General features: G+C 34.2%; 5 protein-coding genes and 1 long non-coding RNA gene across 7 annotated transcripts; 4 read left to right on the top strand and 2 right to left on the bottom strand.

Moving 5' to 3' along the window:
• The first annotated feature begins 6,552 nt into the window (after positions 1–6,552).
• Positions 6,553–9,229, top strand: LOC105784154 (uncharacterized). Its single transcript, XM_012609954.2, has 7 exons — positions 6,553–7,137; positions 7,216–7,293; positions 7,379–7,521; positions 8,079–8,149; positions 8,311–8,406; positions 8,554–8,646; positions 8,760–9,229. The coding sequence occupies exons 1-7, from the start codon at positions 6,706–6,708 to the stop codon at positions 8,840–8,842; spliced, it is 996 nt and encodes a 331-aa protein (XP_012465408.1). The 5' UTR covers positions 6,553–6,705; the 3' UTR covers positions 8,843–9,229.
• Positions 9,230–26,713: 17,484 nt separating this feature from the next.
• On the top strand, positions 26,714–30,077 carry LOC105783566 (uncharacterized). Its single transcript, XM_012609106.2, has 7 exons — positions 26,714–27,155; positions 27,400–27,518; positions 27,615–27,680; positions 27,780–27,977; positions 28,796–28,914; positions 29,098–29,203; positions 29,434–30,077. The coding sequence occupies exons 1-7, from the start codon at positions 26,936–26,938 to the stop codon at positions 29,986–29,988; spliced, it is 1,383 nt and encodes a 460-aa protein (XP_012464560.1). The 5' UTR covers positions 26,714–26,935; the 3' UTR covers positions 29,989–30,077.
• A 596-nt stretch (positions 30,078–30,673) lies between these two features.
• Positions 30,674–33,853, top strand: LOC105783418 (26S proteasome regulatory subunit 6A homolog). Its single transcript, XM_012608860.2, is given in 12 exon segments — positions 30,674–30,991; positions 31,378–31,494; positions 31,824–31,931; positions 32,089–32,280; positions 32,388–32,469; positions 32,472–32,546; positions 32,549–32,577; positions 32,806–32,924; positions 33,035–33,122; positions 33,210–33,329; positions 33,408–33,548; positions 33,634–33,853. Coding segments are annotated over 12 exon segments (1,266 nt in total). The 5' UTR covers positions 30,674–30,874; the 3' UTR covers positions 33,712–33,853.
• Positions 33,854–37,789: 3,936 nt separating this feature from the next.
• LOC105781934 (uncharacterized) lies at positions 37,790–38,608 on the bottom strand. The gene is made up of 2 exons (XR_001129652.2): positions 38,386–38,608; positions 37,790–38,106 (listed from the first exon to the last, which is right to left on the bottom strand). It is a non-coding gene; the product is annotated as an uncharacterized LOC105781934 (long non-coding RNA).
• Positions 38,609–44,472: 5,864 nt separating this feature from the next.
• Positions 44,473–46,283, bottom strand: LOC105781101 (translationally-controlled tumor protein homolog). Of its 2 annotated transcripts, none has more exons than XM_012605679.2 (5): positions 46,180–46,283; positions 45,668–45,741; positions 45,062–45,190; positions 44,836–44,993; positions 44,473–44,769 (listed from the first exon to the last, which is right to left on the bottom strand). In XM_012605679.2, the coding sequence occupies exons 1-5, from the start codon at positions 46,205–46,207 to the stop codon at positions 44,652–44,654; spliced, it is 507 nt and encodes a 168-aa protein (XP_012461133.1). In that variant the 5' UTR covers positions 46,208–46,283; the 3' UTR covers positions 44,473–44,651. The 2 variants fall into 2 exon arrangements, with proteins under 2 accessions (XP_012461133.1, XP_012461134.1); XM_012605680.2 differs by having other exon boundaries at positions 45,668–45,754; positions 46,180–46,267.
• A 19,085-nt stretch (positions 46,284–65,368) lies between these two features.
• On the top strand, positions 65,369–68,530 carry LOC105783923 (membrane-bound transcription factor site-2 protease homolog). Its single transcript, XM_012609636.2, has 6 exons — positions 65,369–65,916; positions 66,023–66,170; positions 66,675–66,755; positions 66,854–67,309; positions 67,424–67,744; positions 68,077–68,530. Exons 1-6 carry the CDS (start codon positions 65,498–65,500, stop codon positions 68,236–68,238), a joined length of 1,587 nt encoding a protein of 528 aa, XP_012465090.1. The 5' UTR covers positions 65,369–65,497; the 3' UTR covers positions 68,239–68,530.
• The last annotated feature ends 3,559 nt before the right edge of the window (positions 68,531–72,089 follow it).

Genomic DNA, 72,089 nt, shown 5'->3' on the forward strand with positions numbered 1-72,089 from the left:
TATTCTGATTTTGGAAAATCATTAAAAAATTTTAAAAAAATAATTATGAGTTATAATTTATATGATTAGAATCCTTAATGAGTATATTTTCAAGATAAACAAACGAGAACACCATTTGAATTCCGTACAATTAGATAATTCATTTTTAGTGAAGAGTGGTCAGAACTGTCAGACTGCATAATAGGGTAAACTTTAAACAATAAACTATACTATTTGGCTAAAAAAATTCTGAAAATTTTATGGTAAGAAGATATGTGAGTCTAGTTTCAGGGAAAATTAACGGTTCTTAATTTTGAGTTCTGTAGCTCCAGATAAAAATAATTTAGTGATACTGAGTCGGATAAATAGCTCTGAATATACATAAGGGTGAATAAAGAAACTATAGAAAATGTTATTTCTAAGAATGTTAAGTACACTAAGGATGTGGAATGGAGAGGAGGAGGAGGAAAATTAAATATATATATATATATATGAATGATTTATGTAAAATTGGTTATATGATCGATTATAATCGATAAACGTAAAAATAGAAATGATGCTTACATTTGTATGTTATTGATCATGGTTTAAGCTCATATTGGAAAATAAAGTTTCATAGTATGTATGTATGGTATATTTGGTATATGATTTGGTATGAAGTAAGGCCATGAATGGTATATGCATTAAATGCACTAGCTTGCGACTATGGTTGAATGATGTGTTATTGTTTTGTGTAATATTCGTAGGAAATGAGTGTGGAAAGGAAATGAAATACTAAGTTCATACTTGAAGAATAAAATGACGAAAAAGAGGATGGTGAGTTGATTCGATGTTGTTATTTAAGCTTAAGTGATGTTTGCATTGCAATACTAAGAATTTTATAAATGTGTTAATGAAGGGTAAAATTGATAAACGTTGAGTTAAATGATGAATACGTATTAGTATTGAACTTAATGATATTGAATTGTACGTGAATTAAATGGAAGTTTCTAGTGATATGTTTTGAATTAAAAGAATTATGGTGGTACTGAAATATATATTGGATTGAGAAATTGATTTGAATTGTGAACATGAGAAATTGTGAATTGAATGAAATAAAAATGAAGCATTGAATTACATGAGTAAGTATCAGGTTTCATAGGCCCTATTTGTTATAATTATAGTATTTTGAAGTTATAATGTAAATATTTATAAAAGCATGTTAATAATTTGGAAAACCTTAATTTGAATGAAATTTTGTAACTCGGTTTAATACGTATGCAAATGTATGTGTTCTAGTAATGCCTCGTACCCTATTTCGGCATCGAATACGGGTAAACTGAAACTGAAGAATGTTAACCCATTTATGAGGACATCATAATAAGAGCTTTGTAACAAACTAGTGAATCTACCGCACAACCATGTAGTAGGATTTTTTTGTTTCTACTTCGCTTCCAGCTTTGTCTTGGACATCGTAGCGAATGACTCCCAAAAGATAGAGACATAGATGTGACTGACTGGACAGACGATACATCGGACAGGACCCAAGTAAAATAGGTCCTAAATCCGTTTATTGATTTATTCACTTATAACATTCTTAGTCTGGCATTCTTAAATCCTAAATGGATGGAAGACTATGTATGCATGACTCGTACACTTGGTGAAAGGAAAAGCCTGAGTTTAAATAGATAAGGAACCAAAAGCTGGTGCATTGGGTGTATGACTTTTGTAGTATGTAGTGTCATCCAAAAAAGTGGAATTCATAGCCCAAAACATGGGTAAATGATATCCTCTCAATGACATTACATGGTTGATGAAAAGTAAACATGGCCACGGGTCATCCGTCTTGGTGATTGATGACTTGATCACTATTTGATAGTAATTGACTTTTCATGAAGGAAGATGTAATGGTTACCATGAGATAAAATAGGATTATATTGGGAGAACAGATATTATCCCAAACAGATATTATCCTATGAGGGTAACTCACTTAAGACAAGGTCATTAGACGAATACTGAGTAGTTGCTTTCATAATGGTATGTCGTTGAGGAGAGCTCAGTCATGATACTATAGTAGGATGACTTTGTGACTAAATGAGTTTATAATTAATAGGCGAAAAGTAAAAACTTAATTATAAATCATTTGAGCTTCAACTACATATGTCCAATCAATCCCCCGCTAGCTCATTGAAACCATAAATGAATTGTGTGTTTGAATAGAAATTAATGGAATAAATAGAAAAGGAGAAATGGGAAACATTTAGGAATTATTATGATTTTTTTGAAATGGATAAATGAATCATTTGTAAATGAATGTAGGTTTCCAAAAATGGAAATGGAAATAGAAATTTGCAATCTTATATAGGATTACTTAAAAATGATGGATGAGTTTATGTTTTTGGATTGTTTTGAAGCCTGAAAATGAAAATAAACCATTCAGTCATAGTGAACATGTTGAGTTGTTACATATTGAACGAATTTTCTCAAAATTTTATCAGGGGTAAAATTGTCAAAACTTTACCGGATGGTAAAATCATCAAAATTTTACTGCGGTAAAATTGGGATGAGAAAACTATTTAATATGTAAATATTAAAGTTTATTTTGGGAAATAGAAAAATTGAATCTAGTTGGATCACATTACAGAGTATTGGGTCAAAAAGGTCTAGGAAGTACTCGTAATTAGACTCAATGTGAGAAAGGCCCAAAACCATTCATATAACATGAAGGGGGCGGAAGTAGAAATACAAGGGTGAGTCATTCACCCCTCTCCTACTCTAAGTAGTATATTGTTTTTCTATTTAAAATAATCATTTACAACTCTACAAGGGTTCTACCTTCTCTTCGTATAAATAGATGGCACTAGTAGAACTATTAATACAACCTTTGAGAGATTATTATTCCGTCGAAAAATAGAGAGAACTTATTCTCAACTTATAAATATATTATTCAAAAAAAAACAATTTTACTTGTTTCTATCAAAGAAGAGAAAATTTACGTTTTCATTTCAAAAAGAATTTTTTTTTCTAGTTTTGTCTTTTGGTTCAATTAGTTTTTAGCCCACACTCGAAGCAGTTTGTGACACGAGAATAGCGGAGAAGATCGTTTGGTTGAAAGCCGAAAAACATCAAGGATTTGCTTATCAGATAACACATGTGCATATTCGATTAAGGTTTATTGCTATAAATATCACAAATTGGGTTATTTTTCAAAATTTTAATTTTTCACCGTGCAAGAAAACCATTTTTAAATCGGATTTTTTCCAACAGCTTCCTGCTATCATCCGTGTAATTTTTTTCTCCATTTCCAAGTAATTGATATCTTTAACCTTCCTTTTTATTCGAAGGTTGGCACCATCGTGGGCACAGGAGGTGTAACATCCCAAACCCAGCCTAAAAGTTTCAGCCCGAATTTGGTGAGTTACATTGGCCACTGAAGTGACTCTCCGTTAACTCCCAACCTAACCTCTAACACACCACTTACAGATAGAATGCGAACAAGGTGTTTAAAGTTTAGCAAAGTAGTGAAAATTATGTATTCATAAAACACAAGGGCTCGCATGCAAGATAGATTAGAGTAAATAATTATGCGATATAAAAATTCCATATACTTAGAACATTTACAGGTTAACACTGCTCTTAAGCACTCGCATAACGATCAAACATAACTCACATATCTTATTATCAACATAAACATGAGTTTTCAGTACAACATAATACGTAGGTTTTCATACATTAGTAGGGTTCGCATAATTTCTAGGGTTCATATGTAATAAGACAATCACTATAGGGGTACACATGTAATTTACGCAACCATACATGAACCACAATTCTCGATACTCAACCAAACAACGAAATACTCATACATGAATAATATTGATTTTATTCATATAATAATCAGATATTTTAAGACATGGTTCGTAAGGTAATAAATTGTAAATCTAAATAGGGTAAAATATCTAATCTTTAATTAATATTGTCAGAATCACGAGTTCATAAATGTAATATGTCTAAAACCCATAACAAAATAAATCTCATCACCTTTCACCCAGGTTCGCCAATATCTACTCAAGAACGACCTTGCCCAATCATCGACCTCGCCAATGTTAATCTGCGACCTATTTACCTGAGGAGTAAAAGAAGAGTGGGTGAGTTCATTGTGAACTCAGTGAACAATTAGAAACGTTAGGATATGTTTTAGAAACAGATTTTTTTAAGAAAACTTTAGTCTTGAAAATGTTTCACGTGCTGGGTTCGCGGAAGAGGTAGCAAAACCCAATTTGCATATTCTACATTATATCAGAAAACATAACTTTGGAAAATAGTTTTGAAAAATCATTAGCCTTTTCTTAAAACATACTTGGTAGGGCTTGCCTTAAAATCGTAAGGCCTGAAAACCTTTAAAAATCGAGTCTGGGTTCGTCCTAAAATCACGAAGCCAGCTCGCATTTTCAGAAAAACCTTTTCTTTGAATAGGGTCTGCCTTAGCTCGTAAGACGGATTCACACTTACGAGCAAATTCTACCTTTGGTCGCAAGATTGGCTTGTCACTTTGTCTTGTTGGATATAATCAAACCGAACTCACAAAGGAGTACGCACTTTGAGACATATCACACTTGCTCGCACATAGCTGGGCTCACTGAGGAGCACAATCACTTAAACTCGCATGGGGAGCTTCACTGATACACAACTTATCACTTAAGCTCACATAGGGAGCTTCGCTGATACACAATTTAACATTTAAGCTTATGTAAAGAGCTTTGCTAATAACAGCTTATCACTTAAGCTCATGTAGGGAGCTTCGCTGATACACATCTTGTAAAATCATTTTTGAAAACATTCTTTAAAACCTTAGCTCGTATAGGAGCTCGTACAAAACTATGCTTCAAAAATCGTATTTTCAAACCGTATTTGAAAATAAAGGTCCGTAGCTTTAAAACATATCTTTTCAGAAAACTTACCTTTGAAACTTGTTACGAAAACATAATTCTTAAAAGAAACATATCAGTATAAACTTAACAACATGGTAGTTTACATACTCCAAATAATTCCAAACCACTCACCGAAAAATGAAGAAACTTAAACAAGTTTAGTTTTGCCTTTACCCTTGCTGGTAGTTGGTCCAGCTGGTTTGCAACAACATACACATATATTACTTAAACAGAATGAGTCATATAAAAGTCATGCAATGCGAACCTGGACAATTACACCCAACAAGATAATGACTTACCCTGATAGCTACAATCTGAACTTAGAATAGAGACTTTGACGAAAAAATATTTAGTGAATTCACAGAATCAAGGGTCATATTTATATATCTAAGAGTCCTGATAATCTTTGGATACCCTACTTGACTTAGGAAAGTTGTTACTTATACGTAAAGTATTCCTAGTTTCACTAAATATTTATTTTCTAATTCGAGTCTAATTGTATCTTTAACTGGCGAACCCTAGTTCGCAATTCAACTGGCAAACCCCATCTCACCAATACATTAGCGGGCCTACCTCGCAGAGAAATTGACAAACCCAACTTGGTAATGGATCTAGCAAACCCCTTACCACATCTTCAGGCATACACTGCTGCTGGCGAGCCACCCTTGTTGATACTCTTTTTGCGAACCCCCAGCTCGCCTAAACCTTGGAGAACACCCAGTTTGCTAGAACACTAACGAATATTTCATTTGCGAGGCCAAAACTTCCAAGCCTATTTGCAGGATGTTATAGGAGGACTCTTAGGCGGACATTGGTTGTTGCGATACAGTAAAGGTGATGCTCCTTTCGGGGTGACAACGGTTGCTGTTATTAAACAACCCATTAATAACTACAATTGTTGTCGCGTCGACCCGAGTTTAAGCTTTATTGTACCGGAACATCTGCTCTCTACTTGAGAGTCTTCTTGTGTCCACCTCGATGTCAGTCTTTGGATAAGAATGAAAGGTTAAAGATACCAACTGCTTGGAAATAGAGAAGAAAATTACGTTGATTATATCGGAAATCCCTTCATTTTTCCCTATGATTATGGTCTTAATCTTATGTATGGTATATATAAGGCATCATTTACGGGTATCCAAAAAGCTTGAACTCATGGCTATATAATAACAGTCAACTGGCTCTTGGTTATACTCGAACCCGTTACCGCATCATAACCGCCGATTGGGACCTCCACTTTGACTTCAACCCATGACCGTATCAAGCACTATTACCCTGAAACCTAACTTCCATAAGATAAGTTTCTAAGGTAATGGTCCTATCTCGGCATGACATATGAAATGTATGTGTTCTGAGATGTGTTATCGCATCCCCAACCCTTCAAATCTACTTATAAACTTTTATGGTTTCACTCCTAAAATCCTAAACCCTAATTCTTAACAAAAAAAATCTTAACCCTAACCTTAAAAAAGAGACTGAGGCACTTTCACACTCTTCCTTCAAAAATGATTTATTTCTCTAAATTTTAAAAAAAAAACCTACCTAGAAGTCCAATTAAAAAAAAAATCTGTATATACTAGTAATTTAGCCTTAAAAAACTCGTGTCGCCGGGAGGGACAAATAATTCGACCAAACAACCCATCTGATCCCAAATCCAGTTTGTAATGGACCCACTGAAAATACGCTGATCAGACAAAATCTAACCATATCACTCTCACCTTCAAAACTGGAGGCAAACTCATTGCACTAATACTATCTATATTCCCACTTCTCAAGCGCCAAATGTAATCCCCAAAACGGTTGCAGAAAGGAGGGGAGGAAAATGCCAATGGGTTGCCCCTTTCTTTCCCTCCGCTTCTCCCTCTTTCTCTCCCTTTCTTTCGCAACTTCATCTTCTCCCTTCTCATTTTTCAAGCTCCAATCCCCATCATCTTCAATCCCCAAAGCTACGTCATCCGATTTGCTCTCTCTCTTGGCTTCCCCTTCTCACTCTTCCTCAGTTAACCCTTCAGTCGCCGATGAACTCAAGTCCTGTTTCAAGTTCCTCGTCCCCTTTAATCCAATCAATACCCGATGGTCCTCTGATTTCAAATCCCCTTCTTCTAGACGGTCCCTTTTGAAAAGCCTAAGAGATGAACAAAATGAGCTCATCTGGTGGCCTCCTGAACCGGTTCTTGAGCTGGCCAGGCTCGCTTTTGACTCTGGTGGTGATCCTGATTCAATCCATCGCGCTCTTGACCCTACCGTGATGCCTGTAAGTTAAAGGGGTTTTCGTTCTTTTCATCTCTGATAGTGTTAGCTGTTGAACGCCTGTGATTACGGTCGTGAACAGGTGCCTGATGTTGAAGGATCGAAGGAAGATAAATGCGAGTTAACCAGAACGCCTTATGGCAGACGCTTCATAAGTCAGGTTTCTTAAACTCAAACTCTTCAAAGGTAACCTTTGGTTTCTAGTGTTGAGCTTAGTTATATTTTTTCGTAACTTGAATTTTCAGGAGTTGAATTCATATCTTGAATACTTGTTTAAACTCATTGTTGAGAGGGGTCCTGATGTTGGATTGAAAGTTTCATTAAATCGATATGATTTGTTTCATGGACACCTTTTTATTGCCACAGAGACCGGAAGGCTAGGCATATTGTAAGTGTTTTTCTATCTACTCTTCATTTTGCTTGAAAAACTTGTGTTCCACATGGTTAAACGAGTATGCAACCCTTCAAAGACCCCCCCCCACCCCCAATACATGAAAAATTTGAGAATGCCCGTGCCGGACTCAATATCTGGAGCTCACATTTGTCAAAGTATCTGCTTGTGCCAATTACTGAGGTTAAAGAATTACCACAAATTGGAAAATGTTGGGCAAATGAGTTAGATGGTAGTTGCTTTCTTATTTATATCCAAATTCAAGGGCCAGTGTTCTTATGGTACTTGTGAACCCCATCAATTTTAAGACCTGATTTGCTTGTAGTATTGTTTTGATAAACTTTTTATTTCTCAAGCCTTAGTCTTTAGGAAAATATTGAAATTGGTTAAGAATATACATCAGAGATTCTTAAATTGTGATCAGCCATTCGAAATTGGAATCATAGGGAAAACAGACAAAGATTAGTATTGTGATTTACATTAGAAATCTCATTTTATCAGTCTTTTACTTTGAACTCTTGCATGCTCCTAATTTGGTAGCATTTGGATTTCAGGTTTCATGCTAAAGAATACCCCCTGTATGATAAACAAGTGTTTCCATACTACTTGGGTTATTGCCAGAAGGGTACAATTTGCTCAATTTTTTATCTGATCTATCATCTATGTAGAAGAAATGTTCCATGTTATAGTTTCATATTACATTTTAAAGATGTAATAACATATACAAGTATCATCTGATTCTGTTTTGTGCCTCTATGCACTAATGATTACAATTTCTTTTTCCAGATTCTAATGTGACTTATGATGATTCGATAAACTTGAGAAATATTCTCTGGCTTGCTCCATTGCCAAGCAATTCAACACAAGGCTGGATAGCTCCAGGTAGGTCTTTCTGTAAGCTCTGCATTTGGTTCTAAATAAAATCGCAGGAAACAATCTGTTTTCAGCTCGTACTGAATTACTATTGTTTCTCTGTTTTACAATAAGAGGATCCAATATAATTAGCTTGGTTATGAATAATGATATCAGGAGTCCTGCTTGTCCTGGATGCTCATCCCGGAGGAATTGTATATAGGGATCTCATACCTGAGTATGTCAATGTTGTGAGGACCATATATGAAGGTTTGATTACATTTGCTTTGATACAAGTTTTATTTGTGTAGTTAAGTGTATGTATGCTTTTCTGGCTTAACTTTGTATTCAATGACTTAGTATAATATCATGGTTTGGGGCAGATGATCTGGGTAATGTTGTGGTTGATGTAAACTATCTGAACGTTGGAGATTCACAGCCTGATTATCAGATTTTTATTTGTTGATTCTTCCGAAGAGGAGCTTGAGATCCAACCATAGTTGCTAACAGCACTGTTTGGGTTCAGAATCTCACAATCAATAACCATGCATGTACCACGAAAGACACAGTATGGTTGTTGGTGGATGCTTGTATACTCATAATAATGGCTTGCTAGTGTTTCTTGTGTATCAAACTTACCCAATGTGTACCCTATTGTTACTTGATAGAAAGAATTGTAGCATCCTTGTTTTCATTTGAGCCTGTTGCTCTAAGTTTTACTTCAATCCTTGTTGAAGAGATTGTTCCTTAATTGGGATTTGGCGTGAATCCCCCGTGTAATTTAGGCTTTGTTCTAATGCACTACCTGTACTTTCAAAATGTTCAATTAGATACCCTACTTTAATTACGTTAACTATTTTGGCACCTAACCCTAAAGGTGTTAGTTTTGTTATGATGTGGCAGTTTGACCAGTGAAATGATGACGTGTGGCAATTTTGCCATATCATTGTCTTTATGTGCAATCTTTAAAGGATTAAAAATAATTTAACCAATATTTATACTAACAAAAAGTCATTTTCTTTGTCTGATTTCATCCAAGAATCTTTTTCATCTCCATTAACAAACCATTATTAAGCATTCAAAACTCTTAACCAAAAGCAAATGAGGAAATTTTTTCTCTTACTAGAGCCTTTTTTTTTTTCTCTATAAGTGACTCCATTTCTATTTCGTTTAACGACGTCTTATTTTTGTTTCTTTCTTAGCCTTGTTCCGTTTCTTTTTGTTATCTTCTTTAGCCTTGAATCCCTAACGTTTGTTTAGTAGCTGCTAGGTTTAGCATGGACTATGTTGCTCTAGTGTCCGACGACTAGACCTAATCATGGGTTGGGTTGGGTTAATGCAAAATTTAAGCTCATTTCCCGAGTTGAAAATAGTCTTAAAATTTTGCTCAAATTTGACTTACATAAAAAATACTAAACTCAAACTCGGCCTGCCTATATTAAATTAACAATAAACGCCTATTTTTCTTATTAGTTTCTTAGGATTTATTACTAACCTCGATTTTCTATTTTATATTATGGATCTGTTGATATTTAATAGCTTTGGTACTATGTGTAGATATGATTATATTATCAATTAGAAGGCTGTTTTGTCTTTCAATCTCTTTTCTTAGATATGTTTTATGACTAGTTTTCTTTTATTCCTTTGGTTACTTCTAGCCTGATTTGCTTTTGGGAGATTTGGTTTGAGTTTCTTTAGCTTTCCCCTATCAAAAGGAAAGTCTTCTATTCTTATTTAGGACGGGTAAAGGAGTCTCTTTTAACCTTTATAAATACATCACTGGTAAGCCATGCAAAGAGTCATTTCTGAGAGTGTCATTAACCTTAAATGCAAATTGTTTTCTTCTTTCTCATAACCAAAAACATACATTCCTCCTCATCAGAGGAATATGGAGGGAGTTGCCTTTAGAATGGAGGGTACTTGGACTAAAAGTAAGGAGTCCCTTCATGGGAGTGAAAATTGTTACGAGTAAAAGATACACCTTGGCTGGAACAATTGAAATGTTGATGGTGACTTGTCCCTAAATGAGTGGAATGGACAAGATAGAGGTAGACCAAGCATGTGATCGTAGAGAGCATTCGTCTCCTCATGTGTTGATATGAGAAAATACAAGGGTTATTCTTGCAAAAAGGAAAGCAGATTAAATGGTCTTGGAGGCTTTCCTCCAATATGCTATTTGACGGTCAAGTTAGTGTTGGTAGAGAAAATTCTAAAGAGAGAGAAAAGGAGAAAACTCGATTATTTTTTAGAGTAGGATGAAATTTAAATGAAGAAAGAAGTACTTATTTATAGAAATATTAGGTTCACCAATAGGGAGTATAGTTTGCCATGTGTCATTTATTGGCCGGCTAACAAGTATGACATCAATATTCTTTTGTTATCTCAATTTGACAACTTACCATGATAGATCTTTAGTCTTTTGGTGTCTTTGTTCTTATATTTTTCTCATATCCTTTGTGCTTATCTTACATCTTTTGGTTTTTTCGTTAGCTCAACACAAAGTACAAATCCTGCATTACAATAACAAATAGGCCAACGTAGTTCTTCAAGCTTCTCTAGCTGAACCTAGACCATGAGTGAAGGCTAAAAGAGGGCATGTTATCAATGTGAAGGATAAGTATATAGAAGTTCAATGGACTTTTAGAAGCCAGTGTCTCTTTACTTATCTTTTGGGTGCAAGAAAATTTTCGACAAAAAATAATGGTTCGTTTGGTGAATGATGTATAAAGGGTATGTGATTGTGTGGCAGTAGTTAGAAGGGAGGGGAGCTTCTTTGTGTTCCATTTTGAAGATGGCATGGACAATAATTTCATCTTAAGTCACAGTTTATAGGCTTTAGAGGGTGGTCTTTTTATGTTTAATAGGTGGTGGAGACCAAACCTTTCTTTAAGAGAACTGCAGCTCATAAGGTCTCCCATTTGGGTGCAAGTCTCCTAGTGGAGCTTTTGTTTCATAGAATAGTGCATAAGGTTGCTAGCATAATAACGGGGGTTGTGACAATTGACTAAAAGCTTAACTTTCCACACAATTTACATTTTATTAGAGTGCATGTATGTTTGACCCATGGAAACCATTGATAACTAGGTGCTTTGTGAAGAACAAAAATGACCCTAGAATATGGGTGAACTTTAGATAAAAAAGGGGTCTTTAAATTTTTTTAGGTTGTGTTGTAGGATTGGACACATATGTATCTAGTACCAAAGGGAGAATAGAGAGATAAAGAGAGACATCAGCCTATAGATGGACAAAATTCTCTTTGCTAATGATATCAAGGGAGAATGTTAAGTATTAAGTATATAGGTCACATCAAGGGGTACACAATGCTAATTCTTGAAGAGGAAATACTTGAGGAGGAAACAAAGGTCCAAGTGGATGAGATGCCCCAAGGCTTAGTCAGCCCCGTTTTAGTGTTGAATGTCCATGAATGATGAGGATGATTTTCAGGATAGGGAGTTATTAGAAACATCTCGACCCTTTAATTTCATATAAGGTATCATCGACTTCAAAGCACAAAGTTCAATGTAAGATCTGCACCTGATGGACTTAGAGGAAGGGGAATTTTATTGACAAATGTGATACTAGTCTCTAAAAATGCATGAGATGTGGCAATGAGCAATTGGATGCCCGCGGTAAGAGCTGAGACACAACAAAGAAATGGTATAAGCTTTCTTTCACATTCTTTTAACTTAATTTTAATATCTATGAAGATGGTAACTGTCTAAGAGTACATCATTAGAATGATTATGGAAACAAAGTTAATGATTATATTAGATTTTATAAGTGTAAAAATAGAATGTCGATAATGATAATATATCACAAAGAAAAGATAAATAAAAATAAAGAACACACAGATTTTTACGTGGAAACCATTTCGAGAAAAAACCAGGGGCAGAGGAAAAGAAAATTCACTATGTCGAATTCAAATAATTGCAAGAGGAGTAAACCATGTCTATTTATAGGCTTGTAAAACCATATTCTAACAAGAGTGTAGTAAGATTGAAACATCTTATTCTAATTAATATCAAATAGATGGTGTTTAATAAAGTTTTAAAAACCTTATTCTAAAATAAAATAAAAGAGGTGTAGTTCTATAAAGGATTTTACTTTTATTTTATTTTACCACTGTATTTTATTTAAATAAGGATTCAGGTTAATTAATTCTAACAATCTCCACCTTGACACGAATTCTCAATGAACAAGTTCTTCATCGCGAACTCTCAACGAATAAGTTCTCCACCTCTTCCATAAAACCCCTTAAGGGTTTAACTTCAATAATGAACACCAATCAAGTCTAAGCAATGGTTAAACTTGGTTATAGGAAGTGACTTAGTCATCATATCTGTAGGATTTTCATGAGTACTAACTTTTCTCACAACAATATCACCATGAGCAATAATATCACGAACAAAATGATACCGAACATCAATATGTTTTGTTCTCTCATGAAACAATTGATCTTTTGTAAGGAAGATGGCACTCTGACTGTCACAAAATACTGTATTGATTTGAAGGTCTTCATTGAGTTTACTAAAGAGTCCTTTCAACCAAATAGCTTCTTTACTAGCCTCAGTAATCACCATGTACTCAGCTTTAGTGGTAGACAAAGCAACTGTAGTTTGCAAAATGGCTTCCCAACTGATTGTATAACATCAAATTGTAAAGACATAACCTATAAGAGATCTTTTTCTATCAAGGTCTCCAGCAAAATCAGCATCAACATACTCAATAACTCCATCTCTAGTTCTTCCAAACTATAAGCAAACATCAGTAGTACCTCGTAAGTATATTAAAATCCAGTGAACTATTTTCCAATGTTCTTTATCGGGATTCGCCATGTATCTGCTAACTGCACTACTGCATATAATAAATTTAGAAGTGAACAAACCAGATCATATATGAGAAATCCTACTGCACTAGAGTATGGAACATGTGACATGTACTCAATCTCATCATATGATTATGGAAACAAAGCCGATGAAAGTTTGAAATGGGCTGCTAAAGGAGTACTAACAAGCTTAGCACTCTGCATATTGAACCTGCAAAGAACTTTCTCAATGTACCCCTTCTGACTTAGGTACAATTTACTTGCTTTTCTATCTTTGATAATCTCCATACCAAGTATCTTCTTTGTTAGTCCTAAATCTTTCATCTCAAATTCTTCACTTAGTTAGGCTTTGACCTTTCTTATCTTTCATTTATCTTTCACTGCTATCAACATATCATCAACATAAAATAGTAGATACACAAAAGAACAATCATTATTTTTCTTAAAGTAAACACAACTGTCAAAACTACTTCTTTTGAGATCATGAGAAGTTATAAAGGAATCAAACCTCTTGTACCACTGTCTTGGTGACTGTTTCAAATTGTAAATGAACTTTTTCAATAAGCAAACATAGTCCTATTTTTCTGAGACTGTAAAACCATCTGGTTGTTGTATGTAAATATCTTTCTCAAATTCTCCATGCAAAAATGCAATTTTTACATCTAACTACTCAAGTTCCAAATCATGCATGGCCACAATACCAAGCAAAGCTCGAATCGAACTATACTTCACAACTAGGGAGAACACATCTATGAAGTCCACTCTTGAAATTTAATTGTAACCCTTTACAACAAGTTACTTTATATATGGGTTCTTTAACTCCTGAATTTCCCTCTTTCTTTTTAAACACCCATTACAACGAACATCTTTTTTAACTTTAAAAAGTTTCACAAAATCCCATATTTTGTTTTTGTGGAGTGGTTCCATCTCCTTTTGCATAACAAACATCCACTTTTTTGAGTCTTCATAGCTAACTGCCTTAGAATAATTAGATGGCTCTTAGTTTGCATCTATATCTTCAGCCATATTTAAAGCATAAGCAACTAGATTAGCCTCGGCATACTTCTTTAAAGGTTTTATTTCTCTTCTAGTTCTGTTTTTGGCGATAGAGTATTGTAGTGAAGAAGCAACTTTATTCTGAATTTTAGTATTAGCTTGAAGAGTCGACTCTGTTGTAGATTCTGGATTAATCTGATGTTCCACCTACTTTTGATTTCTTTATTGGAAGAACCTTTAAGAGATAAGTTAGGTAGTATAGCAGTTTCATCAAAAACATCTCTGCTAATCACAACTTTTCTATTTTCAAGACACCATAACTTATACCCTTTTACACCAGCTTTATAACCAAGAAAAACACATTTAATGGATCTCGATTCCAATTTTCCATTATCAACATAAGCATACGCAGGACACTCAAAGATCTTTAAATCAGAATAGTCAGCAGGATTACCAGACTATACCTCTTATGGAGTTTTTTTCTCAATAGCAACGGATGGAGATCGATTGATCAAAAAACATGCTGTAGAGGCTGCTTCGGCCAAAATGACTTTAGTAAGTTGTATTTGACAACATACATCGAACCTTCTCTATGATCGTTCTGTTCATTCATTCTACAATGCCGTTTTGCTGTGGAGTATGATAAACTGTCATCAGAACAGAAATCTAAGTCATTGTTTGTGCAGAGGTATTTTATTTATTTTCCTGTCTATTTTTCAATCATAGTTTTCCAAGACTTAAATGCGGAAAACACACCACTTTTCTACTTTAGGAAGAACGCCCAAACTTTTCTGGAAAAATCATCAATAAAAGTTAGCATGTAATTGCTCCACCCCTCGAAGGCACTCTAGATGACCCCCACAAATCAGAATGAATATACTCTGACGTTTCCTTCATGTTATGGGTTCCTTTGGTGAATCGAACTCTCTTTTGCTTCCCAAAAATGCAGTGCTCACATAACTTTAGTTTGTAAATTCCTTGCCCATCAAAAAGTCCTATTTTGCTCAATTCTTCCTTGTTATTCTCACTCATATGCCCTAGGCGCATATGCCAAAGTTTAGAAATATCATCATCTGACAAGAAAAAGGAAGCGACAACTGCATCACCAGTAATAGTAGAACCCTACAGAACATATAACTTGGCAGTCTTTCTTTGCCCTTTCATCACAATGAGGGAACCTTTGAAAATCTTCAAAACCCCACTTTTAGCTGTGTATTTGTACCCTTTTGAATCAAGAGTACTCAACGAAATTAAATTTCTCTTAAATTCTAAAACATGTCGTATGTCACTAAGTGTTTTGACAACTCTATCAAACATCTTAACTTTAATTGTTCCAACACATGTAATTTTACACGAAGCATTATTTCTCATCAAAATAACACCTTTAGACATTGTTTCGTAAGTTGTAAACCAATCCTAATTGGAACTCATGTGGAAGGTGCAACCCCAATCAAGGATCTACTCCTCACTCACTTTAGAACTGTTGACAGAAACGACTAGAAGTTCATCATCGCTGTAGTCTTCTACAACATCAGCTTTACCAAAATTTTCTGGTTGTTTTCCCTTTTAATTCGCAGCCTCCCTTTCAATCTTATTCTGTAGGTTATAACACTCAGATTTAATATGCCCTTTCTTCTTACAAAAGTTACAAGTTTTACCTCTGTTTGAAGACTTTGATCTACCCTTAGATTTACCGCGAGGATTCTGTTCTTGTGTCCTTCCACGATTATTATCAACATTCTGATCTTGTCTCTCATGAAAAATGAAACCCTCTCTTTGAGACTCGATTTTAACCACAAGATGCTTTATCTTATCATACGAGGTCAAAGAATCATAAACCTTATCAATTGTGAGAGACTCGTGGCTATATAAAATCGTGTCTCTAAAGGTTAAATAAGACTGGGGCAATGAACAAAGTAGAACTAACCCTAGACCTTCCTTATTATACTGAACCTCCATGGCCTCCAAGTTTGAGAGAATTTCTTTAAACACTGTTAAGTGTTTGTGTACAAACACACCTTCCTCCAAATTATGAGCATAAAGATTCTGCTTCATATGTAGCTTGCTAGTTAGAATTTTTGACATACATATTTGTTCTAGCCTTTTCCATAATCTAGCGGCGGTATTCTCCTTCATCACATCCTGTAAAATTTTGTTTGACAAATGCAAATGTAACTGTGTTAACGCCTTTCGATCATTGTGCTTCTTCTATTCCTTCGTCAATGTTGAAGGCATCTTATCTACCCTTAACAGGGCTTCCTCTAAGTCTATCTGTGTAAGAACTACCTGCATCTTTATCTGCTACAACGCGAATCTGGTGTTGCGATCCAACAGCAGAATTTTATACTTCAAAGACACCATTACCGTGATTAAGATGAACAACCTGAAAGCTCTGATACCAATTTATAAAAATAGAATGTCGTTAATGACAATATATCTCAAAGAAAAGAGAAATAAAAATAAAGAACATACAGATTTTTACGTGAAAACCCTTTCGGGAAAAAACCACGGGCAGAGGAGAAGAAAATTCACTATGTCAAATTCAAATAATTACAAGAGGAGTAAACTATGTCTATTTATAGGCTTGTAAAACCAAATTCTAATAGAAGTGTAGTAAGATTGAAACACCTTATTCTAATCAATATCAAATAAATGAAGTTTAATAAGGTTTAAAAAACATTATTCTAAAATAAAATAAAAGAAGTGTAGTTCTATAGGGATTTTACTTTTATTTTATTTTATTTTATCACTATATTTTATTTAAATAAGGATTTAGGTCACTTAATTCTAACAATAAGGAAATGTCATATTGATTGATGAGGAAGGGCTTCTAATGTGTTCGGGGAACTTGGGTATAGAGGTTGAGTTAAAAATTCACATGTTATAGGAGCAATTAGCACAAGCTTTGTCTGAGAATGTGGTTAGTCCTTGTGTCCCATTAATGGACACCCGAAATGAAATAGTTTTTGAATCTATGCAAAAAGAGGGTTGTGAAGGTTGGTCAATGAGAATGTTTTTACTCTAGAAAATCTCAATCTGTGGAAGTAAATAGGGAATTAAACATGGTAAAAGTTTTGATTAAGGGGAATGTACTAGAAAACTAGGTTTGTAACAGTAGCTTAAAGGTTGACTTTTATCAAAATTCAAAGGAACTTGAGTTAGATAAGATTGATGCGAACAATAGAGTTTAGTGTCATTTGGGGAGTAGGCAATGGATCAATATGTCTTTTAATACCTTAGTTGTAGAGGATCTAAATCCAAAAGATATGATGAATGAAAATGAGATTACGAACAAGAACTTGCCATTAAACTTGGTCCCAAGCAGGGTATTCTGGAAAGATCTTTGGTTGCACGCGTGATGGGTGATCTATGACAAGATAAAAGGGCTGGAATAGGGGAGATGAACCTATTGATGCAATTAGATGGGCATAGACGTGAACCTTTCCACATGGAACCGGAAGGAAGAGAGCTGTCTTTGAAAAAGCTGACCATAAAGAGTTGAACGAATAAGAGATTCTAGACTAGGGTTAGAAGGTTGTGGAAAAGATTAAAGGAGCTTAACTTGATGAGGGTAGAAAGGAAGTAGCTGAGACCAAACTACTATATCGTAAACTTGAATAAGAAGAATATAAAGTTTCTTTACAAAACCAGGGTTAAAGTAATATGATTTGTTTGTTGAATGAAGAGGATGGTGGGCTTATCCCACTAACTAACTTGGTCTTAAAAGATAACAGGGTTAAGGCCACCAAAAGATGCTTCAAAGGCACTAAACACTGATGTTAAGAGTGATACAAATTCTAGTTCTTTAAATAGTAGCAAAGAAAGACAAAAGATATTGACAGTGAAAAAGATACTGATGATGTCGATTCTAGCAGGAATGTGAGGCATTACTTTTGAACCATTAGCACAATGAGTGAAAGAGGAGTTACTATTGGTGGCTAAGATGGTTGGCCTGAAAGTGCCTTCAAGTAAGCCACGAGGGTATTAAGTTGGAAAGTAATAGGTTGGGTTGACCCCTAGCAGTTCATTTCTTAAAAGAATTGGTCATAAAGAGAAAGTTAATGTTGAGACTAAGAAATTCTGAAAACGAAAAGGATGAAAGTTGGGTCATTCTTGGCGACTTTAACCAATTCTTAAACGAAAAGGACAAATTATCACCAAAGCATTTAGATTCAAGCTTTCAAGATTGCTTTACAATCGTAAAACCTGAAAGGTAGTTTTACGCATGGACAAACAATCGAGAAGGGGCAACTAATTTAAAGTGCAGGAATACAATAATGTTAGAAACTAAAATATAGGGACTAAAATTTAAATATAGGTATAGTAGAAAGACCAAAGCTATAAAATATGACCATTTTCTCTTACAAGGTAGAAGGAAAGAAAATCAATAGTACGTGTAAACAAAAGAAGGGCCCCCGTTGGACCTTTCTTTTTACAATAGTTTATAGATAATGTAATTATACAACTTTATTTTATAAATATCATCTTGGATTGTAAACTCCATGACACCGGTCATATACGTCTACCATTTAAAATATAAGATAAAGACTAGATATATTATTTTCAAAGATAAGAATATATCTAAAAATAATGCTAACAAAAGTTTAATGGAATTTCAATCCTCTATAGTCTGACTAAGTTGAGATGAATTAACATGACCATAGTTCCAACCAATCACTAGAAGAAAAGAGTTTGGGTTAATTACATGACACATCTTCAAATTTAGATATATTTTTAAATTCCAAAATGTTTTATTAGAATTTTTCATTGACCTTAACTTCAGTGTTAAATGCTAACTAAAATATATGAAGTGGATCTTATTTAAACATTATATTATAAAAGCTCGGATTTAATGTGTTAAAAAAAAAGGGTGCAATAAAAACTTAAAGAATACCATGCCTAATGGCTACGAGTGTTCACAGCAAAGCCTACGAGTCTCATAGATTACCTACTTGGTAGTGTATGCATGATGGTGATTTACTCTTATCATGGGCATGCGATTTCATATTAAATCCAAGCTAACCTCAAGCCTAACTGTGGGGCTGATAGAAGGATATAATTTATATCATGCATGACTCAATTAAAATTATAAAATTTGGAGATTAATTTAGAATATCTATCATAGTTTAGAGAGCTTTTTGATGCACTGTTAACCAACAAGTTTCACTGTCATGGATTCCATCAAGGAACCTCAACCTACCAAAAAAAGCATTCGCTAATTTTTTATTTATTTTTTATGTTGCTTTTATTATTCATATTTAGGGGTTTTTTAAATAATGTCTTTTTTTCTTTAAAAGTATAATATGCCTTACTACTATACCCAATAATTGTTAGTGATATCCAATAAATTTTTATAATGTTTATATTTGATAATTTTATATATTTCAAAGGGAGAAATTTGGTCCTTCTAAAAAAAACATAAAGAGCAAATTTGAAATTGAGCAAATTAGTCTCTTTAAAAAAATCAAGCAATTTAATCCGTGTTAATTTTGTAAGGGATCAACTAAGGACAATGAATCATGACATTAATGTCGTATACCAATTGGTATAATAACAAATTTAGCTCTCGATTTTTACATGTTTTGTCAATTTAACCTTAATTCTAAAAGAATCAACAAATTTAACCTCAATTTTTATACATTTACGCAAACGTTGTGGGTTAATTTTTAAAAAAACATTACCAAACTAATAGAATGTGTAAACTTTGAGGGCTAAATTAATTATTATATCAATTAAAATTATGAAAAATTGACAAAAATATTAAGTTAATAAACCGTCCTTAGTTGCTCACTTTTAAAATTGTCGTGATTAAATTACTTTGATTTTCTAGAAAGGGACCAATTTGTTCAATATTGAAATTGAGAAGGGTGGAGAGATCATATTTAAAGATTTTAAAAGTTATATTACTTTTTAATACTTTTTAATTTTTTTTAATTGTTTTTATCTAGATGTGCAATGTGGTGACTTTTTATTGGTTGGAGGAGATAGTCGGGTTTTTTTAACGGCATTAATGCTAAACAAAAGTCAATGGGGGCAATTTACCAAAAAAAGCCTATTTTTTTTAAATTTACCGAAATAGGCCCAATATTTTATTATTTACCGGAATGGGCCCTTTTCCCCGAAATCGTGTCCACGTCAGCGCGATGTCGGGGATCGTTCAGAAATCGCGCCACGTCAAGCGCTTTTTCGACGTGGTCGCGATTCGACCAAGACGTGAACAGTATAGCGGTCAAATTTTTGACCGTTGCCCCCTTCCCAATGGTAAAAAAAAACTATAAATACCCCCACCCCTTTGTTTTTTTTCACAAACTAATCCTCTCTCAAATTTCCTCTCAATTTGCTCTCAAATTCCTTCAAAATTTCTCTCAAAGCCATATTTAATTTCAATTTGCTCTCAAGTTCTTCTTAAATTTCTCTTAAATCCCTATTTTTAAATAATTTTAAAAAAATTTATTTTTAAAAATTTTTTTATACCGTAAAATTTTTTACGATTTCAGTAATGGCCGGAGAATCGACTCGTCTTGATAATCATCACATATCGGTGGAACAAATGAAAATGGTAAGCGTTAAATATAATTTTTAAATATTATTTAAAAAAATTTTATTTATGCATTTTTAGATAATTATTAATTTATTATTTGTTATAAAAGTTTGTAGATCGGGTATTGGAATGCAATATCCGGAATATGCATGCTCCTTCATCACCGTTGGTAGAGAACTACCTGCGGGAAGCTGGTTTTTGGCACGTGGTGACGGTAGGTCGGGGATGTAAGGTGGACCCGAAACTAGTCAGTGTGTTGATCGAGAGGTGGAGACCCGAGACGCACACATTCCATCTTCCATGTGGAGAGTGCACTGTCACTTTGGAAGATGTCAGCCTGCAATTGGGATTGCCGGTGGACGGGTACCCAGTCACGAGATCTGCCCAATCTAGCGATTGGCCAGCAGTGTGCTACGAGCTTCTGGGCGCTATTTCGGAGAAAATGGACGGAGGTAAAATTGAAATGGGCTGGTTGCGAGACACATTCCCGAATCCGGATGAAGATTCAACCGAAATAGAAAGAATCTGATATGCTCGGGCATATATTCTTTAGTTAATTAGAGTTTTTCTGATGCCGGACTTGTCACAGAGCCGCGTACATCTAAGATGGCTATTAAAACTCGTTGATTTTAGAGCTGCCGGTGAATTGAGTTGGGGGTCTGTCGTCTTGGCCACATTATATCTAGAGATGTGTGGTGCGACGCGCCGAGGAGAGCAAAAATCGGAGGCTGCCTGTCACTACTGCAGTCATGGGCACGATTTCGCTTTCCATTTCTACGTCCTCGAGTGGATCATCTATATACATTCTCACTCATAACGAGGTAAATTTTATATTAGAGTTTACAATTATTATGTAGATATTTAAAAATAAAAGTATGCTAAAAGTTTATTTAATTAGGTGGAACCATCCGGCAAGTCATGTTCGATTACCTACGGAACTAATATTGATATTTCCATCATTTGCTAGTCGATTGGTAATTAGTATTTTGTATTTAGTATTATGTATATAACCAATATTTCTATAATGTTCATATAGTTTCAATGGACACCATACGAGGATCCGACAATTAGGGCAGTAATTCCGGATGAGTTCTTACAAAATCCACTAGCTTGGCACGTGAAAGTCGTGTTGATCAACTACGCAACCGTGGAGCCGCACCAGACAGACAGAGTGCTACAACAGTTTGGATGTAGACAATTGATTCCCGTGGATCCTGAGGTGTTTGACGATCAACACAAAGTCGACCTTCGGAAATTGAATACGGATTGGCCGTGATACTAGTCCGAGTACATGGAAATGTGGGAAGATCGGTATGCATATATACCTACTCGGGAACCAATTATCGTTTCGGAGTTAGCGTGTGTTCCGGAATACATGCCATGGTTTAGGATCCATGGCAAGCCGTATTTACTGACGCCAAAGGAGAGACAGCGGCAAATACATGTCCAAAGGGAAATGCACGGGACTCTAAATCCAAGACGACAAGACGACGAAGGCAGCCCCTCAACAAGGCCCAGACATTCACCCAGCTCATCATCAGCGGCCATGCAATCACTAGGCCTAACGAGAGCACTGACACAGTCACCTGACGCAGCAGTTCAACCGATGATACCCACGCAACCGCCTTTTCAGATGATGCCAGGTGCGTTTCCTAGCCCTTATATGTATCCTAACCCTTATATGTATCCTTTTCCGAGTCCTATGGCAGGTTGGAGCCAAATGCCCTGTTTAGCTCCATTTTCTGTTATGCCGAGTGGACCGTTGATGTATAGGCCAGCGGCGCACGAGGGATCACAATAGGGGCTGTCGGGGAGCTCTCCTTTTTACCAATCTCCACCAATGTATGGGTTTCAAACACCGCCGCCGTTCGTGATGCAAACACCTCTACATACACTATTCTTTGAAGGTGGATCATCGTCCCAAGTCCGACAATCGGATCGATCTGGAAGAACCGAATCCTCACGGAAGAACAAAGAACCGCCACGGAAGCTAGACAAAGGAGGAATCTAGCAGAATCATTTACGGCCGCCATGTGGCAATCGAATCCTCCGGCATAGACATTGATTGTCAGATTTAAATTTATTTGTACAAATATTTTGAATATTTTGATATTATTTTATGTAATAAAATAGAAATTTTTTGAGTTATTTTGATATTATTTGATGTAATAACATGAGTTTAATTAATTTGTACAAATATTTTGAATATTTTGATATTATTTGAGAATTCTACTAACCATTAATACAATTATCAGTTAATATTTTTACATTCACATAATGTTAGATTAGAAAAAATGTTTTGACTATTACTAACAATTAATACAATTATCAATAAATAATTGAAAAAATATAATTTATTTACAATTACATTCAACTATTCCGATTAAGGCATGATCGGCTTGTATGGCCTGGATTCCTACACCATCCGCACAACTTCTCTTGACTGGCTGTTTCTCGAATATCCATATTGTTACGTATTCTAGTCGAGCAAGGTCGACCTTTTGGTTTACGACGTAATTCTCTATCTGGTAACAACTTAAAAGGAGCAAGAGATACGAGCGGTCACTTACGTTCATCTGGGACCGGTGGGAAAACGTGTCTCCAGACGCTGTACATGTTTTCTAATTTGTACACTTCGTCCACATAGCTCATCGGATCCAGACGGAGATTCTGACAAGCTGCAATAACATGAGCGCATGGATAACGAAATGCATCAAACATCCCACAGTCACAAGTCCTATTTCGCAAGTGTACACAATATTACCCGCCAACAACACCTTGGTGCGGTCTGTCAAACTCTGTCACGCGAAACCATAAATTGTCTCGATTGTGACACACTGTGTGCATGGTGTTTTCCATTGCCTTGGCCTTGTTAATTTCTTGAACTACCTTACTACACCATACATGGCCTCCCTGCATCTGGCCTACATAACTTGCTGCTCGCTTTGGAAATAGCATCACCAAACGAAAATATGTCTCTCGCACAACCGATGTTATCGGTAGATGGCACGTTCCTTTAAGAACAGAATTTATGCATTCAGCCAGGTTCGACGTCATATGCCATATCGTAGGCTGCCGTCGTATGCTTGTGCCCACTGTTCGAAACGTATGTTACAAAGGTTGTCCGCCCCTTATCCGTTAATTGAACGTAAAATTGCCAACATCTCGTGAAAACGGTCTTTATTTATTTCATACCCTGTCAATATAAGATCATAACGAATAATTTATACCACTTCTACCAATAAAACTAATTCAAATTGACAAACGAAATAATACAGATATAGACTAAATACCCATATTGGTCATTTGTCGTCGTTCGCTCTTAGATGGATATTGCCTGTAGTAGTTCGAAGCAACGTGTCTTAGGTAATATCTATGGTGTGTGCGCTGCCATAAGCTTCCCTGTCCATCAAATGCAGCGAGTATACCAGCGCCCCGATCTGAAATAACACAGATATCAGGTTAAGGGCACACATGCCTCTTTAAACTAGAGAGAAAGAAATCTCAGTCATCAGACGACTCCCCAGGTGTTATTGCAAATGCAATTGGAAGAATTCTCCCACTGCCATCCTGTGCCACTGCAAGCAATAGCCGATGAGTATACCTACCGAACATAAATGTACCGTCAATTTGTACCAACGGCTTGCAGTATAGAAATGCGTCTCGGCATTGCTTAAAGGTCTAAAACAGGCGTTTGAACACTTGGCATCCACGTAGCAATCGGTCGTTGTAGTACTCATGTTCTGTTTCAAGGTCTGTGATGACACCTGGGACGTATCTTTCTAGCACCTGACACCACTGCCATATTTCATTATATGAGACGTCCCACCCACTATGCATCTTCTCTAACGCCATTTGCTTAGCTATCCAAGCCTTGAGGTAAGAGGGCGTGTACCCCATTTGGCTACGAATATTGGCAATTAACACCGGCACTGAAGTCTTGGGATCTGCTTTAACCGTGGGCAGTATCAAGCTAGCTAACATAACTGAATCCATCTTCTGATGATCTTGTGAAACACCTATAAACCGAGTACATTAAATAATGCAACATCGCATAATAAAAGTATTATTTAGAAACCGTCAATACTGTACATGCAGCATATGTATGTGGACCTTTGTACTTTTTAATCTCCCATAACCTTGTCATTTTCCTTAACGAGGCGTAGATTTTCCATGAACATGTACCGTCTTGGACCACACACTTCGCCTCAAACTTATCAGATTTGGATTTAACGACGTGGTAGTTAACGCCGTTTTTGATGCTATGTTGTTTCAAAGCACCAATAAAACTATCCTTGTTGGTAAACTGATTACCAACTTCAAATTCACCGGAATCTACCCCCCGAACTTATACGATCACGCAACCGGTGTGGTAGATCTGGAAAGTCTAACGCATCATCTGCAGACAGATCGACATTATGCATGTGGGCTAGAGGTGAGTATGCTCTGAATCGTGGATTTTCTTCTTCATCTGAACTCCTTTTAGCATCTTCAGGTTCTGTTGGAATAGGCTCCGATTCAGAAAATAAGCCAACTTCTACACCATCCGGCCCAGGCTCTCGAGATGGATCCACATCGGAGTCATCTTCTAACCCACAATCATCTACAGCATATGAGGTCCCCTCACCGGTTGACGTCGTAGGGAGTACATCATCCTTTCTTCTGGGCATTTGATAACGTCCCCAATTAGATGTAGATTGCCACCCACTAGAACTTGATGCCGTTCCCCAGTACATATTTCCAGCATCAAACATCGAGCCACCGACGTAAATGTCCCATCCACCAACAGAGTGTCTTGCAGGGGATGTGCATTTGACATCGTTACCAAACATGGGTTGTTCCGTATTTTGTAACCTGCTAACCGAGTGTCGGCCAGTGGTTGTGTATACATCTCGAACACCGGTCGCAAGTACATCATTTGGTGATGTAAATTACATATAACTCAATATAAGGTGCTCCACTAGCAAGATAAGTCTGCACCATTAGCTCCAAGCTACGAGCACCTTTTATGTCGAACGAGTCATATGTCATCGGATCAACAGAAGAACAAAATTGATACGTGATAAACAGAACTTTCATTGGCGTCGTTCCGAAAATTCAACGCCTAATTATTTTACGAAGTTCTGTCAAATCTATGTTCAGGTTAAAAACTAGTCGCACCGTATTCTCCGAAAAAAAAACAACACCATTCTCGGTGTGGCAAACCTCACCATCATAGTAAATAACAACACTAATATGTTCACTCATATTTGAAACTCTAACCTTTTTAGCCTCTCTAAATTGTTTCTGCTGTGACTTATGCATTCTGAGAACATTTTTTGCCTCATTTATAGCCTCAGCTCAAACATGCTACTGTAGCAAAAGCGCATCCACGTGGGCGCGATTTCACAAATTCTTCTCATAAAGCATCCTGGTAGAAGCGATTTTATACTATTTGCTCAGAAACGTCAACTCAAAATTATTTCTTCCAGGACCAACTGTAGCAAAAGCGCGTCCAGGAGGGCGCGATTTCACAAATTCTTCGCGTCCATGTAATTTAATTTTAATTAATTAATTAATTTCTCTCTGAAGCCTTAAAAATATTAAAAACCCTAAAAAACCTAACGTGGGAAACACCGCGAAATCGCGTCCACATCAGCGCGCTTTGCTGACGTGGACACAAATCGCGCTTTCAAGGCCGCGCTTTGTTCCCATGTCAGCAAAACGCGCTGACGTGGACGCGATTTGCTGATATATCCTCTGACATCGTGCTGACGTAGACGCGATTTAGGAGAAAAAGGCCCATTCCGATAAATAATGAAATACTGGGCCTATTTTGATAAATTTAAAAAAAATTGGCTTTTTTTGGTATTTTGGCCAGTCAATGGTTGTTCAAAATTCTTTAAATACCAGATTGAAACAACCGAATACTATAGGGGGCAAATAATGTATTTAGCCTCATTTTTTAACAATAAAAACCGAGCAAAATGAACCGAAGTGGTGTTACGTCGGTTTAATGGATAAACCAAAGTTTGCTCAAAACCTCGCCGCCTAGTTGTACTCGTTTTCTTGTCACTTATTTCTTGTGTTCCGTTCCCTACACTCGCGCTTTTCTCTGCTTTCACCAGATCAAAAGGAAATTCAAAAGAAATAAAGATCGTACAAATAAGAATCTTTATTACGCTACTGAGAACTCTGCCCAGGAAAAAGCAGACGCAATGGCCGTACAGCGGTTAGACAGAGGCGATCTATGGAAGAACAAGGCTCGCGTTTTGCAACTCCAGCTCAGGCAGCGCTTCAGGGTGGCAGTCGATCGCCACCGTCCTTCAGTCCTTGCTGATCGTTACTTCTCCTCCTCGGTTCAGCGCTGGCTCCGTCGCTTCCGCGACTTCCGTCGCGATTCCCTCCCTTCTTCCTCCTCTTTCTACCGTAAAAAAGGTCGCTTTTCCTGCTCTGGTTTTCATGTCTTCGATCTATTTATGATTTTTTTTCGCTTTGTAGCAGTTTTATTTCCTTTAATTTTTTTTTTATAATTTACTATCAGAGGATGCAAAGAAGTAATTGTTAGGAAGTAAAATGACCTTTTTGTCCCCCCAGTTATTTCTAATTTCATAATTTGAAGATTTAAAAATTTATTTGAATTGAATTCTTAGCTTACCAATTTAAGTTTCTGGTCTTATAGTGAGTAAAGACTTTGACGTGGAGGTGGATTCAGCTATTTTTCGAATGCTTCAAGCTGTTGCGGTTCCTTTGATTGGAAATGTTTGCCATGTTTTTATGAATGGTCTCAATCGTGTCCAAGTACGTACGCTTTTGTGTAATTGAGAAAATTCTGTTGTGTTCTTTGCAGGTATTTCACAGTTTCTAGGAACTAATGCATGTTCTCTAATGTGGCAGGTTTATGGCCTTGAAAAATTACATGATGCTTTGCTTAATAGACCCAAGAACAAGCCCCTTATAACGGTATAAGCTGTGGTTTTTACTTTTTGTCAGTTTTAGCTTTTGTCTCATTCATTGGTGTTATGTTGAGTCCTATGCTGATGAAGGAATGTTTCTTTGCAGGTAAGCAATCATGTTGCTTCTGTGGATGATCCATTTGTCATTGCTTCACTGCTTCCTCCCAGAGTTCTTCTTGATGCTCAGAACTTGAGATGGACCCTGTGTGCATCAGATCGATGCTTCAGTAATCCCGTGACGTCAGCATTCTTTCGATCTGTAAAAGTGTTGCCAGTTTCTCGTGGTGATGGGATTTACCAGATGGTACATCTTTTAAATTTTGGCATATTCTTAGCAAGTATGGAACAGTGTGTGTTGAATAAGGATCAAGTCGATAAGTATACATCATGCAAGTGGGTAGAATCAATGTTACAAGGAATGTGGATAGGTCTTGTAAGGGGAATGAAAATTAGAACACAATCGCTACTTATATGAAACCTAATTTGATAGTATGGTTTTCTCTGGTTCGTTTAGTAGGAATGAAATATGATTATCGTAACATAAAACCTTATTTTTTGGAACTTATACATACGAATTTTATGTTCATATAAAGTACACAATTCTTAATTCTGAAGTTAGTGGATTGTTTTGTTTTACCCAATAAGCTTATAATAAACTATACATTAATCAGATCATTAGTTTTACTAAATTGGACCGCTAGTGTTCCTTGATTAGGATTGTGTATCAATTTGAAAATGGTCGGAAAGATAGCGATTGTGGTATGCATTGTTGAGATGAGGAACGTTTAACTGAAGGTGGAAAACAAAGAAGACGGATATATTATTGGCTTTTGAACGTCTTTGAAATGTATGATTGCTAATGTAGTCGAATAGTTTGATTGTACATACAATTTACATGCATATTGTTTAGTGCCTTTAAGGGACTTTGTTTCCTTTTCTGTTCCTTGAACTTCATATGATGCATAAGTTATGTAATATGTGTTAGACGTGAGATACTTGGACTTTCATCAACAGGTTTATAGTCTGGTATGTTGATTTTAACTTGCATGTTTATGCCTTCATTAATTACTTAAACATGTGTGGTTTATGCCCATTTCATCATTTTGATTCAATTTGTTGCAGGGCATGGATATGGCCATTTCGAAATTGAATACTGGTGGATGGGTTCATATCTTTCCAGAAGGTAGTCGTTCTCGAGATGGTGGAAAAACTGTGAGATCTTCTAAGAGAGGTGTCGGGAGGTGAGTGTAAATAACTTCCTATACAAATCTACATCTTCTCACATCAGGAAATAAACAGACCCATCTCTTGACAGAATCTGTGTTAAAGGGATAACTTTTTTCAAAAAAAATGGAACTTTTAGCCCATTTGTTGCTTTCCTTGTTAGTAACAAAACTTTTGGAAACATTGTTATGGTGATACAGGTTAGTTCTAGATGCTGACAGTACCCCAATTGTTCTGCCATTTGTGCATACTGGAATGCAAGATGTTATGCCAATAGGGGCCAATTTCCCGAGGATTGGCAAGACGGTATGTATTCCTGCTGTTATTCCTTTGCTTAATAGACATTAGTTTTATGTGCCACTGTCTGAGCTTGAATATCTCCAGTGGCTTCACAATGCTTTTACATGGTCCCGTTTATAGTAGCATTTAAGAAAAATCCTTCCTAATTGGCCGGTTATATTGGGTTTTATGTTTATGATCTCATTTCCTGTCAATAATTGTTTTGCTGAATTCTTTTAATACATGCAACTTTGTAGGTGACAGTTCTAATTGGAGACCCTATAATTTTTGATGATCTGCTTAACTCGGAAGAAGCCACAGAAGCATCAAGAGGAAAATTATACGATGCTGTCGCATCCAGAATTGGGCATCAACTGCAGAATTTGAAAGTAAAAGTCGACAAATTAGCGCTCGAGCAATCTATCCGATTAGAAAACCATAGCAAAGATGGTGCAGAACGAGCAGCCAATATCTTGCACCAGGTAGATTTGGATCCATTTGGGTTAGGAAGCCATGAATATATTAGGTATGAATCCTTGGTAGAAGAAACCCGAACGAAGCTGAATGATATGAGTCCCGAAGAAGCCACTGCAGATGTTTATACGAGAATGGGATATTCTTGTGAAGGCGGGATTGGTTCAAGGATTCGCAGTTATATGGATCCAACTGAATTGATGGGATTCGCAGCGAGAGGCTTGCTAATGAACTGCAGATCCAAGGAAAAGTATTCAGACACAAGTGACATACGCCCACTGAAGACTTGGAAACAGTATTTGGAAGCTAATATGCTAAAACAATGGAATACATGTTAAAATTTGGTGTTCGAATATGTAAATAAGAAACCTTGATATTTCAGCAGTTTTGATATATGCTAAATATAAATTTCCAGCTTTTACTTCTACCTCATGTTGCTCTCGTATCTCTACTAACTCTACACCACTAATATCAAATGTCTATAGCGTGTATTTACTTCCGATTTGATTACACTTCACATCGTGAATGAAACTAATTAATAAAATAATACATAAAATTTATATAATATTAAAATTAAAAGAAATTGAATTATATTATTTATGAGTCGATATCAAGTTAACTTATAACGTTTACTCAATCAAATATACTTTTAATATTAAAACCACTTATTTAATTTACAACTATATATGTATAAAATAATATATATTAAATAATTAAAGATATTATTAATTTATAAAATTGGTAGAGGTAACAAATCGTGCATATTAAAATGAATATATAAAATAAATTAAAATGAAATTTTGGTTGAGTAGTAAAATTAAGTTTTGTCAATCCAACTGGTGTGAGTTCAAATCATTATATTCATATTTTTCTTATTAATTTTTTAAAAATAAAATATTAAAATATCCTCAAATAATATAACTTTATTCTAGGTATATATTTGGGTTGTGCAGTGGAGTAATTTGAAAAAGAAAAGGAGCCCAAATTTGAATGAAAGAGCAGGCCGACGTGAAGGAAATAAGCCCATTGCAGATTCATCGGCTGAAATCGAATTTTTTCAAGCTCTCATTTTCTTCGACAACAAGAGAACTACAGTTTGGTAGTATAAAGATCTTCATCTGTTCTTCCTTTTTCTCTATTCTCTCCGCTTGTATTCTTTTCCTTCATTTTCCGACTTATCTTTCGCTTGAAATCATCGTTGTATTTTTTTTAAAACCCTCACCGATGGCGACCGCTATGGTAGAAGATTCTAGCTTTGAAGAAGACCAGCTGGCTTCCATGACTACCGAGGATATCGTCCGAGCTTCCCGTCTTCTTGATAACGAGATTCGTATTCTCAAGGTCCCTCTTTGACCTTGATCTCTCTCTTTCTCTCTCTCTCTCCCCCGCATTATGATTACTATTTTTTAGGGTTTTTGTTTTTGTTTCTTTTTTAGGGTTTCTTTTTTAATCCACAACTATCAATTTTAATCAGATGGTTTCTTTCAATTACTCGATGTTAATCGGATGTTAGTTTTGGGTATGGATTAAATCTAGGTAATGTTTACAAATAAGGGAATGTTCTTTAGTTTAGTTGCAAATTTTCTGGTTTATTATAATTGGGATATGTTGATGGTTAAAGCTATATTATTTTGTTTTTTATGGAAAAACTTTTTCTTCTTAAATAATGTAGCTATATTTTGATCGAATTTTCTGATTTTTGTTTTAATTGGTTTCTGGGATTAAAGGAGGAGATGCAAAGGACAAATCTCGAGTTGGATTCATACAAGGAAAAGATTAAGGAGAATCAAGAGAAAATTAAGCTTAACAAGCAGTTGCCTTACTTAGTCGGCAACATTGTTGAGGTAAATTTTTCTTCCTTCTTTTTCCCCCAATGAACCCTGTTGAACTTCTGTGTTAAATTTGTGTTCCAGTAATCTTTTATTTATTCTGTACTGGTATATATAATTCTGAATTTAAATAAACTCAAAAGAGTATTCTAAGGGGGCAGCAAATGAATAATGAGCCATTGCAGATGAATAATAAGCAAAGCTTCTGCTTGCATTTTAGTTGGACTAGATTGTGAGTATTGGATACAGATGTGTTTGACATGGCCCATGTCGAAAAATGTGTGTGGCACCCATGTCAAACATGGGTACTTGCTGCTTTAAATTTTAACTGCTCTTTCTTTCAGATATTGGAGATGAACCCTGAAGATGAGGCAGAGGAAGATGGTGCCAACATAGATCTAGACTCACAAAGGAAGGGTAAATGTGTTGTGCTGAAAACCTCTACTCGTCAGGTAATGGCACAGCATCATTTCTTATCTGCTACTAATAGGGAAAGTCGATAATCAGTTTTGTTTTTCCTTAGTTCAAGTGGTTACCAAAATCAACATCTTTGAATATCAGTTGAAAGCAAAACTGGATTGATCTTGACTTGTTTTATAATTACTACAGACCATCTTTCTACCTGTGGTTGGACTTGTAGACCCTGATAAATTGAAACCTGGTGATTTGGTTGGTGTCAACAAAGACAGCTACTTGATATTGGATACTTTGCCATCTGAGTACGACTCCAGAGTAAAGGCTATGGAGGTTGATGAGAAGCCAACTGAGGACTACAATGATATTGGTGGCTTGGAGAAGCAGGCAAGTTTTCTTAATTCCTACTGACCTTTCTGAGATTATCATTTTGTAACTGTTAAGCTAATGTTTAATTCTTTTTCCCCATTTTCTGATTGTTGTTCCTGGATCAGATCCAAGAACTAGTTGAGGCCATTGTGTTGCCCATGACTCATAAAGAAAGGTTTCAAAAGTTAGGCATTCGTCCACCTAAGGGGTGCTCTTATATGGACCTCCTGGCACTGGAAAAACCTTGATGGCCCGTGCTTGTGCAGCACAAACAAATGCCACGTTCTGAAGCTAGCAGGCCCACAACTGGTTCAGGTATTAAGTCCTATAGCCTTTTCGGCTTACTTCTCTATATATTAGATCCTGTCTACTCGTTTCAGTTCCTGTTGGAATCATTTTTTGCCATGCTCCTCACTTGGTTAGTATAACATGACAGAAAATTGTGAGTAATGGAGTAGTTTTTATCATTTAATGGTATTATTTTGTGCTTTTATATCGGCTTGCTTAGGCCCTATAATAAGTAAACAATCATGATGCATGTAGATGTTTATTGGAGATGGAGCAAAACTTGTCCGTGATGCTTTTCAGCTTGCAAAAGAAAAGTCTCCATGCATCATTTTTATAGATGAAATTGATGCAATTGGCACGAAGCGTTTTGATAGGTAATGCCATATCTTAAAATCTTCAGAGGCAAATTTGTTTCAAATCTGGTTGTGGCATTTATTTGTGGATAAAAACCACTGATTCTTGATCTGCCTGCTACCATGTGCAGTGAGGTGAGTGGGGATAGGGAGGTTCAGCGAACAATGTTGGAACTGCTTAACCAGCTTGATGGCTTTAGCAGTGATGAACGCATTAAGGTTTGACTTTGTGGTGCATCATTTTTTTTCTGTTATCTATTTGCTAAAACATAAGGGATCTATTTTAATATAATGAATGTATTATAGGTCATAGCAGCAACTAACCGAGCTGATATCCTTGACCCTGCTCTGATGCGTTCTGGTCGATTGGATCGTAAAATTGAGTTCCCACATCCCACTGAAGAAGCAAGAGCTCGAATCCTTCAGGTATGACTTTCATTGCTTCTGCTTCCATGGATTCAATCCTGGGCAGAATTTTACTAAAAGCTTGCATTGATTTTGTAGATCCACTCAAGGAAGATGAACGTTCATCCAGATGTCAATTTTGAAGAACTTGCTCGATCTACAGATGATTTCAATGGAGCACAGCTGAAAGCTGTTTGTGTGGAGGCAGGCATGCTAGCTCTTCGCCGTGATGCAACTGAGGTGCAGTTTCAAATCTTTTAGAAGTTTTTCTTTTATTTGAGGTGGGGGAGCTGCTAAATAACAAATTGGGGGTTGTGTTTTATAGGTGAACCATGAAGATTTTAATGAAGGCATCATTCAGGTGCAAGCTAAGAAGAAGGCAAGCCTAAATTACTATGCATAATGGGAGAGCATTTCAGTGCAAGAATGTGAAGGTGCTTGTGTTGAGAATAGGTTGATATACATATTTGACTCTCTGCCCAATTATGTTGTGTTAGGTTTTACTTGGTTTGCACTTAATTTTATATAAGAAAACTATTTACAAATGGATTGTTCTATTTAAAAGACTGAATCAGGTAGTTCAGCAACAGATTAAGATTGAGAGGGGAAAAAAAGTTTAATCTGAAAATTTTGTATTTGAATAGGAAATGAAAAAGAAAGAATTAGGTGAACTAGTTTTTTCTTTATATAAAATGGTCTGTTTAATGGAAAGATGATAATGAGATAACTTTATAATAACAAGTTTAGTTGTAAATGTTTATACATTTACACAATGCATATATTAGTAAATTAAGTAATCCTCAAATATATTGTGATATATTTCAATGTTAATTAATTGTATTTTGTTAACTTGAAAGAGGTCCAATTTATTTTAAGAAATTAAATTTTCTACTTTTCAAATTTGGAGTTGTTTTGTCTCATTAAGACTTAAGAGTTGTTATTATGCTAATTATGTCAACTGTTCATTAACCATTTAACACTTGATGATCAAAATTGAAAACAAGTAAATCCTTTTGGTTAAAATTTTATTAGAATTTTTAACAATAATTGATTCAAACAATATAGGTTTTTCTATACAAATTTGTTTAAAATTAAATCGAATATATTTTAATCAATAGAATTTGAACTTTTGAAATCTTTTGTTGAAGGTTGTTACCTTATTTGATCTAATAATTTATATACTAGTTTATTTGTAAAGGGTTAATAAATATGGAGTTTCTTGAATTTGACCATTTATATTTACTTGGTATCTATTTATTTCTCTAACTAGTACTTAAATTTGAAAACCGTAAGCCAATTTGGTTTTTTTTTTTTGTAAACATTGTTAAAATATGCTGACATGGTGTTGGCATGGCGCTAACAACCAATAGCATGGTGAAATGTGACATCATCGCATTCTGATATGTGGAAAAATATGTGTTTTTTTATAAATTTAAAATCTTTTTTGCCACGTGTTAAAATGTGAGGTTTGTAACACCCCAAAAGGTATGAAAGTAGTGAAAAATCGAGATTTTGCCCTCGATAAATTGAAATAAAGGAAAAATACGCAAATAAAAGTGATAAAAAAGGGGGAGAAGTTGAGTTATATCAATTAAAAATTTGATTAAGAAGTATATTATGATGTATTGGTTCAAGTAAGGACTAAATTGCAAATGTGAGAAAATTTTTGTGGCCAAGAGTAAATATTCAAATTTGAGGGGCTAAAGTGTAAATATAAAAACTTGAAGTGCCAATAGTGTAAATAATTTAAGGGTGGAAGGATCTAAAAACTAAGAAAAATGGATGAATTTGGACTAAATTGAATAAGTGAAAAAGTATGAGGGGTTAAATTGCAATTTTATCAAGATGCGTGATGATTCAATGTAGAAATTTTGAAGGATCATAAGATGCAAAATGATCATTTAGCAAGAAAGATAATTTTGAAGAATAATGATGATGGCGATATTTTAGATTAATTAAATAGATAAATATTAGTTTAGTAATATTTTGTTTTGATATTTATTTATATTTTATTAATTTTTACTTAGTATATGAGGAAGGAAAGATGAAGAGTCTTCATCCTTCCATCTTTCCAACGTGAGTAAGGAGGAGAGAAAAGAAAAACTTTTTTTTGTTTTGCAACTTAGTCCTTCTACAAAAGTTCACCATTTTCATCAAGAAATCAAAAGAATTTTCATAGCCACCAAGAGACAAAAATGATAAGGAGACTATGGGGAGCTAAAATACCAAGTTAGATTCAAGAAAATAGAAGTTGGAGGAGAGAGAAACTCAAGTTAAAGTTTGGTTTCAAGAGAATAAGGTATGGTATGTATGTTATGGTTTTATGTTATTTTCAAGTTTAGTAGTGAGAAAAGTATAAATATGGTGTTAAAGTAAAGATTTCTCGTGAGGAAATATTGTGTTTTTGACATGTTGATGAAGAAAGAAATTGAGAAAGTGAATCAAGTGGTAGGAAAACAGAAAAAAAAAAAGAAAGATTTTGATAGAAAAGAGGTAAGCACCCATGGACTTTCTTAATATTTAAGGATTATAATGTGAATTTAGTGAAATGTGTAGTAAGTTAATGAAACAAGGTGTGAAATAATTTAACATATGAAATAGGAAATTATAATAAAAATATAATAGATGTGTTATGTAATAGTGAAAAATATACAAAGTATTGAATAAGTGAAATTATGGAAAAATATGAAAATTTATGGAATTATGAACTAAATTGAAAGACTTGAGAATAATATGTGGTGGAAATAATATAAGTGAAATACATAGAAAATTGATGGGAAAAATAAGATAGTGGAATTAATTATGTGAATTGAGTTAGATGAAAAGAAAATTTATTTAATAGTGAATAATGAACTTTTATGACAAAAAAAAAGAAGTGATTAAATTGGAAAGTTATAAAAGTTTACAAGAAAACATTGATGAGTAAAGAATATATTAAAAAATACAATAATATATGAATATTGTAGTTAAAACTATAATTATTTTCTAAGTTGTGGAAATTAGGGCTATATCACGAATTTGAGAAAATTTATGTTAGAAATAGTAATAGTTAATATGTGAAAATAGATGTGGTGAATTATGGAGATATTAATAAGTATTGAGATACACTATGTGTTATTGAAAGGAAAGATATTGTTACATGAAATGTTGTAATGAGGACTAAATTTTAAAGTATGTAAAAGTGTTATATGAAATTTATAATAATAATTATTAGTGAGTTATGGAAGATTGTTAAATATGAAAACAAGTTACATGTGTTATTGAGAGTGGAAGACATAATTATACTAAATATTGCTACAAGGATTAATTTGTGAAAAGTGTAAAAGTGATATGAGTGCATTATATGATTTGCCCAAGTAGACAAGATAAGAACTATTGGGATATAGATGACATGTCATTAAGGAAATTTTAGCGCGCTTATTGTCTCGTGCTTTAGTGCTTACTGTTTCGCACTTCGGTGCCTACTGTTCTATTTGTATCAATTCCGAATATCCTAAGAATTTTTTTTGTCTACTAGGTCTCTGCTAAAAAGGTAAACAATTTTCGTTACAAGGTAGAAATTTATCTTTGATTAATTATCGAAATAATGAATCGATAAAGTGAAGATATAATCAAATTGAAGGTATTTGAGGAGTGTAAGAAAGACAGACTAGTAAGTTAAATATGTAAAAATAAATTGTGAAATAAATGATAAAGAGTAGTGATGAAATTATGAAAATTTATACTAAATGATGAAACATGATACATGTATTAAAAGAGTAGTAATTTCTATGAGTTGAATTGAGGACTTAAAGGATTAAATTATGAAATATGGAAAAAGTCACAAGTGAATATGATATTAAAATATTGAGATGTAATATGATAAATAAACAAAGACATGAAATGTTAGAAATTGAGATGTAATTTATTTTTTCAATTTTATTTTGCGATTTTTCTTTCAATGTTTTAATTTTTAGTTTTAAACCCTTTGTTGTTTTTATTTAAAAATAAAATTTTATAGATTCCACCTTACTCATGGCTAACTCTAAGTTTATTTCGAGTAAAAGTTATTTCTTACATTTAACTTTTTCAAAGTGTTTTAACTGAAAATAATAAAAATGATGGGAAAAATATCAAAAAAAGCCACTTTTTTTTTTAAATTTACCGAAATGGGCCCGATATTTTATTATTTACCGGAATGGGCCCTTTTCCCCTAAATCGCATCCATGTCAGCGCGAAGTCAAGGGACGTGTCAGCAAGTCGCGGCCACGTCAGCGCGCTTTGATGACGTGGTAACAAAGTGCGTCCACGAAAGCGCAATTTGTGTCCACGTCAGCAAAGCGCGTTGATGTGGCCGCGCTTTGTTGCCACGTAGTGCGCCTCTGGGGACGCGATTTCCCCGTTTTTCCCACATTAGGTTTTTGGATATTAGGGTTTAAGGTTTTTAGGATTTTTAAGGTTTTGGAGAAAAAAGTAAATAAATAAGGGATTAGAGTTTAGGGTTTCCTAATTAAAATAATTATAATTTATTCAAAATTGAATTACGTTTCGTGTTTATGGGTTTTTAAGATAAAATCAAAGCAGGATGCTTTATCAGAAGTGTAATAAAAGAATTTTACCCGGCCCATTTAAAACAGACCTAACTAGGGCCCAATATCCCATTTTAGCCTAACCCAATTAACCTAAGCATTAAACAGACCTAGGAGGTTGATGGTTTCGGCGCCGCAACCACCCACGCTTAGCAAACCGTTCATCGAGCCACGTCATTGCTCGCACGTTCGGCAGTCTCCATAAGGCTCGTTCCCACGTTCTCCTCCACCTGCAATAAGCCACGAACGGCACAAATAAGACAGAGAAAAACGAAAATAGGAGGGATTTTTGTTGTATAAAAGGCGAATCAACTTATGTTAAGGGGGTTAGCAAATTTTGTACTAAAAAAACCGAGAAAGAAAATACCAGAGAAAAAAAACATTTTGAAGGTGACGGATTTGGTTTCTTTTCCTTGCATCTTTTTTACTGTTTTTACTTTATTTTGTCTCTCTTTTGTTTCTTCAAAACGACAAAAAAAAAAACGAAAAGGGGAGTAAAAGGGACTTACCGTCGCGAGTGGCGTTGGGGGATCTCTTCATTCCGTCGTCAGAATGAGAGAGATGCAGAGTGGCAGTGAAGGAGGAGGGTTGCGGCGCACTTGAGGAATGGCAGAGGATAGTGTTTTAGGGTTCCAAATTTGGGCATATATAGGTCGCTAAACGACGTCGTTTGGGGCCTGTTTCAGTGGCCCCAAAACGGCGCCGTATTGATCATGCCCGTGTGCAACCCGATCCGACTCGAGGAGGATCAGCGTTTTTTTAAAAATGGACTATTTTCGAAATTAGTCCTCATGATTTATGGTGTTTTCAAAATTAATTAATTTATTTCTTCTAAATTTCACCACATGTTTTATAATTGTTTCAAATTGGTCCTATGTTGCGCAACATTGTAGGAGGTTTGGGTAATTTTCTCGTTCAGTCCTCCCCCCGTTGCGCGTGTCTTAATTTGCTCCCTTTCACGTTATTTTGAAATTAGCTTTTTAAATTCTGTTTTTTTTAATTTAATCCTTAATTTATTATTTTTAGTTTTTATTATATTGTTAATATTGTTTATTTACGTTATTATTACTGTATGGTTATTAGTTCATTATTATATGTTATATTATTATATTTATTTATATAGGAGCATATACATATTAATACATATATATATATATTTGTTTGTCTTTTAAATTTTTTTAAATATATATACTATATACATATCCTATATTTTATTATAACTTTATCTTTCTTAGCTTTATGCACATATGTATGCGTATACCTTTGTATGTTATAGTATTTTATATTTTCTATATCTTACAATCCAAACGTATTATTTTCTTATAATATGTATACCTATATACCCACATTATTCGACTTTTTTTTAAATATATATCCTTCAAATTTTCTTTTGTATATACATATATGTCCATTTTTTTATAATTACCAATATATTATGCTTATATTTTCTTTATTATATAAAATAACTTTTTTTTATTATGTTATTTTTGTTATTTTGTTTACATGTATATATGCATCAATATTTCATCATACTTTTTAAATAAGTATTTTGATTTTATCAAAACATTAAAATTATTTTTATGATTCAAAGGTTTTCAAAATAAAAAACGATATTCAAAGTTAGGGATTCTCGAGGAAAATTGAACTCTAACGTATTGGGTTCCGATTTTCTTTATTGATTCCAAATAACCGAGAATATTCGTTATTTAAAATATATAAACAAAAATCATTTTCGGGAATTCAATATGTTATATCATAACGCATTGGGCATGACATATTGCTTTCTCGAAATGAAGATCTTCTTTAAAAAATTAATTAAAAGGTGATATTCAAAATTTAGGGATTTTGAGAAATTGTACCCTAACGTATTGGGTCTCAATTTCTTCCCATGACTTGAATAATTGATTATCCTTTTCAGATTTCAACATTTGAGTTTAACAAAATCTTTTTAATTTTCGACACCAAGACATTAAATAATTAATTTGGTACCGAATTTTGGGCGTTACGAGGGTGCTAACCCTTCCTCGTGCGTAACTGACTCCCAAACTTGTTTTCTCAAATTTCGTAGAACAAATTTGTTTTTAAGGTGTGCCAGTCACACCTAAATCATGGATCGGTGGCGATTCTATTTTTCTTTGTTATTATTATTATTTTTAAAGTCGACAAACTAATTTTTGTTTTTTCAAAAAAATGGTTTCGACAAGAAGGATTTCTGAAGTCGCGCCCACGTGTACGCGCTTTTGCTACAGTAGGTCCTGGAAAAATAATTTCGAGTTGACGTTTCTAAGAAAATAGTATAAAAAACGCTTCAAGCAGGATGCTTTATGAGAAGAATTTGTGAAATCGCGCCCTCGTGGACGCGCTTTTACTACAGTAGGTCCTAGAAGAAATAGTTTCGAGCTGACGTTTCTGAGCAAATAGTTTTAAAAACACTTCAAGCAGGATGCTATTTGAGAAGAATTTGTGAAATCGCGCCCTCGTGGACGCGCTTTTACTACAGTAGGTCCTGGAAGAAATAATTTCGAGTTGACGTTTTTGAGCAAATAGTTAAAAAAAACGCTTCAAGCAGGATGCAAATAGTTTATGGTTTTTAAGTTAAGGGTTTAGGGTTTTTAAAGTTAAGAGTTAGGGTTTTTAAGTTAAGGATTTTGTGTTTTTAAGTTAAGGGTTTAGGATTTTTAAAGTTAAGGGTTAGGGTTTTTAAGTTAAGGGTTAGTGTTTTTATTTAAGGGTTAGGGTTTAGGCTTTACGGTTAGGGTTTTTAAATTAAGGGTTTAGGGTTTTTAAGTTAAGAGTTAGGGTTTTAAGTTAAGAGTTTAGGGTTTTAAAGTTAAGGGTTAGGGTTTTAAAGTTAAGTGTTAGTGTTTTTTATTTAAGGGTTAGGGTTTAGGGTTTAAGGTTATGGTTTTTAGGTTTAGGGTTAAGGGTTTTTAAGTTAAGGGTTTAGGGTTTTAAATTTAAGGGTTAGTGTTTTTAAGTTAAGGGTTAGAGTTAGGATTTTAAGTTAAGAGTTTAGGGTTTTAAGTTAAGGGTTTAGGACTTTAGGTTAAGGGTTTGTGGTTTTTAATTTAAGGGTTAGGGTTTTTAAGTTAAGGGTTATGGTTAGGGTTATTAAGTTAAGGGTTTAGGGTTTGTCAATTAAATTATACATTTAATTATAATTTATAAATTTATAAATTTTTAATAAATTAGTTTAGGGTTTTAAAGTAATAACTCAAGAAAATTTCTATTTTATTATATAAAATAATATAAAAATATTTAAAATATTTGTACAAATAAATTAAAATACAAATCAATCTCCGTGCCCCCCAGATTCAGTGCCATATGGCGGCCGTCGACGGTTACGCGCTGGATTCCTCCTTTGTCCAGCTTCCGGCGGAGGTTGTGGTTCTTCCGGCGGGGATTCTAGTTCTTCTGGTAGGGCATCTGGTTGTCGGAGTTGGGACGATGAGCCACCTTGATAGAATAGTGAATGTGAAGGTGTTTGCATCACCAACGACGACGGTGTTTTAAACCCAAACGGTGGTGGGGATTGGTAAAAAGAAGAGCTCCCCGATGGCCCCTCTTGCGATCCCTCGTGCGCCGCTAGCCTATACATCGACGGTCCACTCAGCGTAACAAGAAATGGAGCTGAACCCTCCAACCTGCCATAGGACTCGAAAAAGGAAACAGATAAGGGTTAGGATACATAAAAGGGCTAGGAAACGCACCTGGCATCATCTGAAAAGGCTGTGCCGTGGGTATCATCAGTTGAACTGCTGGGTCGGGTGACTGTGTCAGTGCTCTCGTTGGGCCTGGTGATTGAATGGCCGCTGATGATAGGTCGGGTGAATGTCTAGGCCTCGTTGAGGGGCCAGCGTCGTCGTCCTGTCGTCTTGGATTTAAAGGCCCGCATCTTTCCCTTTGGACATGTAATTGCCGCTATCTCTCCTCTGCCGACAGTAAATACGGCTTGCCATGGATCCTAAACCATGGCATGTATTCCGGCACGCATGCTAACTCCTGAACGATGATCGGTTCCATAGTAGGTATATACTCATACCGATCTTCCCACATTTCGATGTAGTTGGACCAGAATCTCGGCCAATCCGTATGCAGTTGCCGTAGGTCGATTTTGTGGTGATCATCAAACACCTCAGGTGCCACGGGAATCAGTTGTCTACATTCAAATTGCCGTAACACTCTGTCTGACTGGTGCATCTCCATGGTCGCATAGCTGATCAACGCAACTTTCGCGTGCCAAGCGTTTGGATTTTGTAAGAACTCATCCGGAATTACTACCTGAATTGCCAGATCCTCGTATGGTGTCCATTGAAACTATATGAACATGATAGAAATATTAGTTATATACATAATACTAAATACTAAATACTAAATACTAAATACCAATCGATTAGCGAATGATGGAAATATCAATTTTATTTAATACTTACATGTGCTTCCAACTGTTGGTCTAATAGAAGCCGTATATCTTCAAGAGAGGTAGGTAATCGAGCATGACTTGCCGGATGGTTCAACCTAATTAAATAAATTTTTAGCATACTTTTATTTTTAAAAATCTACATAATAATTGTAAAATCTAATATAAAATTTACCTCGTTATGAGTGAGAATGTATATGGGTGGTCCACTCAAGGACGTAGAAATGGAAAGCGAAATCGTGCCCATGACTGCAGTAGTGACAAGCAACCTCCGATTTTTACTTTAGTCGGTCGCGTCGCCCCGCACATCTCCCGATATAATGTTGCCAAGAAGGCAGACCCCCAACTCAATTCACCAGCTGCTCTAAAATCAACGAGTTTCAGCAGCCATCTTAGATGTACGCGGCTTCGTGACAAGTCCGATATCAGATAACCTCCAATTATCTGAAGAATGTATGCCTGAGCATATCGGATTCTTTCTACTTCGGTTGAATCATCATCCGAATCCGAGAATGTGTCTCGTAACCAGCCCATCTCGATCTTACCTCCGTCCATTTTCTCCGGAATAGCGCCCAAAAGCTCGTAGCACACCGCTCCCCAATCGCGAGATTGGGCAGACCCGGTGACTGGGTACCTGTCCACCGACAATCCCAATTGCAAACTGACATCTTCCAACGTGATAGTGCACTCCCCACATGGAAGATGGAATGCGTGCGTCTTGGGTCTCTACCTCTCGATCAACGCACTGATAAGTTTCGGGTCCACCTTGCATCCCTACTACCGTGCCACGTGCAAAAACCCACTTCCATGGTATTTCTCTACCAACGGTGATGGAGGAGCATGCATATTCTGGATATTGCATTCCAATATCCGATTTACAGACTTTTATAACAAATAATAAATTAATAATTATCTAAAAATGCATAAATAAAAAAATCTTAAATAATATTTAAAAATTAAATTTAACACTTACCATTTTCATTTGTTTGACGGATATGTGTTGCTTATCAAGACGAGTCAATTCTCCGGCCATTGCTGAAATCGTACAAATTTTTACAATTTAAAAAAAATAATTTTTTTTAAAATTATTTAAAAATAGGGATTTAAGAGAAATTTAAGAGGAAATTAAGAGCAAATTAAGAGGAAATTTAGAGGAAATTGAAAGGAAATTTGAGAGAGGATTAATTTGTGAAAAAAAATAAGGGGTGGTATTTATAGATTTTTTTTTACTTTTGGGGGGGCAACGGTCAAAAAAATGACCGTTAATCGTTTCACGCTGTGAGCAAATCGCGTCCCCAAGGCGCACGTACGGCAACAAATCGCACCACGTCGGTAGCGCTTTCTTCGACATGGACTCAAATTGTGCTTACGTGGACGCGATTTGCTGCCACGTCAGCAAAGCGCACTGACGTGGGCGTGATTTGCTAACACGTTCCCTGACTTTACGCTGACGTGGACGCGCTTTAGGGGAAAAGGGCCCATTCCGGTAAATAATAAAATACCGGGCCTATTTCGATAAATTTAAAAAAAAAATAGGCTTTTAATGGTAAATTGCCCAAAAATGATCTTTTCCTTTTATTTTTCAATCCAAAAATATATTATTTAATAATTTCTGAAAAATAAAACATTGACTTAGTTGTTAAAACGAAATACCCTTTTATTTCTCAAAAATCTAAAGATTTACATAATATCTCGAAGTTTAAGTTGTAGCTCAAAACTCAAAGTGCCCTTTTATTTCTCAAATTATCTCAAAGTTTATTTGGTTATATTATAATTTACCATAATCACACTATCAATATTTTATATTAACATAAATTTATTTCTAAATAATTGTTATTATATAAGATGTTGTTTGATACATTAAAATTCTAAATTCTAAATTTTTACTATTAATTTTTATAAATATAGAATTTGTATAAGAAAATTGTTTGTTAAATTAGTAAAATATTGGTAATGAATATAATTATGTTATTTGATATTTTAAAAATATATATTTATATTTTAACTTTAATCTCATTAATATGATTTTATATTATTTTAAATAAAAATTAAATATTTTATAATCAAAGTATAGAAAAAAATTAGATATAATTACGTAATAATTTGAGAGATTAGAAGTTGGCCACCACAACAGATACCACTTGGCCATCAAAGAAAGACATCCCTAACAGATTCATTTAGAAGAAAATAAAAAATACAGTTGCTATTTTATTCCTGGTATACTTATATGTATATATATATATTGATAACCACAAAAAAAGATGTAAAATTATAATAGTAAACCCCCAACTTTAAGCCCCTTGAATGAAATGAAAATCTAGAATTACACCTGTCCAGCAATGACTATCACTCCCATTAACACTTGACTTCCTTCAAGCCATAGGGGAAGTAGAGGAAAGTGGGGTTGGTGGCGCCGTCTTTGTAATACGCAAACACTAAGCTACCATCATCATGCATGCTTTCACCCACAAAACTGCAAAATCAAAAATTAAAACTCAATAATAATTCCAGGGCTCAGAGTTGGAGTAGCAGTACGTACAATTGAAGATCTTTAAGCTTGGCAAGCAAAAACTTGGTTGCCCCCTCTATGTTCTTCTTGAATGTCTCTTGCTTTGCTGCCTCCAATTTTGGTGCCAAGTTCTTGATGTACCTCTTCATGTACGTAACAAACTGCTTCTTGTCAAATGCAGGTTGCTCCTACCATTTCAAACAAACCCTTGTTATTATGTGATATAAATTGAGATGAACGGGGGTTGGTTTAATACCTGAAGTCGGAAAGTGTCAACAATGTCGACCACCTTTATGGCTTGGTCGTCGACACCTTCGTCTTCGTCGCCACCTTCTGCTGAAGGGTTTGCACCAATATCTACAGTCACAGCTCCTTGGACAACCCACTGCATGTATCAACCAAATTATCTTTTCTTGGGTTTAAACGCAACTCCAAGAATGGCAACAAGGTGGAGCGGTTTCGTTTGCTTACAAACTCTTGATTTTCTCAATCCTGCCCCCATATTATTTTTACAAAACTACTGCATTCTTATAACATTAAAAAATTATAATCAAAATATTTAAAAAATCTAAAATATGTTATATTTGAAAAAATAAAAATAATCATAAATTTAAAAGAAGAGAACTTATCCTGAAAAAACCAACCCTACTCAAGTCATTACCATACATATTCTTGCAACCCTAAGATAGGGTCTGAAAACTTAGATTTCAAATTAGTTAATAACACTCGTAATTATTTCTTAAATTCATACTTTTCCAAATATATACACATCACATAAATAGTAAATGAAATCCAAATTCATATTTTTAAGAGTTGCGATTAACAGACAATTGAAAAAAATGAAGAGGGAAAAGATTCAAACCTTCCCTTCTACTTCCCATAACATTCCATTCTCGATTTCCTTATATGGGAAAGAATCTGAGAGGAGCTCATCACCTGAATTTACCAACTTTACAATTACGAGATTAAAAAACAATTTTTTAATTCAATCCAGGGTACCCACATTTGTTAACCTTATCAAATAGGCAGCGATTTAGCTAATTCTCTTTCAAGATATTATCTTCCAATTCAGGGCTTTTTTTAAAAAAAAACAGAAAATAATTGCCCAGAAAATCGTTAAAAAAATAGATAACCGATAATCAAATAAAAAATCAAAACAAAAAAATCTTCTAATTTTTTTCTGTTCAATTCTCTGGAAAAATAAAACCTCACAGATCAAACCATTAAAAAGAAAGTATGCTGAAGTATCATCATCCTTGTATATAAGAAAGGAGGGGTTGAAAGAAAGGCAAAATTTCAGGATATCCCAAATACGATTCAAACAGAGCCAAGAAAAAAGAGAGAGAAATTGAAGAGGAAATAAAAGATTGATACCTGTAAGAATATCCTGATAAACTAACATATTTGCTAAAAAATTATCCCCTCTGACTCTCTCTTTCTGTGTGTGTCGTTGGAGGCCGTAAAAATTTAAAAATTGAAGTGGAAATTTATAGCGGCAGCGAGGATTTATAGCGGGAGCTCAAAATAAAAAAAAGGCCTCTCCCTCCCTCTCAAGGATTCTCAATTTACGGAAATACCCTATATGTTAAAACGAATCACTTCGGAATTTGAAATTAATTTATTTTTAACTGCAGCAATTTCCGCCTTCAACTGGGCCCCACCATTCCTATGTTTGTGTTTCACCCTATGTTTTTTTAAAAAATTTCTACAATCATCTACCAAAAAATATGGGCAGGGTAAGCAAACTCAATTCAATTAAAAATTTGATTTCTTTTTCCTAAATCTCATTGTTTTTGAGGTGGTCATATTTATCCTCCTCTCATCGTCAATGAAGGAATAGTGTATAGAACTTAGACATTGATAATAGAGTGGTATGTACATAGAGTTAGAACTATATGAATTTTTGTTGTAAAATAATTGAGTGGTTTCAAAATTTCGTCATGCATGTTTAATATCATTTTGTATCTTGGGATAATCTTCCTTGGATGGATATAGTTATGTGTTTTATGAAGTTTTTGAATGATGATTTGACTTACTTTTAGTCCTAAAAGTGTTCAGAAATGTTATAAAATGTTAGAAGATAATTTTGACTTAGTTTTAGGAGTTTAAGTTATGTTTTGGGCAATTTGTCCCGGTCTCACAACATCCAACCTTCGAAGCAATGTCGCAACACCACCATTCAGTGTCGCAACATTGGAGTCAATCAAGTAATTTGCTCTTGGTGTCGTAACATCAAAAGATTAATGTCACGACACCCATTTCCCAATGTAGCGACACTGGTCTTGTTTACTCTGTTTTGACCCAAATAACCCCTGTTTGTAACCAAACTATAAAGAAAGCCTAAAAATGACTTGTATAAGTTTAAAAGAATCTATTTATATTACACCATAAAAAGGTCCATTTCACTCTGTCATAAGTTTTGCTCATATCCAACTTAAGCGCAAAATTCCCCCATCTTTTCAACCTTCTTCTCTTAAACGCATGCAATATTTCATACGCAAGTAATACATTATCTGAAATTAAACTTTCTGGAACAAAAGCACTTTATGCTACATCAATATGTGCATCTAGAACTTTTTGAAAACAATTCGCTATAACTTTCAAGATAATCTTGTAAAGTACATTGCATAAGCTAATTGGATAAAAATGCTACAAATTAGAAGGCTGAGCAATCTTCGGTATAAGAACAATATGCATGGTATTTAAAGGTTCTAATGAATTACCTCCATTAATAATTCCAAAACAATAATCACTAATGTCGCTTCCCACGATATGCCAATACTTCTGATAAAACATTGTTGGAAAACCATAAAATCTCGATGCTTTCATTGGGGCCATTTCCTTCAACGCCATCCATACTTCTTCCACATCGTATTCGATAGTGAGGGCTTAGTTCATACTTTCTAAAATATTTTGATACACCCCTGATAGGATACGACCTACATCTCTTATCCCTTTAAGAAGTGAACAGAGTCGAGAAGTATTCATTTGCAATATTATCCATTTCTTTTTTATCTGACGTAATCTACCTTCCACTCATTTATAGCCATTTTATGTAATTTGTCCCTTGTCTCTAAGTAGCTAATTTATGAAAGAAAGTCGTATTATGATCTCCATTCTTAAGACAATTCACCCTAGCTCTTTGTTCCCAATATAAATTCTATTTATTAATCTTCATATTAAGGTGCAACTTTGAATCCATTAGATCGCCCAATACCCCCTCATCTCTCTCTCTCTCTCTCTCTCTCTCTCATATTTAGTTGATCAATTTTCCAATAAAGATATTTTCTTACACCTTTCTTCTCATTTTTCAAATGCTCCGCCTATTTCTACATTCCTTTAGCAAGAAAGTTCAGTCAAATAGGAATATTGCCTTGGTCGTTTTCCCATAACTGCAGTATTTTCGCTTCACAGGTCTTTTCCAAACTCCACCACGTCTCAAATCAAAACCTATACTTCCTCGTTTTACTCTCATCATTGGTCGTGGACAAAAATATGGGGCAATGGTCTAAAAAAGAATGAGGTTACCTTGGAAAAAACTAACCACCATAACAAATTTGCAACTCCTCCTGCTCATGTAATATGAACCACACTTATTGTGAAAAACAACCCATTAAAAAATATTCATACAAAGATTTCTCTGAACCCTCCTATCCCAAGCCTCCTCTCCCCACCCCCAATCATCAATCTTGTTAAATCATCCTCCATATCTGGCTGTAATTGATCACAAACCATGCAAAATCGTAAGAAAACTAATGAAAACCCTAAAAAACTAATAAGCAAAGAAACGTGTCATTTATGGACAAACATAGAAACAAAGAAATGTGCCATGCGACAGACTATCCTTACATTACATTTGAAAGTTGGATATTGTTTATAACTTCACTCTAACAAAAAGTTTGAATCTTTCTTATAATTTCACTCGTATATTTTACATCATTGTTGATTTCATTTTATAATTATATATGATTTAATACACTCATCTTGCAATTCTATTTGTACCCAATTATATTTTAAGCAGGGTTATCATACAACATCAAATAGGCCCTACACCTTTACCACAACCACAATGGAGATTCAACTTTGCACACGAGGGATTTAACTTTGATTGTATCTTCTTTTCAATTGTTTTTGTTAAGTATGACTCCTATTTCAGTCAAATTTGAGAATAATCTTCTACTTAAACTCTGTTTATTTGTTTCAATCAAATTCTAATTAGTATAGATTATTTTATTATTATTTTACCTCTGAATTTAGCTTATAAATAGACTCTTTTACAACCATAGAAAAGAAACCCATTAGAGATTAGAAATCATAACACTTTTAGAGAATTTTGTGTTTACGTTTTGAGGGTTCTTTGTTTTTTGGGGTTTAGTTTTTATCTCCATCTTTATACTCTTCGTTCTTTTACCATTATAGTAAAATTATCTTTACCTGTGGTTTTTTATCCTCTTTGGAGGGTTTTTCCACGTTAAATTTGTGTGTTCAATTTCTCAATTTCTTCCGCTATTTTTACTTATTTGCTGCTTAATCGAGGTGATCCCCAACAAGTGGTATTAGATCTAGTTCAATTTTCATCGATCAGCCCGTTCAAAGATGGTAGCAACAAGATTTGAAATTGAGAAGTTCGATGGTGTCACAAATTTCAATCCGTGGCAAGTTCGGATGATGACAATTCTAGTTCAAACCTGTCTGAAAAAGGTTGTTATCGGAAAAAAACCTGAGAATCTAAATTAAACAGAATGGGAAGAGCTTGATGAAAATGCCTTGTCTGTAATCCATTTGTGCCTCGTGAATACGGTATTGTAGGAGGTATTGATGGAGAAGACCTCATCCACATTGTGGAAAATGTTAGAAACTCTTTATGCGACTAAGTCTCTAGCTAACAGATTAATGTTGAAACAACTTCTATTTACGTTTTGCATAAACGAATGTGAGCTTCTTAGAGATCACATTAGTCAATTGATTACATTTTTAAATGATTTAAAGAATGTTGAGGTTCATATTGACGATGAAGATCAGGCTATGCTATTATTGTGCTCTTTACCCCCTTCATACAAGTTTTTCAAGGAGACTCTGATTTATGGAAGAAACAAACTCTTGTTTGAAGATGTGAAGGGTCATTTGTTGAGTAGAGACAAACTTGATTTAAGTTCATCTTTGAAGGTTATTGCTATTCTTTCAAGTTTGTCTCAATCTTTTATTGCTTTTAATTAGTTGTAAAAATGTAAAAAAAAAACGATGGTACATTTTCATTTTCCAGTGCAAAGGTGTATAGAAGGAAAGTTTTCTTTAACCATGAGAAGCGATTAAGATTGTGGAGTCCACCGGAAAAGGTAAATGGTTGAATACTTTGTTGATTGTATTTGGTTTATTTGCCTTTAGATTGTAAAGATACTGTAACGGCTTAATTTTCAGTGGTGTCGGAAACAGTGATTCGAGATCACTAAATCCGACCAGTGAGTTTTAAAATTTAATAAATTAATAAATATGGGTCAAGTGTGAATTTAGAAGAATTTTTGAATTAGTGAATTTTGTGATTTAAAAAGAATTTAATAGGTAAATTGGGTCTAAAACGAGGTATCGACACCTCGAATTCATAAGTCGAGCCATAAATATTTTTATAAATATTTACGGAGTGTCATTGAGTTAGTAGAAAAGTTTCGTTAGAAAATTTTAACGCTTGGATGGTCAATTAACTAAAAAGAACTAAATTGAAAACAGTGTAAAATTAGTTAAATTGTGATTAAAAAGCTTAAGTGACTAATAAGGAGGGATTTAAAAGGCAATTAGACCTAAATTATATGGGCTGGACGATTCGGGCAAGAAAAATCCGCAAGAAAGTAAGGAAAAACAATGGCAAAATTGGAAATTTTGCAAATTAAATATATAAAACAAAGACAAAAGTGAAAAATCTAGAGATTTCTTCATAATTCATCAACAAAAACGCCATAGGAGGTCTGAAACAAGCTGGTTTCTCATATTTGTACACCATGTGAGTTCAATTCTTGCTTTTTCTTTGAAAATTTTTATGTTTTGTGACTTTTACAACTAGGTCCAACTATTGAATTCATTAGTTTTTGATTCCATGGGTGATTTTTTAAGTTACCATGAATAATTTCTGGAATTTTATGATAAATTATCATAGATTTTAAGCTTTAATTTCATTATATTATGATTTTATTAAGTGATTTTAGTAGAAAATGATTTTTAGGACCTAATTATGAAAAAGCTAGGAATTGGGGTTTTGTACTGGAATTATAAATACCAAAGGCTGTATAATAGCCTAAAATGATTAGATAAAGTATTATTTGAGGAAAAATTTGTTCAATTGAAGTGTTAATTGAGTAGGGACTAAATTGTAAAAATTGTAAATTTTAGGGTAGAAGTGTAATTTAGAAAATTGAAGAGCATAAATTGCGAATTGAATTAGTATTGAAATAGATGCTAATGAATGGAAAAAAGTTATATTATAGATCGAGAATCCGAAGATAAACGCGGAAAAGAGAAAATATCAAACTAGTCCCTGAAATATTACAACTCCTACAAATTGGCCCAGGTAAGTTCATACGGCTGAAATTTTATGAGTAATTGTTAATGTGGGAATGATATATTGTATCAATTCGTATATTGTTGTTGAAATATGATTATGGTAAAAATGAGAAAAAAAATGAGATTGTTAGTTCAAATTAAGGGATATGCAGGATTGAGTACATACGTTTAGTAACCAGTGATGAATTGACGAATAAGTCCATGGTGGATCCATGGCAAAGTGTGGAACGTAGGTATGATATTTCAGTAAAGAAAACCATACTGGTTGTGAAAAGTAGGTATGGTATTTCAGTAAAGAAAACCATACTGAGTTGTGAGAAGTAGGTATGGTATTTTAGTAACGAAAGCCATAGTGAGTTATGAAAAGTAGGTATGGTATTTCAATGAAGAAAACCATACTGATTTATAGCATTGTAAAATATTCAAGCAAATCGTGGCACCGGGCAAACGATGTACTCAAATCCGTAAGACGATCCTCAATTTGACAAGTATTTGTAAGTGCAATTGAAGCTAAATGTTGGAAATAAGTTGATATTTGATATTGAGCTCGATTGAGTAAATTTATTATTTGAGATTGTGGTTGGCAGGAAATGTTGAATTATACTTGTTTATTAATATGTTAGTGAAATCTTGATAAGATTTTATTATGGGCCTATGAACTTACTAAGCTTTCTGTAAGCTTACTCCTATGTGTTTAATGTTCTTTGTAGATTGATGTGAAATCGGTGGATCGGATCAACACATCAGGGCACACTATCCAGATTACTTCGGTAAATTTTATTGTGCATCAAAAGGTTTATATGGCATGTATAGGGTTTAATTGAAAGGAAGTGAAGGTGTTATAAACTTGGTTATTAACATTTTTTTTACTAAAACGGTTTTGGACAGCAGCAGTAGTTCGATTTTGAAAAATCACCAAAAATAGTGGAAATTGAATTAGAAGCTGAATGAGATATTAAATTAAAGATAAATGAGTTTATTTTCACATGAAATAAATAGAGTAAGCAAAAGAGTTATATATTTTTAGATATTTGAATTTTTGTGAGACAGAGTAAGAATGATTTTTGAAGTCCCCTATTCTGATTTTAGAAAATCATTAAAAATTGTATAGAAAGAATTATGAGTTATAATTTATATTTATAGATTTCATCTATTTTCAATAGAAACAAGAATAAGCACCATATGAAGTCTGTAAAATGAGATAATTGATTTTTAGCAAACAAAGGTCAGAACCGTAGGACAGTGAAACAGGGGAGACAGTAACAAATAAATTGTACTAATTGGCTAACCCAAAAATTCTAAAAATTTTATGGTAAGAAGATATATGAGTCTAGTTTCAGGAAAAATTTACAGATCTAAATTTTGAGTTTTGTAACTCGAGTTATAATTAAATTAGTGACAGTTATGCAGGTGGACAGTTTTTTTGTGAATGGCGAAATAAATTATTTTGATTTGTATAAGTATTCGGAAAATTTTTAATGTTCCCGGTTTGGACCTGAATTGTTTCCGTTGTATGTTTTAGGGTCTGGAGTACTCTTTCTAGGGACATATTGATTAAACGTGAGCGAATTAATTTTAAAAGCAAATTTTATGCTCCGAACTGGTAAGTTAAGTCAAGTAACGCCTCGTGCCCGACTCCGGGAAAGGTCTCGAGTAAGGGGTGTTACAGATGCTGCCTTTTGCATTGGGTTAGTAATTTGTATTTAGTTTCCGTAAGGTATCTTATGGATATTGTTGTTATTTACTCTTTGTTGGGTCTTTAAGTATCTTCATGCTTGTAGGTTTTTGAGTATTTTGCCTCTTTTCAAACCCTGGAAGGATAACTGTTCATGAGATTGACTGATCTAATGCGAGTTGTAGTTCTTATTTTTCCTCCATGTGAATCCCACCTTATTAGAGGAAAGGAAAGTTAAAAACAACATAAAAGAAAAAAAATTACTAAAAAAAATATGGGGATCAATTGTATAATATAATATAAAATTTTTGTTTGAAATGATGATTTAATGTGCCATGTCAGGTTACTGTTACACTGTTAATGGCAAATAATGGTTCATTGACTAAAATATAACATTTCAAACATAAGTGACTAAAATGTAACTTGAGGTAAATAAAACAACTATTTTAACAGTTTGCCCATTATAAAATGGATTAATAATGCAATAAAAATAAATTTTAAGTTACGTTTGTTGGTTTTATTTATTTTAATCCTGCGGGCCCTCTGCAATATTGGAATAATTACCACATTCTGTTATAGGGCAGTTAGATACATATTATATTTTTAAACACATTTAACTAAATTTATTTAGTTATATCGGTTATAACACATCAAAATTCGCAATACAATCTCTCATTTTCAAAATTTGAGCATTGCCATCGTACTAATTATTCTAATTACACCCTTACAAATTTCTTTCTACCTTCTTATAATCCGTCTATGATCTTACTGCTTTTTTTAGTAATGCGATTTTAAATTAATTTCACATCTTATTATTTTTATTTAAAATCATTTTTGTAAATAAATTTTAATCCGTAGCCATTTTCGATTTGCGAATTTCCCAATTCTAATTTTCTTACACTATGTTTGGTTGGGGAATGGTTTATTGAACGGTAAAGTATTTCTTTATTTGGTTGAACGTAATACTCATTCAATGGAATGTCAATTACTTCATTATTACTTGTCTTCTCGTATTAGCTATTCTTTGGCATGACTATTCCATACAACCTTGAATAACAAAACAAAATTAATTTTCATATTAGTCCCTTAAAACTTGGACTCGAAAATATAAAAATAAAATATTTGAAATATTTTAATATGGTTTAATATAAAATAATTATATTAAAGATATTATTATTAATCCTATTAAAATTTAATAATAGTACAAAAATTTTGCTAAGAGTACTCTAGTCATTTCAATTATTTCCTTATTCTATTACAACATTTATTCTATTCAATCAAACATAAGAAAATTATTACAATTCTATTCAACAAAACAATTGAATTACTAATTACAGCTCTATTTTATTACAGTCCTATTCAATTCTAATGTGCCATTAGATGTTATGCAATACCAACTTACAAAAAATATGTTAGATAATCACATTAAAAAACTAAGATTTATATCTTCATTTACATCCACTGCTTTATATGAAAATGTACATTATATAAATTTTAATTTAATTTACTTTTACTAAATTGCATTTTAAACGGTTTAATATTTACCAATTTTAATATTAATTATTACATAACATAGTAATTGTCAACACCATTTTAATACATAGCATAACAAAATTTAAATTTAAAATGGTATGAGAAACAATCGTGTTCTAGTTTTTATTTATAAAAAATTAGTATTTAAATTATATAAAACAATTATAACTTATTTTCAGCTCTTTAAAATAAAAAAAAAAGTCCAAATATTATTTTTAAAATAAATTTAAACAAAACAAAAAGTAAAATATTTATTGACTGGATACTATATGTAAAAAGCTTCAATCCTATTTTGATTTTTGCAAGTAAGAGTACGACTATGAGAGAACTTCATGTTTCGATCTCCACCAGCTCTACCCATTCACTTCTCGACTTTTGGTACCAAAAAACTTCTTGGAATAAAATTTTCTCTAAACAGGCTCGAAGTCGCATAGAGTCGCCAAAATCCAACACCCTTTCAACTCGTTCTATCTCTGCTGCAATTTTCCTCTTTCTTGCAAAAATGTTACCAAAGACTCGCTTGTTCCAATCTTGAATCAACATCCACTGAATTGTTCCATGTATTTCGAACCAATTCCTTGGACTATGGATGCAAAAAAACGTTCACCACGAGTTGAATGAGTCGAGTTCATGGATACCAAAAGAGGTCGGTGATCAGAATTAAGCTTGTGGAGGTGGACTGTAGCATTGGGTGTTGAAAGAGATTACCTCGATTCCAAGTGAACATATGTCCTTGAAACCCCATATCATGGATGCCATGTTGAAATAGAAAATAGCGAAATAGACTACAACTTGGTCATTTAGTTACTGCGCCTCCTTTCCTCTCCGCACAATTTAAAATGGAATTAAAATATTCGACCATGACCCATGGTTCTGTAATGTCACTAGCAAGAAGATCCAAATATTCTCAAAGAATTTTTCGATTGGTCGGCGGTGGGCTTGCATAAATTGCTGTATAGAGAAACGAAGTAGGACTAAAATTGCTTCGAATGCGCCTGTAAACAAATTGAGGATGGACTGTCAAAACTTATTCCAAAATTTCCAAAGACCTGCATAACCATTAGCTTCAACTCAGAAAGAATTAGCAAACCCCAACTTAGCAATAACATTGTTTGTTCTTTTTCCGCGAATACATGTCTCGAATAAAAAAACAAAATCAGGATGGAGCTCCCTCCTATATTCCTTAAGAAAATTATGAAATCGAGGATGACCGCACCCTTGGTAATTCCAGAAAAAAACATTTGAATATTCATAATCATAATAATATAACAATAAATTAAGAAAACCAGAAAAAAAAAAAAAAAACAACAACTTAGGCCAAATCAGCATCAGGAAGAATCTCATCATCTGACACATTAACCAAACCATTGCCTACCTCCGTGGCTGAGTCTCCTTCAAAAACTTGAGATAGCCCCTGAACTATACCTTCTAGTGCCATAGAAACAGGTATGGTAACCACACTTTCGAACATACTCTCCATAGGTTCCTACCCTATGTTTTCCCCAACTGCACCTGTCTCAACCATTATTGGTATTTGTCCAATATTTTCTCTCATACTGCCTTGATTTTTCCATGGTAGCAAGCACATTACTCGTGACCAAAGGCTAATTGTCCGGACATACCATATTCTTCGTCATAACTCCATGTGTTTGTCGAGGCTCTATTCATCCAACTTGATGTTTCGTTAAGGTACCCATTGTATTGCAAATACATCTCCAACTCTTGCTGACTTGTACAATCTAGTTTAGGATGGTTGACAATAATACAATGGTCTTTGCTATCAGTGTTGGAAACATCATGCACGAACTCGTCCACTGGAGTCATTGCTTCGTCTTTTTGTTGGAGCAGATTGATCATAAACAATCTTTGGTTCTACATAATTTCTTCTTGATTGTATACTTCTTCGTATACTTTGTCATTATACCAAGTAGATATATTGCGTTCCTCATCTTAATTGCTATCATGATCAAATTCATCATCAAATGTATCCATGATTAAATTAAATAGTCAACAAGGTATCTAAAAATATAAAAATATAAAATAATAATAAAAATAATTAAAAGTTAATACGCTATCTAGCTCATTAGTCTTTCGATTAATATTATTTTACAAATCAACCAATCTAATAACAATTTTCACCGTCGCAATCCTCGGCAACAATGCCAACACCTTGACCGCCTCCAAATGTGTGAACGTTTAGAGTAAAAATCGTGCAAATAAAATATCTATAATGAAGTGAGGTATCTGCAAGCGAATAGATCAAATTATAATATAGGTTAGTTTTACAACTAAACACCGAGAAGTGTTCGAGAATCATACCCAAAGGATTGCAAGTTGGAGAAATTTATTATTAAATTAATTAAAGAAAATAATTACTAATCTAATCAATTTACAAGTTAGTAGTGTGAATCCAAATTAATATATTAATTAAACTAATTAAATTAATTAAGCCTAATTTAACCTAATGGAATTTCCTATTCCTATTGTGAATGATGCGAGCTTAAGCTTATGTTCGATTAACAAGTAGAAGATTAACTTTCTTCAATGGTTATAATTAATAGAAGAACTCGGGTTTTAATGATGAATTAATTATTAACTAGATAATATTACCTCTCGGCCTCTACCGCCTAACTAATCGACTAGTACACGCTTACCTCTCGGCCTCACTTTCCTAATCAGGATAAATTCATGATGTACTCGGTAACCTCGTCTCTTGATCTATTTACCTATATTACTTCCTAAGGTCGTCAATCATAGGGTCTAAAAACACATGAATTTATACCAATTAATTCGTAAGAGAAACCATTGTTAATTTGCAGTACACATACACTCGTTAAACTACTTAATCAATTAAACAGTTCCATAATAGAAACATGCCAAATATAAATAAAGAAAAATTTATTCTAATATTCATACAAATTTTAGTTGATTAGGTTAATGAAAATATAATTAAAAGAATAAGAGATAGGAGAAATTGCTCATTGATCAATCATTAAAGCACGATTCCGGAACAATATCCGCTCGAAATTGTATTACATTGGAATAGAAAAGTTCTGACTAAGCGAACATAAAAATGAACTAAAATTGAAAACTAAAGAAAAATTGTATCTCCAAGTCGACTTCCCTCTAATGGGGTTATAAGGGTGTTTATATAGGCAAATATTAGGTTTTTAGGTGCCTAAAATACCCTTGATACTTTGAGTGTAAGTAAGAACTAAAAAATAAGAAAATCTATCCAAAATACGACTGCTTATGTCAGCACTGCGTCATGATGTCTTCTAGGCTATGTCGCGACACTAGGAGCCGGTGTCATGACACCCATTTTCGGTGTCGCAACACTGATGGTTGTTTTATTCCAAGATTTTGTTTTTCTCTTCAGTCTTTGGTGTTGTGACATGGGATGCCTGTGTCATGACATGGATGTCGTCCTTTGTGTTTTGGGGACTAAAATGACACCCTACACACTCAAACACCCTATTAGTCATTCCCGAGGCCCAAGTTGGCCTAATGAGTCATCGAAATACTATAAAATGTATAAAAATGCTTATTTTGCTAATAATTTTGTCTAAGCTACTAAAACAAAAAAACGAAAAAAAAAACATAAAATAACTTGAAATCAAGCTCATTAAGTGCCGAAAATAGTCTAACTTGCCGCAACGAATTGTGGCAGATCAAAAGATTGATAGTCTTTATGTTTTGCAAGGTTCAACGGTGACTGGTAAAACAACAAGTCCCTCATCTATTGAAGAGTTGAAGTTGACTCGTTTGAAGCAGAGACAATTTGGTCATAGGAGGGAAAAATGTATGACCGTTTTGAATAAGAGAAGTTCTCTTTTGGGTGTAGGATTTGGAAAAACAGAACACTGCATTTGTGGAAAGTAGACTCGAGTCAGTTTTGATTTAGCAGTGCACAAGTTGAAGATTAAAAGTCTTCCGGTTTTAAGTTCAAGCACGGGTTGGACTCAGTTAACATCCTGCAAAGTTCAAGATAGGCTTGTGACAGGCTCGGTAAAGAATACATTGTGGATATACAAGTCAATGTGAAGACTTGTGGATTATGCCTCACATTTCAGTCAAATTAATACACAAATAGATAGCGACATCACAATGAGGAGCCATGCAATGTCACGACAAAAAAAATAGGGAAGAAGTAGAAACAATGCCGCAACAACACGACAGGGGACATGGCGACGTGTCATGTAATTTTCTCTATTTTCTTCTTCCAATGAAATTCTGATATTTGTCCCAATCGAACTCTAATTAGTGTATATTTTTTTAAGATTATTTGACCTATGAATTTAGCCTATAAATAGGTCATTTTCTACCTTAGAAAGATTAACCCATAACACATTTAAGTATTAGCTTTTACAAGCTTTCAAGGGATTTTGTGTTTAAATTTTGAAGGTTCTTATTTTCAGGTTTCGGGGTTTAGTTTTTAGCTCCATCTTTGTACTATTTGTTTTTGCCGATTTAGTGAAATCATCTTTGTCCATAGTTTTTTATCCTTTTTGGAGAGGTTTTTTCACGTAATATTTGTGTGTTCGATCTTTTTCAAGTTCTTTTTGTTATTTTTCTTGTTCCTTGCTTACGCAAGTTTATTCCCAACAGTTGAAAAAATAATTTTAAAAGACACATATTAGTAATATTTATCAAATTAAATTTATATATATTTCAAATATAATAAGAGTTAATTATATTTATCGATTAAAGTAGAGTAAAGATAAATATAAAATTACAAAAAAATGAAATATTAACAAATTTAATTTAAAAATATATAAAAGAAATAACTTGTAAGAAATTATTAATAATTATTTAAATTATAATATATTAATATTCAATCCATGATGAATTTTTGTATTAAATGTTTTTAAAATTAAATAACATTAATATAACTGAATTTAAATTAGCTAAATATTTTAAAAATATTTTGTAATTACGTTACATTTTCAATTCATTAATGGTTCTCTAAAGAAATTCATTAAAATTTGTAAACAAAAACTAATATTATAAAAATATTACAAATTTAATATATACTCACTGACCCATGCATTGTAAGAGAATACAAACTAGTTTAATCTTGAAACCTAAATTTCTTTTAATTATATGATCCTGAATCTTCAATATTAAACTAAAATAAAGACAGAAAATCCTTGAAATCAATTAAATTAAATGCTTATTCTTCATTTTGGTAAAAAGTGATCGGATAAAATTAATTAACTATAAGGATTTTTTCTTTGGTTTTAGTTTAGTATGGAAGATTCAATATCATATAATTAAAAGATATTTGGGTTTTGTAGATTAAATATGTGTTATTTGAGTTGTTTTAGTTAATGATGGTCTTAAATTTTAGAAGGAGATTAAATTAATTAAATGCAACAATTTATTTAATTGATTTTGATGTTTTAAAATTTGAATTTTTAATATTGAAAAAAATTAGAACTTTTAGTAAGGGAAAACAAGTACAATATGACAATTTTAATGCTTTACTTTAGTTTCTATCTCTTTTCACTTTTATCCTTAATTTGTTTTTACCCATATCAGTATTTTAAAAAAATGTTTTTGTAGTGACCAAAATGAAAGAGTAAACATCATGTGGCGTGTATTATTAATCGTCGTTAGACATTTAATGTCTATGCGACTAAAACGAAAGCGTCTTTAATGAAGATGACAAAATTATAAGGGTATATTTTTAGGTGACCAACCAAGTAAGGTACCCAAATAAATATTACATGCACTTATAATTAAGGAAAGCCAAGCTCTGAATAATTGAAGTTATGTGTGTCTTCAACTTCAAAGATGGATTCAAAATTTAAGAGGGTCGATCTCGAGTTTTGTCTTTTTTTTTTTAATTTAGAATATTTTATATTATAATACATAAAAATTAAATTTACAATAACATATTATACTATGAAAAAATGCTAAGCCGACAATATATAAAATTTTAATAAATAAAATTATTAGATATTAAATAAAAATAATAAAAATATATTTTTAAATTTTTTAAAAGATAATATATTCGGGCAATTTACCAATAAAAGCCCATTTTTGTAAAAAATTACCGAAATGGGCCCTCTATTTAATTATTTACCAGAATGAACCATTTTTCGCGAAATCGCGTCCACGTCGTAGCGATGTCGAGTGCAGCGTCAGGAAATCGCGTCCATGTAAGCGCAAGATGCTTACGTGGAAGGAAATCGCTCCCTCAAGGACGCGATTTCCTTCCACGTAAGCATCTCGCGCTTATGTGGACGCGATTTCCTGACGCGTACCCTGACATCGCGCTGACGTGGACGCGATTTTGCCGTTTTTCCCACGTTAGGTTTTTTTGGCTTTTAGGGTTTAGGGTTCAGGATTTTTAGGGTTTTTAGGTCCTGGAAGAAATAATTTCGAGTTGATGTTTTTGAGCAAATAGTATAAAATAGCTTTTAGCAGGATGCTATTTGAGAAGAATTTGTGAAATCGCGGCCTCGTGGACCTGCTTTTGCTACAGTAGGTCATGTAAGAAATAATTTGGTTAGGGTTAGGGTTTTTAATTAAGTTAGGTTAGGGTTAGGGTTTTTAATTAAATTTGGTTAGGGTTAGGGTTTTTAATTGAATTGGGTTAGGGTTAGGGTTTTTAATTGAATTGGGTTAGGGTTAGGGTTTTTAATTAAGTTAGGTTAGCGTTAGGGTTTTTAATTGAGTTATGTTAGGGTTAGGGTTTTTAATTAAATTGGGTTAGGGTTTTTAATTGAATTGGGTTAGGGTTAAGGTTTTTAATTAAGTTAGGTTAGGGTTAGGGTTTTTAATTAAGTTAGGTTAGGGTTAGGGTTTTTAATTGAATTGGGTTATGGTTAGGGTTTTTAATTAGATTAGGTTAGGGTTAGGGTTTTTAATTAAGTTAGGTTAGGGTTAGGGTTTTTAATTGAATTAGGTTAGGGTTAGGGTTTTTAATTGAATTGGGTTAGGGTTAGGGTTTTTAATTAAGTTTGGTTAGGGTTAGGGTTTTTAATTAAGTTAGGTTAGGGTTAGGGTTTTTAATTGAATTAGGTTAGGGTTAGGGTTTTTAATTAAGTTTGGTTAGGGTTAGAGTTTTTAATTAAATTGGGTTAGGGTTAGGGTTTTTAGTTGAATTGGATTAGGGTTAGGGTTTTTAATTAAGTTAAGGTTAGGGTTAGGGTTTTTAATTGAATTGGGTTAGGGTTAGGGTTTTTAATTAAATTTGGTTAGGGTTAGGGTTTTTAATTGAATTGGGTTAAGGTTAGGGTTTTTAATTAAGTTAGGTTAGGGTTAGGGTTTTTAATTGAATTGGGTTAGGGTTAGGGTTTTTAATTAAATTGGGTTAGGGTTAGGGTTTTTAATTAAGTTAGGTTAGGGTTAGGGTTTTTAATTGATTAGGTTAGGGTTAGGGTTTTTAATTAAATTGGGTTAGGGTTTTTAATTGAATTGGGTTAGGGTTAGGGTTTTTAATTAAGTTTGGTTAGGGTTAGGGTTTTTAATTAAATTGGGTTAGGGTTAGGGTTAGGGTTTTTAATTGAATTGGGTTAGGGTTAGGGTTTTTAATTAAGTTAGGGTAGGGTTAGGGTTTTTAATTAAGTTAGGTTAGGGTTAGGGTTTTTAATTGAATTGGGTTAGGGTTAGGGTTTTTAAATAAATTTGGTTAGGGTTAGGGTTTTTAATTGAATTGGGTTAGGGTTAGGGTTTTTAATTAAGTTTGGCTAGGGTTAGGGTTTTTAATTAAATTGGGTTAGGGTTAGGTTTTTTAATTGAATTGGGTTAGGGTTAGGGTTTTTAATTAAGTTAGGTTAGGGTTAGGGTTTTTAATTGAATTAGGTTAGGGTTAGGATTTTTAATTAAATTGGGTTAGGGTTAGGAATAAACTTCTATTTTATTACATAAAAATAATATCAAAATATTCAAAATATTTGTACAAATAAATTTAAATACGACAATCAATATCTATGCCCGGGGGATTTAGTGCCACATGGCAGCCGTTGACGGTTACGCGCTGGATTCCTCCTTTCTCTAGCTTCCGGCAGCAGTTGTTGTTCTTCCGGCGGGGATTCTGGTTCTTCCGGTACGACATCTGGTTGTCGGACTTGGGACGATGATCCACCTTCAAAGAATAGTGTATGTGGAGGTGTTTGCATCAAGAACAGCGACGGTGTTTGAAACCCAAACGTTGGTGGGGATTGGTAAAAGGAGAGCTCCCCGACGGCCCCCCTTGCGATCCCTCGTGCGCCGCTGGCCTATGCATCGGCGATCCGCTCGACATAACAGGAAATGGAGCTGATACGGGCATTTGGCTCCAACCTGCCATAGGACTTGAAAAATGATACATATAAGGGTAAGGGTACATATAAGGGTTAGGAAACGCACTTGGCATCATCTGAAAAGGCGGTTGCGTGGGTATCATCGGTTGATTTGCTGCGTCGGGTGACTGACTCGGTGCTCTCATTGGGCCTGGTGATTGCATGGCCACTAATGATGAGCCAGGTGAACGTCTGGGCCTCGTTGAGGGGCTGCCTTCGTCGTCTTGGATTTTAAGGCTCGTGCCTTTCCCTTTCGACACGTATTTGTCACTGCCTCTGCTCTAGCGTCAGTAAATACGGCTTGCCATGAATCCTAAACCATGATATGTATTTTGGAACGCACGCTAACTCCGGAACGATGATTGCTTCCCGAGTAGGTATATATTCATGCCGATCTTTCCACATATCTATGTACCCGAACCAGTATCTCAACCAATCTGTATTCAATTGCCGAAGGTCGATTTTGTGTTGCTCGTCAAACTCCTCAGGATCCACGGGAATCGGTTGTCTACATCCAAACTATCGTTGCACTCTGTCTGACTGGTGCGGCTCCATGGTTGCGTAGTTGATCAACACAACTTTCACGTGCCAGGCGTTCGAATTTTATAAGAACTCTTCCGGAATTACTGCCCGAATTGCCGGATCCTCGTATGGTGTCCATTCAAACTATATGAACATGATAGAAATATTAGTTATATACATAATAATACTAAATACTAAATACTAAATACCAATCGACTAGCGAATGTATGAAAATATCTATTTGCAAAATACTTACTTCTGCTTCCGACCGTTGGTCCAATAGAAGCCGTACATCTTCAAGAGAGGACGGTAATTCAGCATAACTTGCCGGATGGTTCCACCTAATTAAATAAAATTTTAGCATACTTTTGTTTTTAAAAATCTACATAATAATTGTAAAATGTAATATAAAATTTACCTCGTTATGAGTGGGAATGTATATGGGTGGTTCAGTTGAGGACGTAGAAATGGAAAGCGAAACCGTGCCCATGACTGCAGTAGTGACAGGCAACCTCCGATTTTGGCTCTCCTCGGTCGCGTCGCCCCGCACATCTCCCAATATAATGTAGCCAACACGGCAGACCCCCAACTGAATTCACCGGCTGCTCTAAAATCAACGAGTTTCAGTAGCCATCTTAGATGTACGCGGCTCTGTGACGTGTCGGGCATCAGATAATCTCCAATTATTTGAAGAATGTATGCCCGAGTATATCAGATTCTTTCAATCTCGGTTGAATCTTCATTCGGATCAGCGAATGTGTCACGTAACCAGCCCATCTCGACCTTACCTCCCTCCATTTTCTCCGGAATTGCGCCCAAAAGCTCGTAGCACACCGCCTCCCAATTGCTAGATGGACATCTTCTAGAGTGATAGTGCACTCCCCACATGGAAGATGGAATGTGTGCGTCTCGGGTCTCCACCTCTCGATGAACGCATTGATCAGTTTCGGGTACAACTTGCATCCCCGGCCTACCGTCGCCACGTGCCAAAAACCCGCTTCCCGCAGGTAGTTCTCTACCAATGGTGATGGAGGAGCATGCATATTCCGGATATTGCATTCCAATACCCGATCTACCTCATTTTATAACAAATAATAAATTAATAATTATCTAAAAATGCATAAATAAAAAATTCTTAAATAATATTTAAAAATTAAATTTAACACTTACCATTTTCATTTGTTCCACCGATATGTGATGCTTATCAAGACGAGTCAATGATCCGACCATTGATGAAATCGGACAAATTTTTACGATTTATAAAAATAAAAAAAAAATTTAAAATTATTTTAAAAAAGGAAATTGAGAGGAAATTGAAATCAAATATGGATTTGAGAGAATTTTGGAAGGAAATTAAGAGAATTTTGGAAGGAAATTGAGAGGAAATTGAAATTAAATATGGATTTGAGAGAATTTTGGAAGGAAATTGAGAGAATTTTGGAAAGAAATTGAGAGGAATTGAGAGGAAATATGAGAGAGGATTTGCTTGTGAAAAAATAAAAAGGGGTGGGGGTATTTATAGTTTTTTTTTACCGTTGGGGGGGCAACGGTCAAATTTTTGACCGTTAGCTACTGTTCATGCGCGGGAGGAAATCGCGTCCTTGAAGGAGCGATTTCCTTCCACGTAAGCATCTCGCGATTTCCTGACGCGTACCCTAACATTGCGCTGACGTGGACGCGATTTCGCGGAAAATGGATCATTCCGGTAAATAATAAAATAGAGGGCCCATTTCGGTAATTTTTTACAGAAATGGGCTTTTATTGATAAATTACCCAATATATTCAATATGAATATATTTAAAATATATTTAAGTTAATCATAAACAAATTTAAGTAAATTTGATAAAATTTTAAACTTATTCATGTAATAACTAAGGAAAAATAAAAATATATTAATATAATAATTAAGCTCGTCTCAAATCCAACCCGACCCTCGTTTACACCACAAGTCCCGTCCGGTTCTATTATCTATTTACCAATTACCGCGATTTACCCACTTTTTCGTCTCATTAACTGAATAAGTTTGAGGGAAAAAAGAAACCCTACTAACAGCCACCGCCGCCGCCAAACATATGTCAAAGGAGGAACAACGGAGAAGTGTACGGTCGGAATCTGAGTTATGAGAGTGAACCGAGCAAGAAGGCATGGAGCAGCCCGCCTCCCTCTTCGTGCTTCTCCTCCTCTAATCCACCGCGTGACGGCTACCGTCAACGCCATTTCCTGCTGGTACAGCGACCTCAAAATCTACGCCCTCAACGAACCTCTCTTCCGGTTCGGCCGAAAGCACAACATGATTCTTAAACTCTGGTTTTCCATTGGCACTGGTTTCGGCCTAACGGCACTCATCGGAGTCTCTTGGATTCTTATCTGGCAACTATTCCTTAGCTCCGACACGCGGTTAAGCAACCTTTTCAGCTCTCTTTTGTTCGGCTTTTCCCCTTCTTTAAGAATCTCAATGTCGGATGCCGGATATTTATTCATCTCCACTTTGGTCTCCGTTTCCGTCCATGAATTTGGCCACGCTATCGCACTTGCAAGGTCAACTTCTATTGATTGCATTGGAAACAACATTGATGTTTTAAGTTGAATTTTGAGCTTCAAGGTCAGGTTTTTCTCACGTTTGTTGCAATAGGTGAAAAAGCAGTGAGGGAATTCAATTGGAGTACATTGCAGTTTTTATTGCGGTTCTATTCCCTGGTGCTCTAGTTGCTTTTGATTATGATTTGCTGCAGGCATTGCCTCGATTAACCTCTCTTCGCGTATATTGTGCTGGTATTTGGCATAATGCAGTGGTAATCTCACACATTTACAATCAGTCTTTCGTGTTTGGATGATTTTTTTATCGGCTTAGGCCTTAGCGTTGTAGCTGGATTTGCGAAACACTTTGGTTTGTCAGACCATGGTGCTGTAATTAGGAATCCGTTTGTGTATTTCGACATGCAGTAGTAATCTCAAAATTTATAAGCGGTATTTAAAGTTTAGATGAGTTCTTGATCGGATTAGGCTTAGGAAAGCATCGTAGTTGGGCTGCAAAGATGAAATTTTGTACCTGCATAGCATAATGTAGATGTATCATGTTTGGGTGAGTTCTTGGTTGGCTTAAGCTGAGTTTAGCATTGTAGTTGGGTACGGAAACACGTTGGTTTGTCAAACCATGGTGCAAAACTGGAATTTTGAATCTGTTTACATATAGCATTGTCATTGTGATGGGAATTGGAGTTCCACAATTTTACTGTAATGGTCAAACACAGCTTAATCTAGTTCACCCCTAACTTTTACTTTTGCCCCTCTTGTAGTTCTGTGCACTTTGTGGGTTGTTGTTGTTCCTGCAGCCTGTGATCCTGTTTCCGTTTTACATTCATGCCGAGAGCCCTTTGGTACTACGCTGCAAGTATTTACATGTTTCATTTTGTTTTATTCAGTTTAAGCATGTTGATGAGATTGACTTGTTTTATCTTTCTCCCGTCTTGAATAGGTCTTGGAAGTAGCATCGCCGTTATCTGAGTTTTTGTCTCCTGGGGATGCAATAGCGTCATTGGATGGTGCAGCCATCCATAGCGTGCAAAATTGGATGGAGATGACTGCTCTACTAGATAAAAAGATACTTCAGAATTCAAGTGATTCCCGTTATTTTGAAGGTTTTGGTGCTGTAGATAGCAGAAAGGGGTACTGCGTGCCTAATGCCTTGTTGGAAGATGGCAAGAATGTTCAATTGGCCAAAAACCGATCTGTTTGCCCTGAAGATTTCACGGCATTTGTGAAAATTTACTGCTTTGATCCAAGTAAGTCGGTAGATATGGATGATGAAGATGTTGATCTTGGAAGAAAGGAAAATGCACTTTGTTTGAATACAAAGGATATTGTCAATCTCGAAAAATGTGATGGACGGGGAAAAGTAAAGAAAAATGGAAGCAGCTGTATGTGTTCCGAGGTAGATGTTTTTCTTTGGAAGCATAAATTAGCCATTATCCTTTTTCTCAAACTTGCTTCAAGATGATGCTAATAATATATCATTGATCACAACCTTGTTTTTTAATGCCTGCAGGATGAGTCTTGCTTAAGTCCGGTTCAGTTTCCGGATTTGATGTGGATTGAGATTACATATTCACGTCTTTATTTAAGAGAATGCTTACAACTTAGAAGTTCCCTTTTAGATTCCAACACTTCTGATGCTGTAGAACAGACATGTGGTGGGACTTTTATTTTTGTTGGTGACATGATATCGATGGCGCATTCAGTTCAGTTGACTGAATATCAACCTCGGTGGGGGGTTTTTCTCAGCAAATATCTTCCAAATAAACTGGAAAAGAGCTTAATATGCACATTCCACATTTCTTTAGCGTTAGCTCTTCTCAATAGTTTGCCCGTAAGTACAGCATTTTTACTTCATGGAAAAACTTTACCTTCTGTTCAAGCATATGCTTTTCCACCTTCATTGCAGTGCAGTTCATCGCCCTAACAAACAGATAATTGATAATAAAGGTTAATGTTAAATTGTCATCTTAGGGAAACAAATTATTTTTACTGTCTATAAGTAGATTAGGGATTCTATCTCAGATATGAGTATGTGTCAGATGTTGGCATAGTCGATTTTTTTTTTTCTTTTACAAAGTATGTTAGGATCAGACTCTCATACCCATACCTGAGTATGTGAGGTGCATGGATTTTCAATACTAATCCTTTTGTTTTGTTGATCAGGTATATTTCCTAGATGGGGAATCGATTTTGGAGGTGGCATTGTCCCACTTCACATCATTGAGCTCAAGAAAAACAAGAAAAATCCATCAAGTATGTGTTGTGGGAGGGAGTTTGGTTTCAGTTCTGGCCTTCTTGAGGATGACGTTTATCAATTTCTTCTAGTATGGTCGTCTTTCAGGAGGTCAGAAGTTAAAAGGAAAAAAAGAAAGGATGGAGCATCGCTTGTACCAAAAGAAATTGAGTGGAGTTCATTCAAAAGCTTGAAGGTGAAAGTTAAAAGAAGGCAGGGAAAGATTTTTGAACTTCCATTCCATGTTTTTATGTTTCAACTTCATGAATGCAAAAGGTGGCGTCCCAAATGGATTGGGTCGGGCATATTAATCGTAATATCTTAGTGGATTGTGAATAATTTGATTAATTTAGATACCCATAGTAATGCATAGATTTTGAAGTAGATTTACACATTCATTTTCAAATATTTGACACACAAGCTCAAATCAAGCTTCAAAAACTCGTGTTAGACTATAACAAATATAATCTGAAAACAACTTACAAAAAATCATCAAAAAGCAAAAACACAAACTCTTTACTTTGGAAGTGAAACATTGCATTATTTAAAATAGTTTACACGGTAAAACATGAGAAGTTTGATTTGATGATGACATGATTATTTTGACTAAATTTTGAATCATATTTCATTTACACTCTAAATTTAAAATTGAAAACATATTATATTTAAGCCATCCTCTTTTAAATTTCATATATGTTTTAAATAAAAATATCAATAATTCTTATATAACAAATAAAATAATTATAAATCAAATACAAAAAGAACCCAATTCAATTCAAAAACTTTATTTCTTTAATTTGTATTTCACAAATTATCTAAACACTTCAAATTAATTAATTTTCGATTTTTGTTTTGTTTCTTTCTTTCTCAGCTCTCCTCTTTTTGATAAGAAAACCACTTATCCATATAGCCCGCCAATACCTTGAGGTTTGATGAAAAATATACAAATTTCTCTAAGGTTTATTTATTACCTAAATTTTAAATTAAAAGACAAATTTATCTTTTAATAACACTTGGTATTCTTTTATCTTCAGATATCACATGTAAATTATATTTTATAATTAATTAAGTATTTTTGGAATATATAATGTTCAATAAGCCTAAGTGTTAATATTATTATAACATTGTTCCATCCAATTTTAATATACACGTAAATTTATTCAAAATTATATATTTATAATTAGGCATAATTCAACCACACGTAACTAAATTATTAGATTTGTTTTAGGCTCTTAGTGTCGTTAAAACAAACATGGCAGCCAGTCAAATTTCACCATATCATCATCCCATTAAAAAATAATTTTATATATATTAATATTAAAAATATCCCTCCCCCGCTTCCCTCTTTCTCCATCTTTTATAATACACCCACAACTGAACCCTTAAACAAGTTCCTCGAAATGTTACGACTTTTTAAAGACTTACATGTCTGCAACATTCATGACCCTACTATAAATCTCATTTATAGCACGGTTCATAGTTTTGAACTTGGAACATTTCAAAATATACCATGTTTCAATAAAAAGTTATAAGTTATTAAAAATAAATGGTCATAATTATTCAAGTAGATATCTATTGAATAATTATGTTTATGGATAAAGATATGACTATTCATTTTGGTAGTTATATCTCTATGAAAAGATATGAGACCTGCTATGAAATTTGCAGGACACACCAGAAAACACATCAAAAGGTTCTTTTTATTCTTCCACCATATTTTATATTCCTAGATTGTATTAAAAAGAAAAAGGAAGTTGCAGGTGAACTGGGTAATTTTATAATTTAAATTATTGTAAAGTCTAAACATTATTAATAATAATATTTAAAATTTGATGTTAAATGATATTTACATCATTCATCTCTTATTTTCTTCAAAATAAATTTTTATTTTTAATTAAATTGTTGCTCGATTAATTTGTGACACCAATTTCAGTCAAGAAAATCATATTAGTATTATATTATGGTGCACTAAGATAAAATAAGCATTACCTAACAAATGTATTTATAAAAATAGGTATAAAAAATGGGACTCTGGTTTTTGTTTTTTATTCTTTAGGTACTCTTATTAATTTTTGTTTTTGTAATACTTTTTATACAAAGACAAGTTAAATATTTTAAATTTAAATTTAAATTCAATTTTATATATCAGTCGAATTTCTTTTTAATTTATTTATTTGATTTTATTTTTAATAAAAATTTCACTAAAACCTTCTAAAATAATAATAAGTTATCTTAAATAAAAATTTATCTTTAGGGTTAATATATAATTAATTCAATAAAAATTAAAATACTTAATTTTACTCGAGGTCTAATATAATATAATTTAAAATTTAATTTAATGGAACTTAATATAATTTTAAAGTAATTAATTTTTATTATGTTTAATTAAAATGAAGGAAAATAAATAAAAATACATTAAGGTATTATTCTCTTTTATTTAAAATTTACTTAATTGATATCATGAGTCAAATGATACCAAATCAATCATAAAAATGCAATAAAACCAATCAATTTTAAACTAGAAATTCTATCATACGTGTATGCGTGTGGAAACCACATATTTAAAACACGGGTGTGTGTTTAAAAATAATATACATCAAATTATGAAATGTAACATCCCAAAAACCGGGTTAGAAGAAATTGAGTTTTGAAACTAGGTGTGGTTATTTTTCGATTTTGAGTCTAGATTTTGGAAATTCTTGACAAGTAAGTTGATCTTTATATGGTTAAGTGTTCTGGTTATGTGAGGTTCTAGATCTTGAAATTTTGCTATTTTTTATTAAACCCCTATCTTTGGACATATGAGCTATAAGTTAATTTCGATCAATTGATGATAATGATGAGCCTAGTGGTTTAATGGATAAACCTCTGTGTACTCTTTGGTTTGGTGTTTGAATCCTTGCAAAAGTGATAAGAAAAAAAATTTTCTTTTCCTTTCTTTTATGCTGCCTTGAGAAGTTGTTTAGTTTATTTTTATAATTTAAAAATAACTAAACTCATCTTTTAGAAACTCCTCTCTTTTTTGGAACATCAATTCTTCTCATTCTTTTTTTTTTCTTCTTTCTGATAACTCCACTACTAGTTTTGTTGAAAAGATTGTGTATCTCGTCATTTTCAACAAAAAGATTAACAGTGTAAGTTTGTAGTCAAATTTTTGCTAATATTCGCTCTTAATCGCTATTTGTTAAAACTGAAATGGTTTTGTTTGTTTTGTTAAATTTTGTTTTTAAGGTTTCAGTTGGTTCTCTTTCTTAGGTGAAAGGATTGCATATCAAAGTTCTCCACCAATTTAAGTACTTGTATTGTTGGATATGAGCCGGGGGGATTAAGAGTTTTAAGTTCAATTTTGGTTTGTGTCGAAAGTTTTCAACGAAACTTTGGCTATAAATATGTTATCATTTGATTGAGGTTTGATTGTCGTTTTAGGGACGGGAGTTCATCCGTGTTGTTTCTACATTGAATCCGTATCAAGTGGGTACCAAAAACCTGAATTTTTGCGATTTGTGAACGCTAAAAAACATGGCTTTCGACGCCATACAGTCGTGTGGTAGGCCATGGGCACCACACGACTGTGTGGTAGATCGTGTGCGGCACTGTTAAGGGTCATCCAGGCTAGGAACATAGGCGTGTATCCAGACCGTGTAACTCACTGTTTGGGACCACACAACCATGTGCGAGGCCGTGTGACAAGTCGTGTGAATCACTAACAGAGCCACACGAGCGTGTTCTAGGTCGTGTGGGTAACACGGGCCAGTCACCTAGGCTGACTGGATCCACACGGGTGAATGGGTCAAGATTCTGAAAATTTTCCCTAGGGTCGTGAACACCGTCTGGATCGAACGTAAGCCTTCCGTAAGGTCTGTATGATCTATACTAAGCTATAAAACTCAGGAATTATTGATCTGTTAGTGTATAATCAACTACCTGTACTTATGTCTGTTTT

This window comes from Gossypium raimondii, chromosome 13, assembly GCF_025698545.1.
Source record: "Gossypium raimondii isolate GPD5lz chromosome 13, ASM2569854v1, whole genome shotgun sequence".
Taxonomy (NCBI): Eukaryota; Viridiplantae; Streptophyta; class Magnoliopsida; order Malvales; family Malvaceae; genus Gossypium; species Gossypium raimondii.

Bases quoted from the DNA above. Each gene is read 5' to 3' on its own strand.
- LOC105784154 (XM_012609954.2), top strand. From the start codon at position 6,706: ATGCCAATGGGTTGCCCCTTTCTTTCCCTCCGCTTCTCCCTCTTTCTC. The intron at 7,138-7,215 runs GTAAGTTAAAGG...GGTCGTGAACAG, and splicing joins TTGACCCTACCGTGATGCCT to GTGCCTGATGTTGAAGGATC. The intron at 7,294-7,378 runs GTTTCTTAAACT...TTGAATTTTCAG, and splicing joins GCAGACGCTTCATAAGTCAG to GAGTTGAATTCATATCTTGA.
- LOC105783566 (XM_012609106.2), top strand. From the start codon at position 26,936: ATGGCCGTACAGCGGTTAGACAGAGGCGATCTATGGAAGAACAAGGCT. The intron at 27,519-27,614 runs GTACGTACGCTT...CTAATGTGGCAG, and splicing joins ATGGTCTCAATCGTGTCCAA to GTTTATGGCCTTGAAAAATT. The intron at 28,915-29,097 runs GTGAGTGTAAAT...ATGGTGATACAG, and splicing joins TCTAAGAGAGGTGTCGGGAG to GTTAGTTCTAGATGCTGACA.
- LOC105781101 (XM_012605679.2), bottom strand. From the start codon at position 46,207: ATGTTAGTTTATCAGGATATTCTTACAG. The intron at 45,191-45,667 runs GTTTGAATCTTT...TGATACATGCAG, and splicing joins TATGGGAAGTAGAAGGGAAG to TGGGTTGTCCAAGGAGCTGT. The intron at 44,994-45,061 runs GTATTAAACCAA...TTGAAATGGTAG, and splicing joins TTGACACTTTCCGACTTCAG to GAGCAACCTGCATTTGACAA.
- LOC105783923 (XM_012609636.2), top strand. From the start codon at position 65,498: ATGAGAGTGAACCGAGCAAGAAGGCATGGAGCAGCCCGCCTCCCTCTT. The intron at 65,917-66,022 runs GTCAACTTCTAT...GTGAAAAAGCAG, and splicing joins CACGCTATCGCACTTGCAAG to TGAGGGAATTCAATTGGAGT. The intron at 66,171-66,674 runs GTAATCTCACAC...CCCCTCTTGTAG, and splicing joins GTATTTGGCATAATGCAGTG to TTCTGTGCACTTTGTGGGTT.